This window comes from Pholcus phalangioides, unplaced genomic scaffold, assembly GCF_987345545.1.
Source record: "Pholcus phalangioides strain wild (caught in Gottingen) unplaced genomic scaffold, Ppha-v1.0 ptg000015l_1, whole genome shotgun sequence".
Taxonomy (NCBI): domain Eukaryota; kingdom Metazoa; phylum Arthropoda; class Arachnida; order Araneae; family Pholcidae; genus Pholcus; species Pholcus phalangioides.
The window spans coordinates 80564019-80623012 of NW_028301608.1; the positions used below are offsets into that span (position 1 = coordinate 80564019).

The following is a 58994-nucleotide window of genomic DNA, read 5'->3' on the forward strand; positions in this document are numbered from 1 at the left end:
TTCTCGTCCACCCTGTATTTTTTTTTCTTCGGTGAGGAAAGAACAATTACAGTGAAACCTCGCTACAACGATACTCGATATAACGATAAATCTTTCTACAACGATATTTTTTCAAGTCTTGTTTGGAAATGCCTATATTCTAATGTTAAACTGCTGCCTCTCGATACAACGTTAATCAGAGATACCCTTAGGGGTGTGCGACAGGTGCGGACACACTGGGCCCCGTGTTTTGGGGCCCCCCGCACATTTACGGTCACAATAATTTCCACCATTCATCTCCATTATCGGAATGATTTTTAATAAATTCTAAATTTTCATCGATTCTGAAACTATTTGATTTATTCTGAATTTTCATCGATTCTGAAGCTATTTCTTTGATTTATTCTGAATTTTCATTTATTCTGAAACTATTTCAATTATTCTGAGCTTTCATGACTGCTGCAATTATTTGTTGCATTCATTCTGAATTTCCATGATTTTCTCATTTTCTTGATTTTTGAATCTCCTCTCTCAAAGAGAAAAATCGGGACTGAGCCCCCCCGCGCCTATTATTTTCGCATCGGGCGCCGCTCCGAGTAAGGTAGGCGCTGACCGATAATCCCTCTACAACGGAACGATATGTTTTCTTGGTCCTCAGAGAATCGTTATCTCGAGGTTTCATTGTATATATGTTCGCATATAATTGATTGTTCGTACAACAAATCGGACAGGTTGCGCAATACATACATTGGCCTGGTGTTTGGCGACGGGGCAGTAGACATAATTTCGCCAACGATCGGGGGCTGCCACATTTTAATGCTGTGCGTACTCATGCGAGTGAAATTTTCCTACAAGTGCAAGTTTCTCTAGTGTGTTTCATTTTTTTTCCCGGAGGAATTTAGTGCCAATGTGTGTTTTACGGTCATGTGTTCAAGTGCCAATATTTAATAATATTTACAGTCTCTAGTATTAATTGTTGTTGTCGTAATTATTTACAATTATTTTCTCTATGACTCGTCTCGCATTCCTTTGGGATAAAACTTCTATGATCTGAGGTGAGTACGACGAGTTTTCGCTCTCGTCGGAGCCCTTTTTCTCTTTACAGTATTTTTAAGCTTTCCACCAAAACAATATTATGTGTGTGTGTGTGTACTCCAACCGCTATAGAAGTACGAATACATTTATTTTTTTACGTTAATATTCGCAGCACGTAGATGAATTTATGTTCTAAATGCGGCGATAAATACGCTTTTAAACGTGAATCGCCGAAGGGTGTTTATTTATTTATACTTCGCGCTGGCGCAAATGACCAATTATTAGCAGTCGTATATCCTTGATCGATAGATTGATTAATTTGACATTGCCGTTGCCTAATCCGCTGAAAGGCATTTGCGAGATATCCAAGGCTGGTGCCGAGGCATTTTGGGTGAAAGTACACGATACTATCTCTGTAGAGTACGCTTTCGAATCATTTCGGTAAGTGATTTTTTCCTCCCTTCCTATTTATCATTTAGTTCAGTGTTTTTAAACAGGTGGTCCAAGGGGTCACCGGGCCATTCCACTTCCTACAGGGGCGGCCCAAGCTTAACCGCCGCCTGTGTGCCATAGGCGGAGGTAGACTTAAAAGTCTGGGGGGGAGGGGGGCACGATGACGATGTCAATTCATATATACACATTAGATCAGTCGACTGCACCTTTGTCGTAGGGGACATTGCCTCCTTCCCCGTATCTCTGCCCTTGTTGTGTGAAAAGCCTCATATGCAGCGTATCCTGGCAGGAGTCTTGATGGAACTTAGCTCCTAGGTCAGCGTTTCTTAAACAATGGACCACGACAACCAGCTTATATCCCCTGTGGGGACAGAGCGGGGGTCAAGGTTGGTCTGACTTATGGACCACGACGATGGCATAGGGGTTCGCAGGTGGACTTAATACTATAATTCTCACTCTGAATGAAAAATTACCCAACTGTTGCAATTGATATTAGTAACATTCATATGGGATTTAAATAAAAATTATAGGTACCTTTTCACACTTGAGTTCTCATACCTCATCGAGGAAAATGCGGGAAATTGTGATCCAAAATACGGGATATCACTAATTGTAAGCAAAAAAATATGCAATTACTGACGAATTTGCTAATTACTGCTACAATTTCTGAAGGGTTTGTGCAACAAAGGGCTGCTACAAATCGCTGTAACCGAAATGTATTTGGCGAAAAAAAAATTAAGTGACCCATTGACCATGTTTTATTGCGAAAATTAAGAACTACGATCTTAAATATGGTAAAATACGGGACATCGCCGGTTATCATGAAAACATGTCATAAGTCGGCAAAATCACCAATTATTGTTATTAAAATTGAGAAAATGATATTGAACCTGTTGTAAAATGTGAGATGAATATTTACATTTATAGCCGTAATTGTTATAATTTATGTCGTGAAAATATTTATGATTTTACTAAGCATTACAAATGAACATCGTTAAAAAAAAAAAATGCATAGAAAAAGTCGTAAAGACCAAAAACACAGGAATGCCCCGTAATACGGTATGCAAATGTTTGAAATTTTTTCATTGGTTTTTAAGTTCAGAAACGCTGGCCTGGGTAACTGTCAGACGAGACCAGACAAGACCCGGGCTCTGTCCCTTCCAGGATGTAAGCCCTTTACCGGTGTGGGTTGCGTCATGCTGCGGAGAGTCCAGGTTACTCTGGGATATACCTGATTTTTTTTTAGTACAAAGCGCACATCTACTAAACAAAATGTCTGTGACCATATACGCAGGGCCGGAACTGGGGGGGGGGGGTAACTGCCCAGTGGTAAAATTTAGGAGGGACGGCAGTTTTAGATGGAAACAAAGAACACCGGTACAAAATTATCGAATTTCAAAGTTGTGGGTGTAGCAAAATGTTTGCCCGGGGCAAGTTAAGGCTCTGCCATACGTTCCGCTTTCGAAGAAACTGGCCCGCATTTCTGTCCAGGATTATTTTATCGTTAATAATTATACCAGATAACTTGATCCACACATTACAGCTCTCTCTCACTGATGAGTCATCATTATTTACATTTATCCTGTAAAGAATTATAACGATGTGACTTCTATTTAGAAATTGACTTGAATGGCTCCACTTTCTGGTGCTCCAGAGTCGGACATTCGTAAAGAAGCCGAATTTTTCCCTTTGCTTTTAATTGACCGTTATAGAAAAATTTGCTGGACACCAAACATGCACACTTGACCGTTATGACAGGGTACATTCTTGTCTCCTGGTACAGAATTACGACCCTAGGCCAGGCGCGGATCTATGTGAAATGCAATTTTCGGAACTTCGATATCGTAATATTGCATTCAGCCAATCCGTTGAAAATTATGTGTGTCAAAGTTTTTGATTAAATAAAAAAAATTCAAGAAAAGAATTCAACTAAAAAACAGGAAAAACCGTGTCATTTTTTCAAAAAGTTGGGACGAAAAAAAAAAAACCCGGGACTGATGCGGTAACTGTGGGACGTATGGTCAATAAGATTATTTTTCAGCAATTTTGTGAAATTATCCCTCTTACCAGCGATCTCTAGATCCTCCCAGGCCCTGTCTGTTCCCTCAGATTTTCTCAACATATTCGTTGTCAAGGCGTGGCTCAAAAGCGTAACGTCATGTGAATTTATCCTATTGGAAATTTTAAAAATTCTGGTATCTAACTAAGGCGGGGATTTCACTGAAATGGGTTTTGTAAAAGTTCTTTTGTAAAACTTGAAAATTGCAACGAATAAGCGTATCGGTTACGTTCGAGGCGAATGTAACCCAAAAGGCTTATTGGTTATCTTTTCAAGTTTTGTAAAAGATATTTTATCAAACTTTCATAGTGTAATTCTGGACAAAAGTCTTGACTGCCGCCCAGACACACCGCATTCCTTGCACCCTCACCAGGGCCTCCTGGCCCCGATTTTTTTTTCTTCTGTGCGAGAGGCGAATCGAAAATATTCAAACAATGAAAATGCAGAATAAATGCAAGAAATAATTTCAGAATTGCCAGAACGGATGAAAGTTCCAAAAATGGTGGAAGATTAGAATTTATTGAAAAAACAAAACAAATCCCAGAGTTATTTCCTTCTAGATCAAAATGCAGATTTACAGAATTGATGCAAATTCAGAATTTATGAAAGAAATTATTGCTACCGTAAAATGCAGGCCCCTCCCCCTCAAAACGTGGAGTCCGGTGCGACCTCACTTATTACACACCACCTAAAGGCAGCTCTGACTCTCGCTTAAGAGAGTCAAATAAGAACATCACATGCTATTGCATCTATCAATGTGTCTCGCATGTGTAAAATAGTGTGCGATTATGCATTTAACTGTTAGATACAAATACACACTTCCAGCATTAACCACTTTACGATCAAGGATGTAATAGTGCGTCCAAACGCCAGTAGAATAAATTCAAACAAGTTGTCCGTTTTCTTTTTTCTCATCATCGCGAAGCTTTATTGAAAAGTACCGTATATACTCGTGTATAAGCCGAGTTTTTTTGTTGAAAAAATTCGTTCCTCAAGTGGGGGTGGGGGGAGGGAGGGTCGGCTTATACTCGGGGCAGTTTTTGATGAGAAAATATCGACCCCCACAATCAGTAGTCATTTTTATAGCAGTGTTCAAGAAACCGGCATTATTGGTATGGGATATGTTCAAAACCCCGATAATATCAAAGACGGGGCAAAGAAATCGAAAACATCATTGGCTTTGATACCAGGTGGGCTAATGTCGATTGTGAAGCCTTATGTGAGCATCAACAAGTCTTTCAAAAGACAGGAAATTGTAGATCGAATGGATGAGTTCCGATGATAAAGAAACTACAAAAAGTGGTGCCTTGAAGAAACCTGCCAATGGGTACGCCTCATGAGGCGTGGAATTCTTTTTCCGCCGAAATTATCATCCGATCCTTCAAAAAATGTTGCATCAGCAATGCGATGGACGGAACAGAAGATGGTATCCTCCTTGAAAGTGACAATGGCGACAAGACAGTCCAGATGAAGATAAAAACGAAGATGCCGCACTCCCTATGATGATCTTATGGATTACGATGAGCTTGGAGACTCAGAAGAAACGGATTAAAATGTTTGAATCATTTTCTATTGTAAATTCCTACAAGCTATTCATTTTGCATGAAAATGTAAGATTTTTTTTTCTCTGAAATGCACGGATTTTTTTTTGGGTCGGCTTATACACGGGTTTTCAATTTATTGTGGTTTTGGTGGTAATGAAGTGAGGGGGGGGGGGGTTCGGCTTATACACGAGTATATACGGTAACCCTATGAGTATATACGGTAACCCTATGAAAAAAAGTTGTTACTTTTACCTCCGTTTATTTCTATATTTCTATCAGTGATTTTTTCCCCACGTGATTGCATCCTACTACTACAGTCGAATACCGTTGTAGCGAAAATCTCGTTTTAACGAATACTTTTCTCATCCCTCTAATAAGTTTATATAGAACAATGCAAACAACCTGAAATTCCTTTATAACGAAGTGATTTCTCCGGTCTCTTGGAGTTCGTTATAACGGGATTCGACTATATATATAAGAGCGAAACCGAACAGGTTGTGTGAGGGTGAAAAGAGAAATCTACTTCAATACGCACTCATAACTTATCTATTATACTGTTCTTCTTTCATTTGTTTTTCCCACTTCTACTTTTTCCTTCTCCGTGTGGTTAGGCTACGACAAGGTTACCATATTTATCGCCTATTCATCAAAGAGATCATCCCAATTTCTTGCCAATAGCCTGTGAGCGAAGGGGTTAAATTGCACTTAGGTGATAGATTGCTATTGTGCTTGATTTGAAGGAGAAAGAAACTCTATGATTCGAATTTCAACATTCACATAAGCCACCCCTTGTTAAAACTTTATTAACTCTTACAGCGGCAATCCAGAGATATCTCGGGTTTCTAAAACGCTCTCATTCCGGCAACCCCGAGTCCGAATACCTCTGCAAGGTTTTCTTCTCCTGATACATACGTTTCCCGTCCTGTCAATCAACTGCCAGTGGGCGGAGTCAGCTTTTGTTCAAAGTTTGATGACAGAAGGGAACAGAGACGATGTTTTTCCTTTCTCGTCGAGGTAGCATAAATATTATTGCTACAGCATAAATAACAGAAAACGATCTTTTCTTTTTCTTCTCCCTTGTTTTTTTTAAAATTTTCAAATATTGTTCTCAGTTTCGAGGGGAAAGCATTTATCAACCCACGCAATCGAAAGAAAAAATCTTGAAAACAGGTGGCAATTTCTACAAGAGTGTAGTTTCTTCTACTGTGGCAGTTATAATACGGATCAGGAAAATTTTAAAAACCGCTTAAAGGGTTCAGCAAGGGGTGCGCTAGGTTCTTAGGGGCCATTCAAGTATTACGTAAGCAGATTTTCAGCTCTTTTTGAACCCCCCCCCCCTGTCAGCAAAACACTGACCCCGTCAGCAGCTTAGAATATTTCATATCTTCAAAAAGGGGTGGTTGATGACGTAAGCAATCTTCAACCCCCCCCCCCCCGATGCTGACGTAATACTTGAATGACCCCTTAGGGGCGGCAGCTTAGGCTCATTCAGATGACAAAATTTGAAAAAAATTCTAATAGCAAACATTTACATGAAATCACGCTTCTGAAAATGTCATGGATTAGACCAGTAGTTCCCAACCTTTTTCAGTCCGCGTACCCCCAGCTGGCTCGGTTCCTTTCCGCGTACCCCCAATCTGTTTCACCCATTACAGTTTTCGAAAAACTTCAAAAAACGTACATGTTGAATTAAATTAAATGGCCTACAACGTATTCATCACCGCGGCAAGCGCAAAAACTGACTAGTTTCACCATTCCGTCATTGAAGAGGATCTTCAGAGGGGTATCTGATGCGAGCTCTAGCAATTTCTCCTTTTCTGAAACCGCCAATAAAGCCGGTTCAAAATACTCTTCTTTGAAAAGATCAGATGTTCACCGATCACCCATTTCCGGCTCTGAAAAATATTTTTCAAACGAGGATTTTAATCCTTTCAAGTGGCCGACTGTTAAATTTTGCTCAGCTTGTGACAAGAAATCGTGAAGTGTTTCAAACACTTCCCAAAAAACTCGTGCCGAAGTTCAAACGGCAACGTCAGGACTTGACCCCGGGACAACCACCTAACTTCGGTGTGCAAAAGCAAAGCGTTGTGAAGGATGCCCATGTCTTCACAATTTAAACAACCTGTAGTTGGTATGATTCACCTTGACAAAAAAAGTTGACAACCTTTACCGCTTCATCAAGAACGTTGCGTAAATTTGGAGACAGCGGTTTTGATGCAGGAATCTGTCTGAATATAGTAGCGAGTCCATTTCATTTTGTGAGCGACTTCTGCTACGACGGCCTGAGTGGCAGCCTTCCGGGGATTTTCCGCCATCTGTTGTGAGCCTAATGCATTTTGACCATTAAATTCTTTTTCCAAGGAAATAATGATTAATTGCTTCAAATAAGTCTTTAACAGTCGTACGACCCCTTCAATGGGTGACAAATAAAAAGATTTACTTCGAATTCTCTTTCAAGTACTTAGCAATCACAAGTAGCACAGAATATTGCGCAACGTTGGTACTTTCGTCGACTTGGATAGACAAATAATTCACAACCTTTGACGTGACTTATGACTGTGCTCTCAACATCGTCTGACATGTCCTGTATTCTTCGAGACACCGTATTACTTGACAGAGATATTAAACTCATTATAAGAGCACTTTCCTCTGCAAACAGCATCTTTTTACCAATAGTGTGATTTTTTTTTTTTTCCTCGTCTCGCAATACGATATCTAATGTAGGAGGTTTCGGTAGCTTTGGCAGAATCACTTTTGGAAGATTTAAAATATGTTTTCACGTTTACAGGTGCACGGTATTTCATTTTGGTGTTTCAGTCCGCTTCCACACAGATCTAGTTTTTAGCCATTGATCCATAGCGCAAATCACGTGAGTAGTAGGTGCTTGGTAGAAACGTTGACGTAGAAAATTGTGAGATTAACACGCACACGCCTCAATACACACGCCCACAACAAAAGTTAAACACAACACGAATTAATTCTTCGCTTTTATGTGCAGCCCGGCATGTGTCAACAATCGAATCTAAAACGCCGAAGAAAAGTGAGCCGAGAGGAAGGAGTGCGTGAATGCGGATCATAGGTTGGGCGGGACAAGGGAAGGCCGAACCTTCCAGCGGACGCAACCCCTCTGTTATAGAAGATTTTATTGATAGGGAAGGCCAATATATTACAACTGACAATATTAGCAAAAACCTCTACCTACTTTTAAAAATTCCTTTTAATGTTTTTAAATCATTTTGCTCTTTCTTTAGATGGATGGCCGCCATTACCATTTTCTTTTCGCGTACCCCCGGTTGGGAACCGCTGGATTAGACAGTAATACCGAGAACAAGAATGTATTCTATCACCGGGGGGGGGGGGGGGGAGAGGAGAGAAGGGGGCGGCGGCTACATCCATGTTCTTCTGGAGCTATCAATTGAAGGCAGATTAAAAATTCCACTTATTTGTCTGGTCTCTGGAGCACCAGAAACGCCTTTTGAAATACATATTTCTTAATAAAAGTCGCCTCGTTACAGTTCCTCTTCACAGGATATGATGGCTCATCAATAAGAGCTGTAATTTGGATTAAGCTATCTGGCATAGTTAGACAACTGATGGCTGACTAGCCCAGGGCTATCACTTGGCGATTTACTGCCTTTTACCCCCGGGCATAATTAGACAGTAAAATAATCTGACTAAAAAGCGTGGCGTATGGTCACGCAAATTTTTTTTGGCAAAGACAATTGCCACAAATTATTGTGTGTGGCTCTTTACGAATAAAAGAAAATGTTTATCTCATGGTCTCCTGAATAGAACTGTGTCAGCATCCCATTAGGATCGTCTTTAGGGGCATGTAAACTCGAGCCATCCCTAGACATAACGCTCTAAACTCGCATTTAAATTTAAAAAAAAATTTCTTTGATATCATTTGATCCATGATTACATTTCTATTGGAATATAATTTTTCCTCCTATCTTGTATTCGCATTTAGTTCAATCAGAATTGGCGGTGATTCAGTTAGATTCCCAACCCATCCACCCTATTCCCGTTACTACAGGAACCTTCAATGTTATAATTGCTAAAAGGATCATTATTCATAACCTCGTGACTACATTTTCTTCTTGCCTCAAGCTGCCTATTCGATAAAACACAAAATTTGCATTAAAAAACTATCGATTTTATTTGGAGTGTTTTTCAAACGCGTTTGATTTTGAGTCACGCACCAAACGCATGTGCTTTGTATTTCTATTCATTTATTTATTTTTCCACCTCCGATAAATTGGATCGCATTTTGGAAATGAGAGGTGGGGAGAGGAATTCTCCGAAGTTGACAAGCTACAAGCCACCAAACCACCTGCTGTTACTTCAATCCCGAAAGGGTCGATGACCGCATCGTGAAGCAAGTGGAAAAATATCTCGCAACATAGCTTTGAGACCTTTTACCACCCTCTCTCTTTTTTTGCTTGGATTCTCTCAATTGTATCGTGTCTCGTCTTCTATTTACGCCTTGGGTGAGTCCATCGGTGGAAGTCATTTCGCTGTGTGTGCGTCCTTCCACGGAGGAATCAAGCTCACAAACGAGCAGGGCTGTCGTCTCATTACGTGATTCTATATCCGTATCGGATGCCTGCTTACCCGAGTCTTTCTACAAGAGACAATCTCCACTTTTTCTGCTTTTTGCTCATTCCTCCTCCACACGTTCCTTTTTCAGATTTCCAAATGAAAAAGAAAAGAAAATGAAGCTTTCAAAATCGATTAATAGGGTGGAAAACTAAGGTTAAAGAATCTTATTCCCTCTGTACCGTGATTGGAAGTCCGAGTTCGTGACCTTGTTGTGAAGTGGTACCGAGATTTGTAATTCGATAATGTCCAGCCAAAAGTTTACTTCAAAAACTTTTTTTTTTCTTCTTTTCCCCCCAAATAGTTTTTGTGGAATTCAGTGTCATTTAAATAGCCTGGCTGATCATTTTTGTTTCATGAGTCGTAAGGAAAACGATGAGGAGTTCTAAATCAGAATTTGACAATTTGACAAATAACAGGTCAAAATAGGAATTGGAAATTTTTAGGCACAAATACCAATTTTTATGCGTTATAATTGGGCTCGGATTTTATGACCTAAAAATCTTAAAAGTACGCAAGCATTTATGACCTAAAAAACATTAAAATATGACCTTATAATTTTCCCATTGTATTTAATCTCTTATTTTTCAGTTATTGTTTCTCTCCTTCACCGAAGCCTTGTTCTGCAATGTTTCTTCCCGCTGCTGGAAATGTTCTGCAGTGAAAATTTCCATAATAGTGTTTTCTACATTTTTCTTAAAATTCTTCCAGATTTCAAGGAAAGTTATTTTCCGGATATTATGCTGAGGTGAACTCTGAAAGAAAAGTCAACACGTCTCTGCCGGGCCCTCTTGCATACCGGGCAAGCATGATACAATCATTCTTTTTTACAGTGGAACCTCCATATAACGATATTCTGCGGACAAACAAAAAATATCGTTGTAGAGCAGGGCTGGTCGAATGTCCAAAATTTTATGCGCCAGGTCGGGCATGCGAGTTAAAAAAAAATACATGCCCGATAAATAGAACTAAATATTATTACTGGATTTACTTCATGAAAAAAAAAACCATTTCCAATTGTGTTAATAATAACCGCAAAAAATAGTTTCATGTAATAGTTATTCACATAATCCTTTAAAAAGAAACAACGAATACATAAGAATAGTATAAATCAGCGGTTCTCAACCGGTGCTCCGTGTGCATCTCCCATGGGCAGCGACTCGAGGAAAATAAAATGAATCAGTAAATTTGATAAAATTATATGCTGAAAAGAGCTCCGCGAGTCAAAAAAGGTTGAGAACCGCTGGCATAAATCATCAGCTGAATCTGCCTTATCAATACTGTGACTATTAATATGACGAAACCAGCACATTGTTTTCCAATCTTATTTTACTTACCGTCCCTTGTCAGAATTTTCTTTCTTATACCCCCCCCCCCCCCCACTAGAGGGTTGTGGGGCCTAGCAAAATAAATGACATGCAAATGGGCACGTTATTTACTTGAAGTATGACTAACGGTTGGAGAAAAATGCATGGGTAAGGACTTTCAGAACACGTTGCCATAAAAACCCAAGTTTGCCTTATTACGCACCCATACAGTTATTACGGGGAGTCACGCCCAATGACTCATCCCAAACTTGTGGTAGTTTCAGTTTTATTAAAAGTTAGGCCTTTATTAAAATTAAGAAATTTAGATTTTAAATTAGATTTTTTTTTCTAATTGGGCTTTTTAAAGCCTTTATTTCAAATGTCGCAGGGAAGGGACGCTAAGAAGCACGATGATCACAATGGAAACACGAAAGTGTTTTTTATATTTTGTTTTTTTTTTATGCGCTCATGTTGGGCATGTGGTTGAAAAATATACGCGCCTGGTAAGAATTTTTATATGCCTCGGGCAATAGATTTGTACCACTCTACAGCCCTGTTGTAGGGGGACTGCCGTTATATCGAGATGAAACATTATCATCACGTGGCATCAAATTTATGCTGCTGTTGACATCTTTCCCTAACTCGACGTTGTTAGCTCTTTTTGAGTATATATATATATATTAAAAAAAAAAGCTCTTTTGAGTATTTAAACTTTAATTGATTATTTGATAAACAAAATTCAGTATGTTATATTGCCTCTATAAAGAGGTTTATTGCAATACACTTTTTGGTGTATCGCACAAAAGGTAGTGGCACTGAAAACTTCAACACTTTCGGTGATCAGGTGGTAAACACTATCTGTATGTTATTAGATGTCCTCGGAAGAACTAAAATGAATGACAAATTTGAAAACATACCGAAGGATATTTCGAGCGAGATATAAAAACAATATTATTGTAACGGTTTCAAAATCTACTCAAAAATACCATTATTGGTGGGGGGGGGGGGGTTATCGTAGAATTTAAAGCAGTGTTTCCCAGAGTGGGCAATATCGCCCCCGGGGGCAATGGAAGGGTCCAAGGGAACGATAGAAGGGTCCGGGGGGCGATAGATGCTTAAGGTTTAGTATAGAATGTCATGGATTAACTTCAGTTGGGGGGCGATGAGAACAAAAAAATTTTGAAGGAGACGATAGAACAAAAAGTTTGGGAAACTATGATTTAAAGATTTGAAAAAATGTCGTTGTAGAAGGATTTGTCGTTAAATCAAGTAGCATTGTAGTGAGGTTTCACAGCTGGGACGAGTTTATGGCGGAACAATTCTGTTATAATACAGTATTTCACTTAACATCTCTCTTAAAGTACTTTTGTAACATACTGGAAGTTGCTTTCATTTCCTGACGAAATTCTATGTCGCCACCCTCTTTTAGCCTGCACGTATCCTTGAGTATTGCATATTTTTATACGTGAAAGTTTATTTCGGGTTCCGGATATATGGGAGGTTGCAACTACACATGGATTTTTTTTAATATCCCGTTCAGAATACGATAAAGAAAAAAAAATCTGCCTACAGCAGCTTCTGAATGAAGATTTTAGCCACAAGTTTCCCAAGGATGATAAATGGCCTAATAATCCGATCAACCCACATTCTTTAGATTTTACTGGGGTAATGTGTGAACTCCGTCCAGTAATGACTTCATTGCCTCAACGTTGTGTGGTTGTGGTTTGACTTACTCATCCAGCAGGAACGCCGAGGGAACCCCGAAGCTACTTTTATAGCAGCGGTTTGTCTTCAGAAATTCAGCTGGAAAAAGAATGCTCGAGACAAAACACTAGCAGATGCGTGAAAATGGTTCGAGCCTCCCTTTTTTTTTTTTTTTTTTTTTTTTGCGTTGGTGGTAATCAATCTGGTGCTGGTAAAATTGTCGCTTACTTGTTTATAGCGTTGAAATCAGATTTTCTAAGCGTCTGAATTAATTCAAAATACAGTGCACGCCCCTTAATATCATCATACCGAGACTTAGGGTTTTTGAATATAATAACCAGTGGTGTATTTATGAGAAGGGGGGGGGGGAAAGCTTAGCCAGCACCTCCTAGAGATAGAAGGCCTCTCCGCACGCTGCTCGTGACGTCAGCAGTGCTGTGGTTCAAAATGTGGCAAACTTGCTAGGTAGTCTTAATGGACCGAATTAATAAAAAGGAAATAAGAAAATGCTCTCGAGCAAAAAGGTCGAAGTAGAAGAATATGCATTGAAGTAAAAGGAAATGCTAAAAGCAAATCCTTCAATCTGTATTAATAATCATTACCTAGAAGAGTTGATCCACTTTGCCCAAGACTATTGAGAAGACACCAACGTGTATTTGCCTTATTCGTTGGTGTCTTCTCAAAAATCATTACCTTTTACCACTCTACCTCCTATATACAGGATATAGGAGGTAGTGCTTTTCTACTCGTAGGTAAATCCTTCTCATCTATCAGTAAAAGGTGAACAGGAGCCAAAATCACGTTGTTCCCTGGAAATCAGCTGTTTTTAGCCCTTTAACTCCCTTCTCTGCAGGGGCTCTTTAATCTGAATCTCGAACTGATTGTGAGCTCACGAATTTTTATAAATTTGAGTTGAAACAAGTTTTTTATATTGAGGATAATTGTCTACTATGTTAGCTAATTTTTTTCTCGCCACTTTTCCTTAACGTCGAAGGCGATTTCTATTCCCATCATAATCCACGCCTCCGGTATCTTCATTTTCTTGAGGGTCCCCCTTCATATGGTTCAACGTAATTTTCTCCCAAAGATTTGGCTATATTGTGCAAAAAACACAAGCAATCACAATTTTCTGGATATTTTCCAGTTTTACACGACAAATATATTGCAGGATAGGAATTCTCAGTTTCTCAGCTGTCCGAAACACCTTTCTATGGTAACTACTTTTTTCAGAAGGGCATTGAATTTCTTTCCTGCACTCTCGGCTGCATTTGAGAATGAAGTGAGTCATCAGGCAAGGTTCTAGTCCATAACCGTCATCAGCCACTAGAACCGTGTCCCGCATTTTATACATGGTTTTTTCTGGCCTCAGAATTTCTCCAGATTCGGGAGTCGTGAACACATCCAGGTCAACTAACATCAACACTTGTGAAAATTTTTCTGCCATCACAAATTGCTTGAATATTCATAGTTGGTTTCCCTTTACGGGTTATGTACTCATCGCCATGGATTTTATTTTCAGTATCCCTACATGGGCACAATCATTCACGCCAATAGCTGTTGGAAATCGATATTTTCTCTGCCATATTTTTATTCTTTGCTTCTAGTATTACATCTTGCGTAGTGAAGAATTTTATCCAGCTCTCGGCCTGCGCTATTAACGGTCTACGACAGCACGTACAGTCAGCGATACTGTAGCTTGCGAAACTCTCAAGTTCCTCGTCAATTCCATTTTGATAACCAGGATCAGCTAGCGAAATACCGCAAGCATATTTTCATTTTTTGCGATGATGAAAGCGCACCCCGCCTCTACATTCGACTTTTTTCATCTATAAAGTAATTTGTAAGCCATTCCAAATTCTTTTCTTCAAAACAAAATCTTTTAAAATCAGAGGTATGTGGGTTTCGACGAGAGACTTTATTTTTCACTTTTCTCACGTTCACTAACTCAGCCATAGCAGAATTAAAACGCGGAACAACCTTTTCCTTCACGGATGAATCTGCTACTGACCAACCTCACCATTTCTGAAGGATTTGCTCTTGCAAGTAAGTAAAAGGTGCTTTTTATTAATAACTACTTACTTCAGTCTCGAGTAAAAGGCCAACACAAGAAGGATTTGCTTTTACTAAAAAAAAATTAAAATATTTTGCTTTTTTTTTTATTAATTTGGCCCAATGACGTAACAGATGAACTTAGAAGGCCTTCGCACGGGTTGCTATCTCTAGGAGGTGCTGGCTTAGTGGGCTATATCCTAGGGCAGCAAATTCAGAGGGGTGGCAAATTTGAGGAATTAGTGGCCAAGGAAATCAATAGAATGGGGGAAGGCCGGCAAAATTTGTGTAACCCTCAATAAATCCAGACAGCTGGGGATTACATCAGTGTGTGACCAAACCAAAAAAAATTACCTAGAGGGTGTGAAAGCATGTGAATGACCAAAAGAATGATCTTGAGCATATGTCAACGTGTAAATGATCCAAAGAGTGACCTAGAGCATGAGCCTGCATGTGAATGACCAAAACAGTGTGCAAGCATGTGAATGACTAAACGAGTGACATATAGAATATGTGAGCATAAGAGTGACCAAAAGACACAAACAGGAGTGGGGGGGGGGGTGCCAAGCTCTTATACAACATTGTGGTGAATTCGGGGAAATAGTCGTCAAGGAAATTTGACTAGAATGGTGGAAGGACGACAAAATTAGTGTAGCCAGTAGACGGTGGAAAGCATAAATGCGCCTCTGATAATAACCGATTACTATGTTCAGGCCCGTCATTTGGGGGGGGGGGGTGCATATGAAACACCCGTTGTCGAACAGGGTGACCATACTTCCCTTTTTTGTGTGAAAAATAGAAATGTATTTCAAGAGAAGATATGGTATGCCTTTTGACATCCTACATTAGTGACGCTCAACCTGCGGCAGCAATTATAAGACCCCCCTTTTGGTCCTCGGCTATTTATTCTAAGAAACCACGGATGAAAATCAAGTAGAGGGGGGGGCACGGAAAAAAAAATTCAGGTCTGAAATAAGGATTTGTGAATATTTTCAAGTGAAATGTGGATGAACTGTCCATAGAGCCAGGACCCACCAGATGTTATCTATAACGGGCCTACATGAAGATATCTGATGCTATTATGTTCGAGCGTAGTTTGTAAATATGTAAGCTGCTGGTACTTCAACTAAATACTGCATGCCCCCCCCCCCCATCCTATAGCGGATCCCTAGTTTTTGATCTCTGACGAGACCCCCCAAGACAGATTTTTCACGAGCCCTTCTATAGTGCGAAAAAAACAATTTAGAATCGTCCCCCTCGGCCTTTCCCTTGTTGGGAGCCCAGAATATCGCTTTGCCAGGGAAGCCAATGATGTTGGGATGACTCTGCATGAAACCCCGACAAGTGGGAAGCTCACTGAACTCTAGCCCAAACGTCTGAAAATCGACGTATTTAAAATTTTTGTTGGATACAAATTAAACCAAACGGGACATGTGGTCATCGCAGTTAATATCAGGATTTTTTGATATTTTTTATTGTTGAAAAAAGTTCTATCGATTATTGCTATCAGAAATTCCAATGAGATCACATTGAGTGGCTTGCACTGTACTTCCGGTCCGTTCTTTACGAAAATGATAACGATACCTGAATAATAACATTATCCTTAATTCCAATATAAGCGGCCTCCACTGTACTTTCTCCATATGGAGGTCTGTAATGATACATATAGTGAAAATAAAAGTATATGGTCGCTGGAGGAAGATTCACGATTTCAATAAAAGGAATCGAAACCGAAGCTTTTCTTATATTCTATGTAAGATTACGAAGGGATTACCATTCAAAATAAGTTTTCTGCCTCGGGGTGATATGCATACACACACACATATTTATACCAAATAATGTGTGTGACTGGTTTTTATTCTTCTTTATCCTTCATTTTTCAAGGACAATTGCGTACAGACATGGGAATTTCTCTTTTATTTTATTTGCTTTTCGCTACATTTGAATAGAGGTGTATTTTTGGAGAAATGCCAGGAATCTTGCTTATCATCAAACCCACCAAATGAAATAAGCAAAAAAAAAAAACTTCGATTTATGGTGAAGAAGCGAGATTATATATCGGGCGTGTATAAAATGGTATTATGTATGCAATTGCGATGGCCATAAGGAAAATATATACGTATATAAAAGTAGACCGGCATTTCTCTTTTCGCCATATTGAATGGTTGATAGTGATCAGTTTCGCCTTATTTATAGTTGCGTGCGTGCCACCTATTCGTAGGTACCAAAAGTGTGGGACACATTTTTTTCTCTCGTGTATCTTCGTATCTGTCTGTCGACATTTGAAAATAAGCCAGAAAGACGTAATTTCTTTTCTTCGCTGGAATCGTTTTTAGATTTGCTTTTGCGTAACGAATATCAAATACCTCAAATTTTACTACTTATGGGCAGATGGTGCGTTCACGCATCGCAGTGTTATGGTCAGCATACTGTATTTTAACGTGTATTAGGAGCCCCCCTCCCCCGGATTTTTTGGGCTTAAAATTTGGAAAAAAGATCATCAAAGATATTAAAAAAATATTTATTTAATCCATCATAGAAACCATCAACCAGTGTACGGGTGAGAAAATGTTCCGTGGGTGCACGGGTTGGGTGTCGCAGACCCATACTAAATTTAAATTATATTACATAAAATATCTATGCACTTTCTTTCTTCAGTATTTTGATACATTTTATTATTCCATCAGTTTAGTTGCAATCTATATTTATAAAATTTATTTTCTGTCTGTGTTCTCTAGACAAATCTACAATTTTAGACTGACCTCTGCCAAATTTTACATGTATATATATATATATGTACATACATACACATACCAATTAGGACCCGACTTGAACGATAGTCTACTTTGAAAATCCATCAGAGCTGGGCAAATGCCTGAAATGGACAAAAAAAAAAAATTGTCGGGCAGCAATGGTACGTAGGCCTCAACAGTAACTTTTGGAATATTTACTTCGGTTACCATGGTTCCCAAACAATGCGTTTCAAACGTGTATATTCCTTTACAATGGTTTGCCACTTTTCTTTCTTTTCAACCGAGCACAGCTCCGGTCTATCGCCATTGGCAATTTACTAACGAGTTGTTCCGGAAGTGTGTGTACCTAACAGTCTGAGTGCGTATATAGTGTTGTCTGATTTTTCAGTGCTGCTATCTGTATTTCAGAAGTGAAGCGAGTGTAATGATTGACATTTGTACCGTTGTAGGCTTGTTGCTCTCTGTGGCTAGACTTTTTAACGGGGAGATTGGCTCGCATTTGCGCCTCGAAGCCGGTAACGCCGGGTAGTATAGCTAGTATGAACATAAAATTAATGTTATTAACCATTGCGCTACGATTATAGTAAACTAGCTACAATAACTGGCGCTGCCTCAGTTTTTCTTCATATACTGGGAGCATTGAAGAAGTTACCAATAAAACCATCGTAAAGGGATAAACACGTTTGAGACGCATTGTTTGGGAACCACGGTAGCCAAAGTAAACATTCCAAAAGTCATTGTGGAGGACCAAGAACCATTGTTGTCTGACAGTTTCTTTACCCATTTAGGGCGTTTTCCCGTCTGATGAACTTTTAAAGTGGCCTTATGTTCAAGTCGGTTCCCTTGTGGTGTATATAGGGTGATTCAGAAAAGATGGAAAAACTTTAAGATGTAATAGTACATTGCAATACAAACAATTGTCATCAAAAAATGCATGGTCTACCATGAAACGCAAACGCGCGTTTTGAAACGGCCGCTCCGCAAACGTTAAAATGCCATTCCCGTTGAAATTTATCGGGAGGAAAAAACACCATGCACGCAAATTTAACTTGGGGAAGAAGAACCCGTATATAAATCAGCATGTCTCAGTGAAGAAAAGGCGCGGACGCCAGCCCTGTGAAGTTATTCCAGCGTGCAACCGTTCTAACAGTTGTAACGTACGGTATAATGGCGCACTTTAGTAATACTGAAAAAGCAGACAGGCATTTCATTTACGGAGCTGCAAACGGAGTGCCACAGACGCAGCACGAATGTACGGTGAGTGTTTTCTCCCACAGGCAATTGCCCAATCCGAAAACATTCGCGCGTTTGCATCGGTAGCTGTGCGAAATGAGATCCTTTCTTGCCAGCAGGTGTCGAAGACGAGATTTTGGAGATGGTGTCAGATCAGCCAATTATAATCTCACACGAGCTGTGTATTCATTAAAATTGTTTTTTTAACGTATACGTTATTCTTGGGCTTTCTCCTCGTATCCTCGGTTTTACTATGTTGCGCCGTGTAGCACGTTTGCATTTCGTTTTAGACCATGCATTCTTTGATGAAAATTATTTCTTTTTGTGTGTACTACCACCTATTAAAGTTTTTCCCCCCATCTTTTTTGAATCACCTGTATACACACAATTTGGATGCAATCAGTCCAAAATTGTAGATCTGTATAGATAACATGCACACAGACACACACACAGAAAATGAATTTTATATACATTTCAAATTAACAGTTCTGCATCATTCATAACATCACACTAAAGCAGAAACTCGATGATAGTGATTTTTTTCATGTGGAATAAACCTTGTAATATGAAAATATTAACCATTTCGAGTGAATCGGGCAGGGAAGGCTTAAAATACGTGCTTGCACGGGGGCGTAAGCAACGCTAAATATTGTCGTGGTGTATCATCATAGAGATGGACCAATAGAACTTGATTTTAACAATATAGTACTGCGTAGCTTTACAAATCCTGCACTCCATGGCACCTGAAAATGGGTATTGGCGCTTAAAATTTTCGAATTGTTATTGAATTAGTCTGAGAACTTCATAAAAAAATAACTAATTTTTAGTGGCAGAACAGTGTTCGTAGGTATGCTTACTATGTCCTCTAGGTCCAAAATTTCTTTCTTTAGACTTTTAAACTTTTTCTGGGGAAAAAATGATTGGCTCTCCTAACATAAAATTTATATCGCTCCACTCATCTATATCGTTCTAGCAACTAGATTTTTCTGCGATCTGTCAATCCTTGCAATACTGTAACTCAGAAAATCTCTTCACAAATCTCAACTATTCTGCTTCTCACTTTTTCAAGATCCGAAGCCTCGGTCGGTAGAAAGATGACTCCTCAATACATTCGAACCAATTTACTGATACAGTAGCGTTTTTATTTCATTAATAAAACATAAGATATTTTTTCGATCAGTTTTTTTTCTGTCTGCGTTTGTCACTTTTGCTTTCTTTTTTTGGAGAGAACGATGTGTTTTACATGATTTTCCTATTCTCCTCTGACAATACGACAACCAACAAAGAAAAGAGATTCCTTCTGGAGCACAAATATGGGCAGAATCCCATAACGGGACCACATTTCGCAAGTCGTATACATTTATTTGATTTTTTTCTTTTCTTTTCACGTGTGTGTATTTGTTGCTGCTGCCGCTGGTTTAGTGGAACTCGCACAGGAGAGCGGGTCACATCATCATCACGAATGAGCTGCACGCATGCTTGGCCGCCAACAAAAATACATATAATCGTACGACGCGAAATAGTGATCAGCAGCCAGCGGGCAATCTTTTGAAGCGAAACCAAAACCTCCACGAATTCTGTTTTTTTTTGCCATCATTATTCATTCTCAAATATCTGGAACATTCGGCTCGAATATCTTCTCGCATCATGATGCCCAAGTTATGAAAATTTCGTCTGTTTTTTTTTTATTGTTATTTTTATATTACACTCAATGTATTTATTTGCAACATAAAACGATTCTCATAATTCTTTTATGGCATTTCTTTTTTTCCCTTCTCTTTCCACGCGTGATGATTTCATTTCGGGAAATAATTTCTGTTTTTGTTTCTTTACCGTTGTATTTATTGTTTTTCTAGGAATAGGTCTCGTGTGTGAATCGTATTCTCAATGAATGCGGGTTTCCAATAACGAACTTGGGAGGAGAAAATGTTACATTTATATAGGACGTCGTTGAGAAAAGAATGTACGAATCTTCTCTTTTAGAAGCAGCTGGAAAAAAAATTGTTTCGTCATCGTGATTTACATAACTATAAAAAAAAAAACCTGTAACACATTATCATTGTGTTATTCGGCACTGATTAGCAGCTCTTATTAGACGTGTTCAACGCCCCATCCTTGCACATCTTTCACTGTGACCAAAATATCAAAGGATTTTATCGATTTCCCCCCCCCCCCCATGCTTAATTTTGGGTATAAAATCGTTAAGAGCTGTGAATAAACTCAATTCCGTCTTCACGGAAGCGCTTTTCAGTTGCCGGAAACTGGGTTCAGACATCACAGGTAAGGGGTTCAAAAACGTTTCTCGACCAATTTTTGAGTTCGAATATTGGTCGCGAATAAGTAGCCTCTTCTATTCGTTGAATTGATTTCTAAGTAAATTCATACTCGGAAAAACTTTATGAATAAGGTGGATCTCGCCCAAAGCATCCTAGACTGAGAGTAGCAATCTAAGACACAGTGGTTCTCAACCTTTGAGGGCCCGCTACCCGATTGATTCCATTTTTATGATTGGAAATCCCGGTCATACACACGACTAATGGAAAATAAATGAGAAAAAATGAAACTGAATCACTCATGGCCCAGTTTGCCTGATATCGTGGCCCGGCGGTGAAGAATCACTGGTCTAGGAGACTTTGTTCTACCATTCTTTTGAGGATCACTTCTAATTGATTCTGATGAAATTAGCGACTTTTTATACTTTAGACCTATTGTTCACCTTTGTGGTTCCCCCCCTTCTTAGCCAACCGTCATGACACAATCAAATCAAAAACAAAGAAAACTTCAAAGGGATTCCACCATGGAAATCGGTTCCAAAAAAGGGGCTGCGAGAGTGAAAAGGGTTGTGATACACTGCCTTAGAATATCCCAGGACCAGAAAGAGGCCATGTGGCCTCTGGGTTGAGAACTACTGGTCTAAAGCAATGATAAGAAAGTTTATTTTTTAGAGACCAAAATTTGCTTTGGCAAGTTAAAAGTGAACAAGTAGAAAAACTCACTCACGAAAACATTTTATTTTGTTCTTGTTTTTTTAATGATTATCATTTAGAGCGCGGCCCGGTAAATTTCATTTTTTGCGAGTGAAAGGCCCAGCCGTACACATGAATTGGAGAAATTAATGGGAAAAATGAAACTGTCAATCAATTACGGCCCGGTTTGACTGATGTCAGAACTCGGCGCCGGGTCGTAACTAGGCTGAGGCAATCTGGGGGGCCCCGAGCCAAATAGGGTCCAAAAAATTTACAGTTAATTTGCATAATAACCCTTTCAAGAAGGGCCCCAAGGAAAAGTCTGGCCCGGCGGTTGAGAAACAATGGTTTAGAGCAGTGGTTCTCAACATTTTCAAGCCCACGGCCCGGTTTTCACAACCAAAATAGAAAATAGACGACATTGCAAAGTTATCATTTGCAAATAATTTTCCAAAGACAGTCGATGTAGTGGTCATAGCGACGGACTCGCATTGCTTCAATCATTTCACTTCACTCATAGTTAGAAAAACTGATGGCAGATGGTGGCACTACACATTACAAACAAGCAAAATTTCACGTCAGGTCCACTCTACACGTACATTCCAACATATACAAATTCATTAGAAGTTCCGCAGAGGAATGTGAACGATTTGCATGTGTGGTTTAGTAGTAGCTATTCCAAAGACCAGTACCTAACACGCGATTCGAGGCACAAAAAACGTATTCACGTCATAACTTGCTGCCGTGTCTATGACACAGCCTACCGCAATTTTTTTTTTGTTCCGAAGAGTATCGAAGTTTCACTGCATATTCGATTTCTCAGACGAAAAATCATTCCTATTAGAGTGAGTGGGAAGAGCATTTCGTGCTGCGTTTGTGGTTTCCCTAATTAACGAACGTCGCCGATTCGTTGATCATCACATCAATCGCTATTTTTCAGTTTGCTGATGCAGCAGCATATGCATTTTTTCCTTTTTGTTGTTATTTGCCCTTATTTGATGTTTTGAATGGCTCGTGTCTTCGACCCAAAGAATTCACTAACGACCTTGTTCATGGAAGGACAAAGCAGGTTTTCCCCCAGGAGCTGTAACTCATTAAGTTAATCCTCTTTTAAAAATCACAAGAGGCTTATCATTATCGATGGAATTAATTGTGTGAAACTTTTAATTGCGCCTGGAATCACGAAAGAATTTATTCTGCATCGTTAAATAATGAATCAAAAAGAAATTGAAATTTTTTTTGTTTTCTCAACATGAATATATACAGACGTGAATCGAAAAGACGATTAATTAAGGCCATTAATCTGGGCATAAAATATTCATTTGGGTGACAATTAGTTTCAACACGATAAACAAGAAATCCGGCTTGGGTTGGTTGCAAAATCTTGACTCCTCCTTTCGTGATTTGGTAATTCTATATATAAAACTGATTTTCTGTGTGTGTGTGTTTTCTATACAAATCTACAATTTTAGATCAATTGTCACCAAATTTTGAATATGTACCAAATGGGACCCGACTTGAAACGAGCAAAAAACTGTCTGCCAACAGTGGTTTTTGGGCCTCGAAAATCACTTTCGGAACGTTTACTTTGGTTGCCGTGGTTCCCTAGCAATGCGTTTCAGACGTGTATATGCTTTCACAATGGTCGCCAAATTTTGCATATATACCAAACAGGACCGGGATTGAACCGTAGGCTACTTTAAAAGCTCATCAGAGCTGGGCAAGTGCCCGAAATGGGCGGAAAAACTGTCGGGCAATAATGGTTTCTGGGCCCCAACAGTCACTTTCCGAACGATTACTTTGGTTACTGTGGTTCCCTAGCAATGCGTTTCAGATGTGTATATGCCTTTATAATTGTTTGCCACGTTTTCAATTCTCCCAGTAATGAGAGCTTTTGAATAGACGTCAGACTCAGCATCACTTTTGAGGATCGGACAAAGGATGATCCCCATGTAAATCAGTGTTAAAATTGCTGATTATACTGTAGAAATGTGGAAATTTGGGGAGGGGGGGTGTTTCTGTCATATCAATAATTTTAAAAAATGTGTAGAATTCTCGATTTTTGAAATATTGAGTTCGCTTAGAGATATACGAAGCAACAATGGTTTTTGGGCCCCAACAATCACTTTCCGAACGTTTACTTTGGTTACCGTGGTTCCCTAACAATGCGTTTCAGACATGCCTTTACATTGGTTTGTCACTTTTTCAATCCTCCCAGTAATTGAAGAAAACTCGAGCATTGCCGAGTATTATCGCTAGTCATTCATAAGAAAAAGATTACTTAAACGTTGGAGAGAATTTCTTTGCGAAGGTTTTCAACAACTGGCTGTTGCGAAGATATATTTCGGAAAGAGAGAAAATTCAACAATCCCTGCGGGGAATCGAACCCACGTCCTTTCACTTTCCGGGTGAACGCACTAGACTACAGAGGCACAGAATCTCTCAATCTTTCCTTGGAGCTCGTGTACACTGAAAGGGGCCGTACATGGACGGCCGGACCAGACTCAGGCCAAGCTTTGTAGAATTTTTTTGGTTGAAAAATGGATTAGAATGTTTAATTTTTTTTTTTAATTGAAATGGCTAATAAGTGGTTTTCAAAAGCGTTCGCGTGTCACTTATTGGCCATCCCTGGTCTAGGCAAAGGATTTCCATTTTCCCAAAATGAGTTCTAAAGTGAATTTTGGCTGAGACCACGATGTGATCATGATAGTGTTTAAATCCTTTTAAAGATTTGGCTTTAACAGATTTCTCAATTCCCTTTCTCTTTGTATGTGAAAGTTTTGGAGACACCGTTTAGGAAATAATAAACCCTTTCTTGTTAGGCAATAGCTCATGGCGTAGGCTTTGTTTGTGCTCGTCTCTTTGGCGTAGGATTTGTTTTCCTTCGCGTGGATCCGCTGATCACAGGAAACGGACTGACGCCCATCCATTCTTTCTGTGTTTGTGCCAACAAGGTTACCCGCATAACTAAAGTATTAACGATGACCTCGTCCGTCGAATGAATGGGTGAGGAGCTGTTCCTTTTTAAATTCACGTTAAAAATAAATAAATAAACACGAGTGAAAGTAATACCACAGCCGAAAGTGAAGGTGCCACGGTGACACGCATGGTGAGCGCGGGTGTGCGATCATCTCCAAGTAAAAAACACCCATTTCTCAATATGTATAAACAAACAAGTTGGTGCGAGCGTGGGCTTGTCTCTCTCTCTGATCGAATGGACTATCCCGAGAGTAGTGAAAGGCAGCTATTACCTCATTATAGCCGTCACTCGCCGTCCGTCATTCTTATTTAATAATTTCTTTGTCTTTCCGTGTATATGATGGGGGGTAACATTGCGATTTATTATTATTTTTTTTTTTTGTTTGCTTGTGAAAAAACCGTAGTAACTAGATCTCAATAAGAATGCGTGCGCGCAACTGAATTAATGCGGAAGCGGCGGTCGACACCCGATGTCAAATTATCCCGATAATAAGCTTGCTACGTGTGTATCTGTTTTGTTGAATATCTGTCCGCCGCTTTTTTTCTTTTTCGGTATGTCTCATTGGCCAGCCAATTCATGATCGGAATACAATTATCCAGAGACAATGTTTTCTGTAACATAGCGACAGAGCTTTATTTACACAATGGAGGAGGAGGGGAGTTACGTCGGAAATGGTTGGAAATAACGTATCATTGGTTTGTAATCCTTCGTGGTGATATCGCAATAACTTAACGAGAGTATAGGGTGACAAAATGCCAAGTACGTACGTAGTTCCTTTATCTCGTGCGGTCACCGAGTTAGGAATCTTCGGTCCGCGTCACATACCTGCGTGAAAGATAGGGAGCATTAGCTTAGAGCTCTTTGAAATACGAGGCTGATTCATCCGCCATTTCTTTGGGCAAAAGAGAGAGAATTTAAGAGGGAACCGTGTGAAGTATTTTACATTACATCCAAACACTTTTTTTTTTGGTTTTTTTAACGCACTAGAAGAACATTTGTACCGTGTACTTGTGACGTCACCATCCTTTCAGCCATCAAACACTACATTCAACCAGACTTTAGTTATAACGACCTCGGTTGTACGAGTCGATAATTTGCAGTCTCAGCTGATTCCTATGGCAAATAATGTTAATGAACCCAGCTTATAACGTCGATGTTAACGCAACGACCTCGGATATAACGACAAATTTTTACATTTTGCTTCCGTTTCTCAAGAAATTCGTATACAAAATTCTCATTTTCTCAACGAAGATAGCTCTAATTCAAATACTAAAATCGTGGAAGGTAATTCCCATAATTTATGAATTATAGGCTCATTGCAAGTTTACCACTAAAATATTATAAGCCCCTCGACTGAAATATTTCTTTTATTTCTTCGCAGACTAGTTGTAGCAGTTTATTTCTTGCCAATGGTTATTTACAGGCAATAACTGACAATTTCGCAAATAATTGACACAATATTTTTGGCAAGAAAAGGCGTTGCCCCATGTTTATGAACCCCCAATTCCCCGTTGGGGGGGGGGGGAATTCCCCCGTTCTTGATCATAGTGAAATAACTTGATTTTGATTGTATTTGATCGTATCTGAGTAACTGTAAACGTTCAACTTTTGATGTTTAAAATGTCTTTGAAAACGCCCACCTCGGTTACAACGACAAAATTTCAAAGAATCTTCGACGTCGTTACAACCGAGTTTGCACGCATTTGCACGATAAACATTATGTATTTGTTTGTTGAATAAAATCTTTCATATCCAGAAATACGTAAAATATATTTCAGGATCGGCTTCGAACTGTGGGCTTCAGTTTGTGGCTCGTACCCGCAAAAATGACCGTGATGATGCAGTGGCAGTCCAAAGATCATGCTTAAATTAGCATGATTGGGGAAAAACAAATTTTTCTTTTAAGGGAAATTTTTATCTCGAACCGTTTGTGCCACCAGCTCCGTTTTCCTTTTGATAGCGTTTCGTTAATAGTTTTCTACTTTATTTTTTAAACTCTCTATTCTTTCATTCAGCTTTTTCAAGAGAAAAAATTAAAAAAAAAGTCATTTTTGCAAAAATATTTGAAAATAGATTAAAAATGGCACTTACAGCATTTTGCCTGAAAACTTCCGGGCTTATATGTAATAAATGATAGTAAAAAAACTGTCTTAATTCCTCAAAAGAATTGATGGAGTTCTCAATTGAAAGAGGGGTAATTAGCCACCATCTTGGGGAAACGTCGAGGAATTTGAACTGGTACTAACTACGGCCCTCGCCCCCAGAACCTCTCTTTCAATCTTCAGAAGAAAAATGTTTGCGAGGAGCGCATGCGGCGTATCAAACGGTGGGTCTTTGTCTGAAACTTTCAAGAAACTCTGTTCAATAAAAAAAAATTTCAGTGTAAAACCCAATTCTATTAGACCAGTGTTTCCCAAATGGAGGGGGGGGGGGAAATATCGCCCTCTGGGGGCGATGGAATGGTCCGGGGGAGCGGTAGAAACTATGAGAATAACATAGAGCCTATGGGTTGGATGAGTTTGGGGGCGATGAGAGAAAAAATTTCTCTGAAGAAGGGGCGATGGGGAACAAAAAGTTAGGGAAAGTGTATATTAGACGAAAGACCTCAACCTTTTGGAAAGTGCGGGTCACTTCGGGTAAGAAATGGTGATGCGTGACGATTGAGTAATCTTGCACAGTGCCGTCGCTGGTCACTTAATCGTGTTAGCGTCTTTTGAATTTTCCTGATCCGCAGTATAACTGTCTCAGTAGAGAGAAAAAAATCCCTATTGATGATTTTTGTCGCACCACGGTCATTTTCTGCACACGAGGGCTAATTAGACCGGGACCTACAATTTATTGCCGATTCCGAATGACGGTTGTTTTTATACTCATCGAGAGGTTGTTGCGCTAACCCCTAGATGGGGGACTCCTTGCGGTAGCAATTTTTTGCTGCGGTCAAGTCACCGTTTTTTGTTGTCAGGAAAGTTTTCTGACAAGAATGAACCGGGTATCGAATTCGCGACAGCTCTGAACACCCTTTGGTACTTTAGGCGAGCATCTTATCGACCGGGCTACCGAACCCAAAAAATCCATTAAATTCGGGCCATCTAAATGATGTGGAATTGCACCACGGGCCACTTCAGTGGTCTTTAAATGTGCGGTGGGCCACTCAAAATATCTAGAAATAAGCAGTGGGTCAAGTGGGTCACTTAAGTGATCTGGTAATGTGCCACTTGGATCACTTTTGTAAAATTAGGTTTGAATTTTTACGGGCAACATCAGAGGACCACATTTGACCCACGGGTTACGGGTTGGCTATTTATGTATCGAACTGAGTGCACCGTTATTCTATTAAAGAGGGATAGGTTTTCGATGGATTTAAATTATATTTTATTCGCTTCCTTTCGGTTGCATGATGCATTTGAGAAATCCGAAATGTATTGATTTCTTCTGTCTTGTTGCAGGTATACGATGTGGGAGATGAGCACGATAGAGCGAAGGTACTCGGTACCGCCAAGTACTTTGTCCGACCCTTCCGGCCGATACAGGACGACCGAAGATCTGCACGCGTGGAGCATATACCGGCAGAATTTGAATTCCGACTTCACCGACAGTGCGCTGGGAACCGGTGACAAGTCCCAGCCCCCCTTCGGGAATTTCAGGCTCAGAGACAGCACCGTCCAGACTATCTTGAACCATCCCAAGTATGGACCCCGCGAGAGAAACTCCGAGCTCGGCTCGAACGTGTTCACTTACTTGAGGTTCGGGTTGCCCCGTGTGTTTCCGCAAGGTCAAGCTCGCGGACAAGCGGCTAAAGGGGCGAAAAACGGTTCCAGTGGCTACGATTCCAGCGACGATGGCTCCCCGTACATGAACAACCGCCGAACCAGAAGCGATCCAGATTTTCGAAACCACATAATCGAAGGTAACGGTGTCGCCGCCTTAGCTAACGGTTCATCGAATACTGCTGCGGCGGCGGCAGCAGTCGTAGCTACTGATCGAGCTCGTCGCCTGAAGGCGAGCAGTGAAGCTGATCTATTATCGGCGGATTCCAGGTTAAATCGTCGTCACGTGCTCAAGTCTAGAGAAAACGGAGGATTTCATCAATCCGAAAATGACGCGCTGATCATCACCGACCGTAAAAGTCAGTTCGGCGGAGCGGGATCCCAAATGTCTGTCAACTCGAGGGCTTCCAAGCTCCCTCCGCGCAGCGAGCTGCTGCTTCATGGGGCCAACAAGCAAGAGGGCTTCTGCTGCTACGACGCGCCCATCATGAACGAAAGGTTTTTTCCCAAGGACAGCCTTTATTCCACGTTTCCCGGTGCGGACGGTGAGAGCACGACTGGTGCTGGTGGTGCTGCTGCGGTGCGATATCCGCACTTCCAGGTCCGGGAACTCAGCTACGAAGTCGACATGTCCTCGGCCTGGCATACTCTGTGCGGAGGAGCCAGGACGAAATTAAGGATGTTGGAGAACCTGTCGTTCGAAGTTAAAGGAGGGGAAATCCTGGCTGTTATGGCAACTACAGGTAATTGAGATCTTTTTGATGCTTTAAATAAATGAGAAAAAATACATTTTTTAATCAATATTATTTAATAATTTTAATATATTACATCATTATCACACGAACATTATAAAGTTAAATTCTAGTAATATGGCCAAACATTTTTGTAAAGTAATTTTGCAATGCCAATGCGAACACTTATGTGAATGTCAGTGATGTTTGTGGCATATAATTCAACACTTGGTTGAGGGAATGCAGAGAAGAGCTACTAATGCTCTTGTCTTGTTGGTACACAAGGTTTGAGCTATGAAGAAAAACTTGATTTCTTGAATATGCTTGTATTGGAGGAACGCAAGTGTCGGGGGGGGGGGGGAAGGAGATACAATTGAAGTGTTTAAAATTTTCAGCGGGATGGATAGGATGGACCATGAGTTATTATTGCACCACCAATCAATCGACTGCTTTGACAAGGAGACACCGGTATCGTTTAGGAAGGGAAAATTGCACGTTGTGGTGTCGCAGGGAGTTTTCATTCAGTAGGGTTGTTAATAAATGAAATCGCTTACCTTCGGGGAGTCGTGAATTGTAACACAATTGTCAAAGAAGTACGATAAACTGATTGGGACAGACCGAGAAGCTATTCATTCTTTAAGACAACCATAATCTTTTTGATGGGTAGTGTGTTATACAGGGTGTCCTGTAAGTGCTAGCACGACGAAGGACAACAATCAACCGTCCATCGTAGAGGTATGATTCCGCCGCTATAGTGGTCGAGTGGTCATAGTCGGGTTCGAACCCCACCGTCGCCATAGTGGTGGTCGGCTGAAGTTGGTTTTCTGTGGTTTCCAACTTCAAGGCACAAATGTGAGCCGATCTCCCCGTTAAAAAGTCTCGCCACAGAGAGCAGCAGACCTACAAATAGCACAAATGTAATTCAATCATAACACATCACTCACTTCCCTTCTGAAACATAGATGGCAGCACTGAAAATCAAACACTACATATGCACTCATACTGTAACACACACAGTTACACCTCCGGCACAACTCGTTAGGTAGTAAATTGCTCATAGATGGCGATAGACCTGAGTTGTGATCGGTTTGAAAGAAAGAGGTATGATTCCAATTTAAGAAATGCTTAAAAGGCGTCCAAGAATTACTCTGCACCAGTTTTAAGAGTGAAAATGCAGTGAGCCGCGAAATAAAGAATTTAAATTTTTTTTTACGGTTCCCCCGTCCTCTAACTTGCAATTATAAAGTTTTTGCCCTGTCTCTCTTGATGCCAACAAAGAAAACTCCATGTTTTCAGGTATAATATTCAGAGATATTTGAATTCGCAAAGCGGAACAATATTTCAACGCAGGAATTCTTGAATGACTTTTGAGCATTTTTTTTTTAAAATTGAAATCATACCTCTACGACGGATGGTTGAGGCCGTGCTAGCACTTACAGGACACCCTGCATACTATTATGTTCGAAATGCATGCTTTTTTATTGGGTTGCTGTATTTCAGTGTTATTTGACATACAATATTTTTATGGGCATCTTTTTTTTTCAACCATCTTGTTCGACAATTTGCCTGTTGTGGCCTTTGTGTTTGCATTTGTAAATGTTCATATTAATTAGATTTAAGCCTTCAAGTCCCATATTTGCGAGCTACCTCTAATCCGCTGACCATAGGTTGAGAAACGCTGTTATACAGCGTCATTTCCACATGTAGAGTGATGTGTTTCGATGGGTGAGGCAATACCTCTTTTCTTTCACACCGAGCACAACTCCGGTCCTATCGCCATGGGCAATGTACCACTTGTGTGTTTGTGCCAGAATTGTGATTGTGTTAAGTACGGAAATGTTTGCTAACAGTGTGGGGGGGGGGGGGGAAGAGAACGTCTTCTACCTCCTTCATAGTCTTGCAGCCCTGATAACGACGATAACTTACAGGGAGAAAAATAAGTTTAGTTAAACTTTAACTTCAAAATTTACAAAAAGAACTTTCGACGGAAAAAAATTGATAACATTTTTCGAAGTCTCGATAACTAATGAATTTTTTCCATGTCATGGTATTGATTCGTTCCGTTCTGTACGAAAGTGATAATATCCGAATGATAACATTATCCGTGATGCTAATAAGCGACTTGGTCTGTATCTGGCAAAGTTAAATATGACATTTAATATTAGGAACATATGCAAATATTTGATATACAGATGAAAAATATACAGATATTTAATGAAAGTCGGGGAAAAGTTCTGAAGGAAAAAAACAAAGTGGAACTCGAAAAACAAAAATTAAAAATTTTGAAAGATATAGAAATATATTTCTGTGTATTTCGGGGTTTTTTTGGGCAGGGAAATGATTAAGCACATTTTGCTGGGAACCAGGGCTTGGCCCAGGCACCAAGTTAATATAGAGACTAAGAAATTATTATTGGCACCTAAAATTTTCTGTGTGTAGTTTCTGAATTTGGATCTGAGGAAAATACAAAATTTACACACACGCGGAATTTGTATCAGCTTATCTATCAATGCCGAAGGCGGTCACTACGTCCTGTAAAAGTCTAAAGAAATACTATTTCTTACCGGTTTTTCTTAGAGAAAAATGTTTTGCACCTAAAAAAATTGTTCTGACGCCTAGATCTTTCTGCGATTTGTCAAGCCCTGCTGAGAACCCCGTTATGAAAAGGAGATACGATTAAAATTTTTTAGAATAAGGTGCTGAAAAAAGTTTAAGGACAACCGAGAAACCCCTATATATTGTGAAAATTTGTGCTTGTAGATGTATCAAAATTTTAGAGTGGTAACTACAAGTGGAACTAAACATTTCCCATTAGAAATAACTAAGTGCTGCACTTTTTCAGAAAAAAGTTGTTAAAATTATAGTAAAGGCCAAAAAACCCGGAAAATAGTATAAGGATAATTAAAAACTGTAATTTTTTTTTAATCAGAGGAGACACCTCTTTTTACTTTGTAATCTTTATCTTTCGGTATGGCATTGATAGATATACTGTAAGTCATAAATAACTAGTTGTGTGATCGTCTTCTCCAAGCTTCTTTGATCAAAGCAATAGAATCGTGTTTGCTTTCGTACCGCGTACCATTTCTATACGCTTCATGTATCAAAATGCCATGCAAGAGTGCTCTATAAGACTAAGAAAAGGACTTCTCAATCACCACTCGATGGGTTCCACTGAATTGGCTTCAAACCCCAATACCCGTTTTAGACTTTAAAACATATACAGAAACATTGTCCTGTTAAAACATTTCATTTCGTGCACCGCCCAGGCTCTATCGACCATTGTCAATTTTAGCCATTGCCCCGGATGAGGGACTGGATGGTGTCGGTGCTTTATTATGCATATAAAATACAGTACATGAATATAAACACATTATTAAAAAGGGAAAAAAGGTATATACAGATTTAAAAATTTCTAATTATACAAAATTTATATTATATATTAAAATATATAATTAACTCTTATAATGTCTTTGTAGCTCTAATGTTGTAGCCCTTTGTTGTTTTCTGTTGGCTCGGGTAAGCCCTCTGTCGTGGCCAGGACCACGTCTTCCCTTGTTGGCTCGGGCGAGCCCTCCGCCGTGGCCAGGTCAGATCCTGGACCACGTCTTCCCTCCTAGTGTTGTTGGCTCGGGTGAGCCATCTGCCGTGGCCAGGTCCTGTTGAAACAAAACCTCTAAAAGCTGTGAGAGGTGCCTTAGAAAATAGAAATTCTGCCAAAACTGTCTCTATATGTCCACATTCCCAAGGTATGGCTCTGTCATTACATAGATCATGTCAGTAATATTAAAAACCATTGAGACCATTTAAATAGCCTCGCATCAAAGAAAATATCCTACCAGGCACCGAGAGATATTTTATAGGAGGGGGCTTTGCATACGTCATTTGAACTTTTTTAAATTACATTAGGCACAGTTAGGCACGTGTGTAAAGAAAGACTTACACCAGATAATTTCTTTTTCACTCAAAAACTGTGGAGAATCGCCTTTTTCTGATGAATGGTAGAAGGAAAAAGCCTCTGAGCAAGTTTTTCAGTTCATAATTCTCGGGCTATTTATGAAACTTTTACTAACAGTCTTCAATCTTTAAATTCTTCCAGCCGTTTGATGACCAGGCATCGAAGTTTCTTTGAGAGCAAGTGTTTCACCTTTTCAGTGGCCAATAAATATGTTTTCTTTGGCATCTTCGCACTTTCAGAAGAAAAGATTGGTTTCACAGTGCATGACTGATCGAAACAGTCTCGGCTGTACTTACCCCATACTGAGAAAAATGCAAATTTCTTTCTTCGACTTCAGAAATCACGCTTGTCCTTTTACCTTTTCCCAGATTTTGACCTTTACTATAATTTCAACAATTTTTTTTTTTTTCTGAAAAAGTGCAGCACTCATCAAAATTACTTAGTTGAAAATGTTCAGTTCCACTTGTATTTGTCACTCTGAAATTTTCATGCACGTACAAGTTTTCAAGTTATATCGGTTTTTCGGTTGTCCTGAAAATTTTTTCTACCACCTCAACCCTCGAATGACACACACCTAAAAAAATCTATGCTCAATGATACCTATACGAACTACGTCTCTTTTAGACGTATAGGTACCATTCTAGGAGTTAAGCATGTAAATTGGTGGGGGGGGGGGGTGTGGCACCCTCAGAAAAATCACTTTGCCCGAGGGTCCTTGATGCTTTTAAAACGGTCCTGTGGACACAGATATTGTAACCAGGCCGCAAAATTCTTAAGCCTGGCCCTGTCTTGCCTACAAAAAACAAGGCACGCTAAATTTTTATTTGTGGCGTGTTCGGTGGACTGCACTACATTTTTTGAAGATGACCTCCTCTGATGTGAGAGGCTGTCGCCGGTCAACACTCGAGTTGCGGAATCACGATCGAAACAACTTTATTTCGGAGTTTTTCACGTAATAAAACTTGTCTTTTTTTTTTCTCTCTCACTGAAAGTAGAGCTCTTATGATTTATATGTTATTTTTTTTAATTCGTAGAAGACCGAATTCGCTCTCGATAATAAATTGGCGATGGGGTTTGAACTTTCCTTCTGCCACCACAATTAATAAAATTGCTTCTTTTTTTCCCCATCTACCTCAAGATTATGTTGGAAGTACTAATCTTTCCCCCCCCCCCCCCCATTAAAGAGAATCGATGCCCTTTGACACTCATAATTGGATGTCCGATGCCATTCCGTGTTCCACAATAATATCGTAACAGACTTGTAAGAGAAATATGCAGAATTAATTGGTTTTTTTTTAATTTTTTGTTTTATTCACGTTTTTACGTGAATTATATTGGTTTTTCTATGGAAAAGGAGGACAGATATGCCTCCCGGGAGGGTCGAATAAAAATGTCCTCCTTCCCTTTCTGCAGTAGATAAGTCTTCAGTTACTAACGAGAAGGGAAGACTGGATGTATTAAAGTTACATTATAAACGGTTTATCGAGTATAGGAAAATAAAGGGAAAACAAGTGATTATCTCTCACCTAAGATGCATAGGTAGAAGCTACATTTGGGTCGGATTTGAATGTTTCGACTCTCATCATCATAGTAATGCTTGTGTGAAACTTTGTGTTTATAAAAATTTTTCCCCCTTATGTATTTATTATTTGTGTGAAGGGGAAAAAGAGAAGCGGGTCTTATATGTATTTATCGTGGGAATCATCGCCATTACAGTTTTCCGATTATGGTTCGGATTTGCATAAATTTATGGAAGGTCTCGGATAGTTCTCGCGCTGATGCGTTATTTTTATTTCGGAATACGGTTTATGACGGTCGAGAGTAAATTAAATCGGGAGATATTCGTTCGGTTTTGAGAAAGTGTCAGACGGGCAAGAAACTAGCTTCATTGCGAAAAAACGTCAAATACAGTCGAATCCCGTTATAACAAACTCCAACGGACTACCACTAAATGGTACCACACTTGCGCCTCGTCCACATTCCTCTGCGGAATTTCTAAGGAACTGGTATATGCCGGAGTGTGCGTGTTGTGAAGTTTGTTACTGTGTAATGCTTGTTATGTGTAGTGCTGCCATCAATTTTTTTAACTATGAGTGAAGTGCAATGATTGAATAATTGTGCCATTGTACGCCTGTTGCTCTCTGCAGTGAGACTATTTAACGGGGAGATCGTCTCGCATTGGAAACCATAGAAAACAAACTTAAGCCGACCACCTTGGAGTTCGAACCCGGGTCCTCACTACGCGAGTTTGTCATTATGACTACTCGACCATCACAGCGGTACTGCAACGGACTTAAGAAATCACTTCGTTATAACTAGGATTACCAGATTCGAAAAGAGGACACATGCGTACATATAATTAGTAACGTCACTTTTACAAATTTTCACAAAAGATGACGCCACTATACTGACGAAAAGAAAGTCCCACCTTAAGAATTTTAGACTAGGCGGAAATGAGAGTAGGATGATGTCAGTCAAATAGTTATACAATAGTCTTGTAGTTGAAACACATCTTGAGATTTTGACAGTGCTAGACGTTATGCGTTGGAGGGAAAAAAGAAGAAATAACCTTCGTCTCTTCTCGCTTATAACGAATTGTTCCCACCATCTGGTCAGTTTTATTACTTTGCTTGGAACATGGCGAGAGGTTTTCTGTTGATGAGCAAGGAATTGTAAAACGGATGTCGCAGTTTTCTTCTTCCAGAGCTTTTCCAGACACACTTTTTCATATTGTCCTGAAGCAAGCTGGGCCGTGGTAAGAGTAGCATCTGCCCTGCTTGTGGGAGGGGGAGGGGAAGCAACTGGGTTCTTGGATTATGGGAATTTCTACGACGATTGGTCAATGCGTGTAAAAACTTGTGAAAAAAACCACAAACACTCATGTCAATGAAGAGATTTGTTTCAGAGTAAAATAAATTCTCCGAAAAAAAATAGTTTCGGAAACCTGAAAAGGGGGACAAAAGGGAGAATTTTCTAAAACGTAGGAGGACGACGTCTGGTCACTCTAATTATAACGCAATTTCATTATTAAGGAATTTCCGATTTTTACGAATTTCGACACTCACTGAAAACATTTCGTTGTAGCGGAATTTGATTCTGGATAAAAAAATTACTTGTAATCTAGAGAACAAAATAGAATGAAGTTAGATTTTAAAAGTAACGCAAAGCAACTCAAATCGATTAGATATTGAATTTTTTCGCATAAATTTTCTTAACATTTTTGAGGCAAATACTCTACTTAGTTGTTTTTCTTTTCTTTTTTTTTCATAATTGTGGAAGCATACACGTGCTTGAACAAATGATCTGGAAGGTTCCCTTGAGCTGATAAATACCGTTTTAGTGTTCCCAAACTAGCTAAGGCTTCAGGTGCTGTAGGTACCGACGCCATACTCTTGTGAAAGCGCTTCTTCTTCACTGCTGTCCACAAGCGATTGTCCTTTTTTCATGAGAGAGCGGGTGACTCGGACATTTCGGGAACGAATATCCTGAAACTAGGTATAGTTGCATCCACATCTTGAAAATTTGAAAGAAAGTCTAGTCCTTTTTCTATGGGATCCTATAACTGCTAGTTGAATTTACTGGTCTAATTTAGTCTGATTTTTCCCAAAATGGCATTCTGACGTTCAAAAAGTAGATGAGATATGCCATATATGTATATTAATGCCATGTTGTTTTTATTTACTCCAGCATCAACTTCAGCAATCATCGTGAGTTTTTCTTGAATCGAAAACTTTTGAGGCCACCCATTTTGAAACAGAACAATTATGAAACATTCACGACACACAGAACTGGCTTAATACTTTCTTTTTCACGCACTGTATCACTACCTCTTATATTCTCCTATAGGAGGTAGTAACTGCATAGCATTCGTGCTCAACCCATGGCCCGCGCTGTCTTCTAATGTGAAAAATTTGAGAATTAATTTAAATGCGGGTAAAACAGTTTTTCTGCATTTAGAGCTGTTTTTTCCCAACTCCCCCCCCCCCCCCCGTTTTTCGAATTCGAATATCTCAGTGAAAATTTCCCTTAGAAACGTGGATTTTTTCGCATCAAAAGAGACAGGGCAGTAACTTTTTAATTCGGTTCTGGTTCACACAGGGACTGTATAAAAAAAAGTATTTTTATTTTAATAAGTATACACAACCTCTTCAAACATGAATGACATATTTGAGTACTGCACGTTATTTGGACACTTTTTCTAATTGGAAGTATGCCTCTAGGATCAACGGTTCGCCAGTAAAATACTATACACCCTGTATATATTACATGTAAAACATCATATTGTAACGGAACTAATGAAATGAATGAATGAACGCCAAAACTCTGCCACTGTACTTATCCCGTTGCCGAGATCTCTTCCAGCCCAGCTTCGTGGCAGAGTCTGAAACACTTTATTTTGTGTCAAAAAAAAAAAACATACAAAATTTTTACCACATATTTTCCCCGGATTGTCATTGGACAAGTTGGGTACTGTCGCGATTAACAAAGAAACGGAACTGCTGTCACCTATCAAATAAAAAATACAACTGTTGTGCTTCTTCGATTGTAATTGATGACTGGTTTTTGATTAGTGTGCCGCATTGAAAAACTCAATATAGTAGGATATTGACGAATATTTTTTGAGCAATAGTATTAGTTGAATTGTCAGGTTTGCTTCGAAACTTTAACAGTTTTTTTTTGTCAAGTCAGTTGTTTGTCTACAGTCATGTTACAAGGGGGTTGTATAGTTATCAAAGTAAAAAAAATGAACTTTTCATAAGGGCACCCTGTCCTCAAAAACCCATTCAAAAAGTTGTTGGTTGCCCTGTCTCTCCTGAGGCCAAAAAAAAATCCGTGTTTGTAAGTTCGCAGAGATATTTGAATTCGAAAATCGGAGGAAAGTTGGGATGAAATAGCATAAACTAACGGACAACGCAACGCTTCTTTCCCTGATTTATGTTCTCTTTAAACCTCAAGGGCGTAGCGAAATGTGAGAAAATGACCGAAAAAAAGGAAAAAGATGGCCAAATCCATTGTTCTGTCACTTTGGTCTTCCCCCCCCCCCCCGAACGAAATTTCTGGCTACGCCCCTGTTAAACCTGCTGATTTTTTTTTTGAAAAGGCGCTGAATACATAGCTGAAATTCAAAATAAAGAACATCTTTGCAAGTATTAGTGGCACGAAAGTTTTCTTCTTTGAAATCTCTCTTAGTTCCCGAATTTTTAAGGGCTCCGTGGCGTTTGATAATGCGTAACTCCAAAAACGCTGACGCAGAACCCCAGATGGAAATCCATTTCCTAGATATAGGGGGCTTTGAGAAAACCCGGGCAGCACCGGGTATTTCGCATACGACCTTTGCTAGTGCATAATATTCCGTATTCGTTTCACAGAACTGACCACAGGTGTGAAGTCATCAGAAATACTGGGGAGCGAGTTGTCAAACCATATGTACATACTGTATTTCAATAGGTTCTTCTCTATTGAGATTGCGGAAAATGTTAGGGGGAGACTCGGAGCCCACGGAACTGATTTGAAAAAAAAATATTTGAAGCATATTTGTCATGATAAAAGAACAATCGTTAATTGTTTTTCCCTTCGAAGAATTCAGCAAAGGACACAAACGGTTGAACGCGTGAACTTATTTCCTCAGGTGAATGAGCACTTTGTGTGGGGAAAGGAATGACGCGTTATTTTCTTTCGCAAGTTTCATTGGCAGATTTCGAGGCCAGATCACAATTAGTTGTAGATTGAGAAGTGGGAGGGGGGGGGAGAATATTCTTAAATTGTTTCTCGAGACGACAGCCAAAAGTTGAATAGACTGATAGGTGATTTGCTGTTTGTTTATAAGGTTTTCCAACAGAACCACCACGTACATCCGACTGTTTGACGAATGAATAAGGAAATAAACCAAACACTAGGCAAAAAGAGAAGAGCCAAAAAAAATGTAGATTGATCAGCTGTGGTCAGATTTTTGAATGAGCTTCGCTCTTAGATATGTGACCGAAAATTGGATGGCAATTTTTTTTTTGTAAAGTACGTAGTACTACAATCGGGCCGTCTCTTTTGAAGTCTTTTCGGAGCCCTGATGACGAATTTCATATTGTGTTCGTGTGTGAATACCAAAAGAGTTGCGTAGTCGTGCATGCAAAAAATAAGTCAACGTCACGTTTCCGGTTTTGTTCGCTGAAGGAGCAGCAGCTTTTTTTTGCTTCTCTCTCTCTCCATCTTGACCATTGCTGGTTTTCCAGAGACGTAGAGAAGCATTAAATAAATAAAATAAAATAAAAATGCCACGCTTGAAGAGGTTCTGCGGCTGTTTACCTTTTCGTAAAAGGTGATGCGTGTACTGCCGCCTGGACTCGGCTGAATCTCTCTCTCTGTTGGGTTATGGTACGTGATCTTTTTGAATGACGCAAGTTGCCGTAATTCTGGCTGCTGTCGAATCTTATTAGAAATGCGGACGTCCAATGACCTCGCGATGGGAAGAACACTGCGGGCGAATTCAGCCCTATAGTTGGCATTATACTGTAACTTTTCAGCGTACAATTTCTCTTGACATCGTAAAATCGACTGATTTTATTGGTGAGAGGCAAAAAAAAAAAAAAAAAATACAGACCGTCTTTTTTTTTAAAAAATTCAACGGATTCTTCCCAGAATAATTTTAAAACCAACTTCATTAAACGGAGGCACCGACGTGATGAAAACATTGAGGGTGGGGGGGGGGGGGGGGGGTCCTGAAAATCGTCATTAGTCCCGTTGAGAACGTACGCAGAAGGTGGAATAGTGTGTTGCATTGTTTTTCATTAACCCTTTAAGAGGTTTTTAAAATTTTTCTGATCCGCATATATAACCGCCACAGTGAAAATCATAAAACCTAGAAGATATATGGTCAAACCATCCGCGCGGGCCATATGTGGCCCGTGACCTCAAACTTACTTTTTTAAAAATGAATCAACAACATTCCTTTACAGATCACTAAAGTAACCCACCGTACAGTTTCAGAGCACATTAAATGAACCGTGGTACATTTACAGATCAATTAAATGACATGTGGTACATTTATAGAGTACTTGAATGGCCCGTGGCACAGTCTAACATCACTCAAGTGACTCCCGACACATTCACAGATCACTTAGCGACGTACGGCACAGCTCCAGAACACTTGTGATCCGCGACAAATTTTAAAAACAATAAAGCGGCCCGCACTCTCCTAAAGGTTGACCATCCTTGTTCTACAAATTTGCCACGTATTTTCAAGAATAATATTTTTTTCCGATCTCGTGAGCCGATAAATGCTTCCCCCCCCCCCCCCTCAACACAAAATAATAATTATAATAAAACAAGGATGAGGGGAGACTACCGTTTTTTGTTATTAATCGTGTATAAATAACCTAGAAGGGAAAGGAAAAACATTCTTTCTCCCCCGCCCCGTTCTGTTATCAGACTGAACAGAAGCTGACTCCACTCACTGGCAGTTGATTGACAGGACGGGGGAGGAAACTGTTTTCAGGAGAAGAAAACTTACAATGATATCTGGGTTGTCGATATGAGAGTGTTTTAAGAACCCGAGATATCTTCAGATTGCCACTGTAAGCAGGCGCGGATGCCCCCTCCCCAAGCGAAACATGCAAAATTGCCTCCAATGCGATAAACTCATGAAGTGTTCGTAACTTCCATATGATAATATTGCATTCAATCATAATCCGTTGAAAATTACCTGTATCAACGTTTGTTATTAAATAAAAAATTCAAGAAATATTTAACTAAAAAACGGAAAAAATCAGAATGAAAAAAAAAGGAGGGGGGACTTTCCGAGGAAAATACAAGACAAAATGCGGGACGTATGGTAACCCTGTTCATAACAATTTGTGTATACAAATCGCCTCCCAAAAGCGATTAGATCCACCCTTGACTGTAAGGGTTAATTATTGGGGAGGGCGATGGCTCAAATATAGTCTCAGCACTCCCCCCCCCCCCCCCAGATTCCTGTGCCCATGCTTCCAATGTGAATCGATTAGAGCAGGGATGCACAACCTCCAGGCAATGGGCCAAATGCATCCTGCTAAGTTGTTCCATCTGGCTAGCGAAAAATGTTCCTGAATAATAGTTATCAATGTATATGACGATAGATACACCAGTTAGTCTGGCTTACATTCTGAAAAGGTTATGTGCCCCCTGGATTAGAGCATACTTTCCCAAACTGTTTTTGTTAATTGCCCTCCCCACATTAACGATCCTGTTTTGGATCTTGCATCTGTAACTATTACTGACCCCTTCCCTTTGGGTACCTTCCATTGTCCTACCAGTGAGTGATATTGCCCACTTTGAATTACAGGAAAGTCAGCTACACTCCTCTGCAGTTGGGGATGACAACAAATATTTGGGATGGGCTTGAATCCATGCGCCAGATACAAGGTTATGTCTATATGGATAGTTAGCTTTTTGTTCTCCTAATATATATTATTTGGGGATGGGCGACAGATCTGGTGCTCCAGACGCCAAACCAGAGGGGGCACAAACTTCACCCTTCAACCTCTCTTTCAACATTACAATGGGGGTTCTAAAATGCATCCTTCTCCCGGCTGAATAAGCTTCTAGTTAAGGCCCTGGTTACTGTAAATGTCATAAATCCGTTATTATATATATTTATAATTACTAGTTATCATAATCATCAATTATCTCCAAGTTTGATAAATTTATCTATCACTAATATCAGTGATTATGCACAAACCACGAACATCATTGTTAAATTTGATAAGTACTAAAAAAATTACATTTATCAGTGATTATACATAACTCCCAAGCGTTGTTGGTAAGGTGGTTGAATGCGAGTTCATTAATCAGGGTGCAATTGTAAAATTTGTTAAATAGGAGTTTCTTATATTGAGGTTGAATTGTAGAATTCATCAAATAGGAGTTGATTACAATTTGATTAATTAAATAGCAGTTATATTGGGTGTCTCGTTGTATACTCACAAAAACTTTGTTAAATCAAAGAAGTTGTTAAATAAGAGTTGACATTGTACCTGGGGTATGATAGTAAAATTCATTAAGTGAAAGACCATTAATGTCTAAACTATATATCGGGGTGCATTGGCAAAATTTGTTAGGTAAGAGTTTGTGATATCAAAGTACAATCATAAAATTTTTTAAATACTATGTCATTATATCAAGTTCCGATTTTAGAATTCTTCAAACGGGAGTTAATTATAGGAGTTGTTTCAGGATGTATAGAAAAATTTGTTAAATCAGAGTTCATTATATCTGGTTCAGACTTGGGCTTACAAGTACGATCATCTAAATAACCTCGTCACAGCAATAGGATCAATTTACATATTCATCAATATGGAATGGTCAGCATAATTGCCGGTAAAAGTTTGTGGGTAGAAAAGCTGGTAATTTTTGTTTGCATTTATCAAATTTACCACCGGTGCTTGGGTACCATGCATAATCACTGGTAAAACTGATAAAATTTGGTAAAATTTATCAAACTACCAAAATAGTTGGCATAATAACCAGATTTATCACATTTACCGCTTATATATATTTACTTTAAAACTGAATTAAATATTTTCATTTTTTACGTGAGAATTTCTAATATCTTTATTTCTTTCATAATTTTTTCTCAAAAAAAAATTCTTAATATTCTTAATATTCATACATTAAATTTTGCAGATACTGAGGGAACTGCGCTGCTTGATATACTGGCAAATAGACATCGCAAATGGCGTTGCCGCCTCAGAGGAGAATTTATCATAAATGGTTTGTTTTTGAATTTGAAGAAGCTCCAGAACTGTGTAGCATACGTCCAACGCCATACTGACTTTACCCCTGACATGAGCGTTCGCCAAACACTTCTTTTTACTTCCTTGCTGCAAGAGCCAGGGAATAATACAAGTGGCTTCGATGCAAAAAGCAGAGTGAGTGGTTGTAAAAAAAAGATAAATCTTGCACTTTTAAATATCCCTGAAAAGTGTTTTGAAGTAAAAATTATGTTATTGCGTTAACTTGCAAAGTTGATTGCATAATTTAAGCTGTTATAAAAATTTGTATCAAATATACAGGGTGTAACATAATTCTTTCCGGGGTTTGGAAAGGTCATATATTTAAAAAACTATTATGAATACAGCAAGAAGTTTCTTACCACTATATATAAAGAATCACTTCAAGTTATGTATAAGATTTACAAGTGTTTAATTTGCACACCCTTGTTGACGTGGCATACTTCATTTCTGAAATCATGTTCTTGCTATACTCTCATCCTAACATCTCATAGTCAATGCTAGCAGATGCACATGCAATTCTTTCTTGCAATTCTGTTAAATCACCTGGCATATGGGGTATAAGCACATGATCTTTGATATAACTGCCCAATAAAATGGAATCGCACTGGGTTAAGTCAGGTTACTAAGGGGCCACCGAAGAAATCGATTGTTATCTTGTGAAGCATGTCCAAGCCAACAAAGAGGCATATGTCTTCAAGAAAATGTGATGGTAGACCCATCTTGGAAGGGGGCATCAAGTTTCATTAAACTTTTTATGATCCACATGAATTGTCTTCGTTAGTGCTGTAAGTTGTTATTTTGTACAACAATTGCACTGTACTGTCACAACAGGCGTCACATTTAGCAAATTCCAAGTAAAATTTTGAAAAAACCAAGTGAAAATGACTTTTGCTAGTTAGTGCTATCATTTACTATCAGATTCCTTAATTAAAAACTTGAATATATATAATAGTATGAAACTTTTTGCTGCACTCGTAATAGTTTTTAAAGGTACTTTTCCAAATCCTGGACAGAATTATGTTACACCCTGTATAATGACTTGAGTATATTCCAAATATTGTGACCCCTACCTACCGATTTGCATGGTTATTCTCACAATTTTTTAAAAATCTCATTTTCATGAGGGCCTTTTCAGCTAGGTGAGTCTGTGTGTTGATACGGCACTGTGCAAGTTTGCAACAGCATATAATCCATGTGGGAAGATTTCATTCATCAATAAATCTTAAGGAATGGAAGCAATTATTTGTCTTGTTTCTATAGTAAAAAATGTTGATGTTTCTACTTTTATTTATGCGCCATCTTTAACACTCGAAGGACCAACATTTTGTTCTGCCTAGAAAGATTGATACTAGTTAAAATGACCTGAGGTTGATTTTCACTATAAAATCTCAATTTTTATACTTTTTTAATGTAGATGTCAGTAAGCAACAAAATATAAAAATTTGGAGTTTTACAAATAAATGTTATAATTAAATTTAATTTTCAACCTTTTTATTCCAGAGGCACACGCGTGTACCTATTTTTTAATGATTTTTCAAGTTGGGGCATGTGTAAGGGTACCTAATTATATAATTAAGTTAATTTTCCAATTTCTTTTCTTTTCAAAGGCCATTTTAACATACATTAAACATAAATCAATTGAAAAATATTGTTTTGATGGTCAGTTTTGGCTCAGGTTTGAAGAGGATTATATCTACCTGCACATACAAAAGTTCCTCATTGCATAACTGATTAAAAAATATATTTACATTCTAAAAATTATAATTACAATTGTATTCACAGCACCTCACACTTTCTACCCTTTTCAATACCTTTGTTACATTAGAAATACATTTTACGTATTGAAAATTTATCACTTGTTTTGTTGCATAGCGGGACTTGACATCGCTGTCTTTTTTCTAGTACAGTAGCACTTGTTTTTGTTATTAGAAAAATTCTGAGATTCCTGAACAAATAAGTCTCTAAGTTTTTAAAATCTAATTTGAACAAGAAGGAATTGAACTTTCCCACTTCCATTTTTTCCCTACAAATCGATCAACCCTTTATTGAAGCTATGGTGAACATTGTGGAAAACGTACACTGGCAAATGAATGATATGTGCACAGAATGCATTTGAGCCATCTGATCAACACTATATTTTGTTTTAATGTAAAACTTGACAGTTTCAGAAATTTTTTCTCACTTTGAGAACATGTACTTCAATATTTCAATGCACTGAACGTAGTAGAAGAATATTTTCCTTTTTCTTACCCAAAATGTAACGCCTTTATGTGTAAATGTGTTCCATATAAAGGTGTGCTTGAGGAATTTCTTTTTGACCTCTTATCATTATACCTATCAAGGTGGTATTTTCCTGCTTCAGTATTTCAGCAAGTATTGATGAGGGAAAAAATCATCACACGTTTAAATTTTCACTAACTTTTAGATAAGATTCAATGATTTTCATTGCTACATTTTTGGCCGTATTAGTATTTTTATTTTATAATTAGTCAATCATTAAAGATACTTTCAATTAGCTGAAGTGAGCATATCTATATTAGTAGAAATTTGCCATGATTCAACAAAATATTTGCTGCACATGGCTACGAAACTGCCTATGATGTTACTGGACGAATTGGTAGGTGATGGTCCTTCTAGGTGTAACTAAAAAATATCTCGGCTGATTTTTTTAAAAATTTATAATAGTTGGATGACGTAATATTTAAGTATTTTTAGGAAAAGTTGTGAAATTTTTTTTTCAATATTCTAAACGATCTGGTTCATCATGAAAATCAAGAGAGAAGATCGAAAACTGTCAAAATCGAAATGGGCATGGTCCTCCTAGTGTTAAAAAATTATTTTTTACAAATTAAATTTTTTAACATTTTTATTTGAATATCAGGAAAAAAAAACTGTAGGTAAGATGCAATAGCATATAATCTACACTAAGAAATTCTATTGTTTTTCAATGCATAATCAAATTATATGCATTAAAATATGATAGTTATTAAGAGCCTAATTTTTTTTTCCTTCAAGTACATTTATATTTTTAGCACTTTCTTTTCATTCCAGATAAATGCTCTTTTAGAAGATTTGGGTCTTGGTCAAGTAAAACATACCAGAGTTTGCGATTTAACAGAATCAGAAAAAAGGAGATTGAACGTCGCTTGTCAATTGTTTCTAGATACTGGTGAGAATTATGCTACTTACTAAAAATAAGCCCAATAAAAATTATATTTAATACGCTTGATTTTAAAACAATTAAATTTTTTAAAAAATGATTGGTTTCAAAACACTGAATAATATGATTTGGTATCATCATGGTTTGTGATCATGATTATCAAGAGATTTATTAAATTTCATATAAAGCCTACGCTTTAAAGTAGAAGTAAATACATAGAACTCTCCATTATACGGAGACTGCTAATTCCAAAAAATATCAGCAGAAGCATAGTGTCCACAAGAGCTCTGATTCATATTCCAAGACTGATTATATATACAAGGGGTTTATAACTACACAGGAGATGGTTTGGAGTCCAATTACTGAAAACCTATTGCAGCCAATGAAACCAAATTTGGTAAACATACAAAATTTGATTGGGATACTGCAGCTTCACTGTATAACATATTTTAAATTATGGCCGATAAAGAAAAAATGATAGAAAACACAACTGAGAAATTGAGAAAACAAATATTTGCTTCTTGACTTCAAGTTTTAATTTGACCATTAAAAGGTTAATTGATTTTCTTAATTTTTTCTTCTCGTTTTCCTTTCTGACCCTTTAGTTTAGATATATAAAAAAATTCGTGTGTGTTTTCTCTACTTACCCATGTCCATAGAAACAGCATTAAAATTAAAAATGAAACAATCAAATTTTATTCTTCCTTGAAAATAGACGATTTAAAAAAATTAACTTTATGGTCAAAAATGCTGAAATGGAATTTTTGTTTTGTAAATTAAGTTTGGAATCATTTACGCTCGGGGAAAAAATCAAATTCTTTCATGTAAGAAAAATATTTTTTCCTAATTAATAAAACACGTTCACAATCAGGAATACATTGGCTGTTAAAAGGTAAATTATATTCAAAATTAGTATGTTTCATATAAATTATAAACTAACTTATACTTGAACTTTTTTCTTTTAGATATAATCCTCTTAGATCAACCTACTAAAGGTATGGACATCTTTGACACATTCTTCTTGGTTGAATATCTTCGAAAATGGGCAACCAGAGGGCGTATTGTTATTCTCACAATTCATCCTCCTACTTATGAGATTTTTACGATGGTCACACGAGGTAAAAACAAATAAGCACTAATTGGAGTTTTTTTGATAATATTTCATTTTGCTAAACTTCAAATTATTTCAAGAAACCAATATTTTAAAGTTTTATTGCATGAAAAACACAAGGAGTACAAGAAAACCTTTGTAAACATGCTTTTAGTGCTAGGTCATTAGGCATTTTTTTAAATCCATGTTTGATTAAGTGACTGAATTCCCAATCCTCTTGAGTTAATGGAACTTTGATTGTTTTTCTTTAAGGTATGTGCAAATAATTTTTCATCGAAGTAAACATTTTTCAAATGTTTTTTTCAGTGGCAGTAATTTCTACTGGGAGAATGTTGTATTTTGGCAAGCGTCGTGATATGCTTCCATATTTTGCATACATTGATTTTCCTTGCCCTGCATACAAGAATCCTTCCGATTATTATCGTAAGTGTCATAAATGAATTTTACTTTAGCAAAATTTATGAAAATATGGTTTTGTATTTGCCAATTATTTGTCTGATGATTGTGTAGTTTTCTGCAGTATTCACTAATTATTTGTTCAAAAATAAAATTTATGTTCATTCATTATCAGTTGATCTGGTGACACTTGACAATTTGTCTGCTGAAGCAATGTTAGAATCAAGTCAGCGAGTAGAAAATTTGGTGGAAATCTTTCGCCGCAGGCAAGAGCCACTCCAAGATCCAGGTCCTCCAGGAATTCCTCCCTCCATTATAAAAAGAGCCAACTTTTTATCGCAGATTCTTGTGTTATGGATGTGAGTTACAAATTTGTTTCAAATAACATAGCGCCTACAAAAAAAAAACCCCATCTATCCAATAATGCTGAATGATGTTGTAGGTGTGCTATAATCATTTAATTGTGAAAAATAATTGGGTATTGCTTGATAGGCTGCTTTACATGTTTCTTACATACAAATATTATTCATCGCTAGCTATAATACCTGGTTCTGGTTTGCTTTATATTCTAGGAGCATTGAACATAATACAAACTATTGTAAAGGAACAAATATATCTGAAATGCATAGTTTGGTAAAAGTAAACATTACTAAAGTCATTGTTGAGGTTTACAAACCATTGTTTCCCAACAGTTTTTTTCTCATTTCGGGAATTTGTCCGGCTCAGAACTTTTTAAGTGTCTTATCCTTTAAGTGGGGTCCTGTGTTTGGTTTACAGTCGAATCACATAATGAACTCTAAGAGACCAGAGAAATCACTTCGTTATAACAAAATTTAATTATAAAGGAATTCTAGGTTCTTAAAATTTTACATTGTTCCTATGCAAACTTATCTAGAAGGGGATTAAAAAAAGTTTTCGTTAAAACAAGATTTTTGCTATAGCGGCATTCATTAAAACGACTGCATATGTAAAATTTGGTGAAGATCTGTCTAAAATTGCAGATTTGTATAGAGAATATACACATGAATAGATAGAAAATCAATTTTATAATTCCATTATTCATAGAAATAATAAACAAAATTCTCTGATCTTGAAATTTATGTAAAAAAAAGATGAAATAGTTTTGATTTTATCATAGGCATCGTGTTTACGCTTTAACGGGCATAGGAAAAATTACTAAACCTCTTGTACAATGCCACATCTTTTTTATGAAGTAGGTTTTCTGTTGAATTTTAATAGGTGCAAAGAAAGGGTACGGAACAGACATAGTGCAGGTTTCTGATTATGCAAGTTGGCGCTGTTATATAATCACAATATTATTAGTAATGTAAGAATATTTAAGAAGGCAATTATAATTCATCTATGTCTTTGAAAGTGTTAAATACGCAAATGTATTTTGTTTGTCTCCTATTAAACAATATATGAAATATAAATGTTAAATTCAGCATTAGCACACGGGACCTAACATGAACAATAAGACTTTTCAAAGTTCATGGGAATTTAACAAATTCATCATTAAGTCATCAAAAACTGACCAACAACAATAGTTTTTTTGGTTTTCACAATAACATGTTACCATGATTTCCACAAAAAGATTTTTTCAATATCAAAATTGCTTTTGCAAATTGAATTTATTAATTTGCAATTTTTTTTTTTAGTCGAGCCATGATATATACATTTCCATTCAACGTGGTCAACTTTTGTGGAAGAGTGTTTTTAGCTGCTCTCATGTCAGTTTGTGTAGGTGCTATATATTGGAATGTTAGAGCTGGTAGAGAACAAGAGCATGTCGAAGATAGATATGGATTTTATTACATTATGACTGCTTTAGCTGTCTGGCCAATCCTACTGATTGATCTGAGTGCTGGTAAGTGTACATGCTATTGTTAATGTGTAACTCATTGCTCAAATACAGATTAAATATTTTTGAAAAATAATTTTACTGATGTAGAATATTCTTAGCCTGCCAGAGTCTTGCTTAAGGCTATAGATGGGGCTTTCCTACTGATATTCAAAGGAAAAAAAAATTCATTTCAATATAAAAAGAATAAAAAGATAGACACAATATAGATGTATAAAATATTTAAGTATCATATTTGGTAGAAATTCTGAGAATAAATATTCAAGGTTAATAAATAATGTATGATTATCTGTCAGACATGATTTTTGATGAAATTGATTAAGTAAACTTTCTTCCAATAGAGAAGTCTCTTTAGTAAGGGGAATACTTCCTGTGCAAACTTAATAGAGCTGTAAACAATCTGAACTTCTTCCAGTTATTTGATCTTTTTCTGAGAGAAAATATTTTTTTACATCACTCTTATTTTATTAATCTTGTTCTTTTTGCCTCAAATTTCAGTATGGAAAGAAAAAGAAACGGTTGCACGTGATACAAGGGAAAAACTTTATCATAAATTAATTTATCTACTTTGTAAGGTTAGTATCTCGATTTTCTTTGAGTCTATGTGATACTTTCTATTACTGCATATAAGTTGACAATCAAATTTAATTGGTGAGCTGCTAAATAACTTTTATGCTTACCAAAGATCAACTCCAATGTATGTTGGAAACCCCTGCTTCTTATAGTCTTCCCATATTTATATATATCTAAATCTACCTACCTCTGTTTTGGCTTTATGAGATTGTTACATATCCTACTATCACAAATGTATTTGTCTTAATTTATGAGGACATAAATTTTAAATATAAGGAGGAAAATGGAGAGTTAATCCCACAATTGAGACAAAAATAGGGCGTATGATCTATATCAGTGATTCCCAACATGGGCAGTAGAAGCTACGGGTAGGATCCTATGGATTAGATTGCGTTGGGGACGATGGGAGAAAATATTTTCTGAAGGGGGCAATGGGACAAAAAGGGTTGGGAAACTATGATTTATGAGCTATTACAACCAAGCTTCTTTGTGCACCTTTTGTAAATATTCCTCTGAGGAATTTCTGACGAATGGGTAAATGCTAGGAAGTGTGTGTGTCTTTTCAATGTATTTATGATGTCTGAAGTATGTGTTTCAGTGTATGCATGTGTGTATGTTTGAGAAGTGCTGCCACCTACCACAATCCATGGTTTGCCAATTCCTGGTTTGTATTATAATGAGAATTATAGAAATCTTCAAAAAGTGCTATTATAAATTTTGTACTTGGATGATTTTAATAGTTTGGGTTTGAAGTGAGTATTATTCCGTGAATACAAGCAGAAATATCAAAGTTATAAAAAAAAATTATATATATATATATATGTGTGTGTATTTGAAGTTAATTAAAAATATCTGTTTCAAACCAATATATATATATATGTATGACTTTTTTTGGATAATTCAAACTTTTAAATTGATTTTCTTCTTTTCCATTACTTAGCTGTCTTATAGTCTGCTGCCAGCTGCTGCAGTTGTTTTAGCTTTCTGTGTACCTGCATATTCTATGGCTGGTCTGCAAACTACTTCTAGAGTGAAGCCATTTGGAAACTACATAGGATACATGTTGCTCTACCTTTTATCCATTCGCATGATGGCAATGGCATGTTCCTGGGCATGCCATTCGAAGCATACTGCAGCTTTCTGTTGCGGACTCATACTAACTGTAATATCGCTCACTTGTGGCCATACAATACATTTCAAGGACTTATCTATCGTATTTTCATGGGCTCAATGGATTTCTCCTTTGCGATGGGTTTACGAGCAGCTTGTTCAGAATGAATTCACATCATCTTTGAATGATGAGGAAATAGTTAAATACGGTTGTAGCAGGAATCCAGTCGTTCAACAGGATAATGCTATCTTGACTAGAGCAGAGTGTGGGATTGTGACCAATGCTCATGCTCTTATGTATCATGGATTCCAGAGAATGTGGTTTACATATCAACCGCTCATTGCTGTTATAATATTCCATCTCGTTTGCCTAGTCTTTGGGCTGCTGGCTTTTCTGACTCGCAAGCTTGTCAAAGACAAAGAAGAAAAAGAGACCTGAGCTTTTCTTTTTTCTCTTTAACAGTTCTCGTGTGAGGATTTGTTGCTCATCTTAGTATATTTGTGAATATACAATTTATATGGATGAAAAAAAAGTGAGCTCACGATTTTTAGCTATTCAAAAATTAATTTAAGAAATAGTTAAACTGCTTTCATGTGTTTGTAGTTAATTTATGTACATTTATTTCGGGCATAAAATCTTTGTTGTTCATAATCATTGACATAAAAAATTTTAATGTTAATTCAGGCCAGAAAAGGAAACATTCCTTATTTAATTTTTTTTTTTAATTTATTTGAAATCAATGACAAACTTCTTTGAGAGTAATTATTTTAAAGTAATGTGACAGGTATTTCATGTTTTATATTCATCATTGTATAACTCAACATAACTGCTATATGTTCTAGTAAAGCAACAGTTCCTTCACCACAACCTATTACAGTTTCTGTACAAAATATGAGAAAGAAATTATTAGTTTTATTCATGATATTTATTATATATATTCATTCAAGTCTTATTTTATTTGGTTTCCAAATGCATGAAAAGAATGGGAAATGGAAAAACAAGAACTTTTCAATTTATTTGAGGGGGATGAAATGCCTTCTCTCTTAGTTCATATCATGGAATGGAATTTTGTTGAATACAGCATAGTTTCATTGCATTCAGATAAACAAGATTTCAGTGAATAGAGTGCTGATATAAATTTTATAACATAATTTTATATAAAATGTATATGGAATTATTGCATTTGCCTAGACATTGTGAATTGAAAATTATTTTCCCCACGTAGAAAATTTAATTTATATAATAGTACACACCTAAAAAATATTTATTGTTTTATGCTAAGTTGACTTAGCACTTGACTCAATTTACTTAGTGCCAAATGATATTCTTGACTTTCATAGATATTGTTTTTTTTATCACTTTTTTTAGAGATAATGTTGACGAAAGTGCTTCATATGTACCAGTGTGTGTTTAAGCGTTTTTCAATCATCTATATTGCCTTTCTATGTACTATATTCTTTATTTCAATCGCTTTGTAAACAAGTGAAAAGAAATTACGTTCTCCACACTTATGTGTGTTTATATAACTTTTTGTATAGTGCATATATTTAAATAATTATACTATATACATAAATACTGTAAGATTCCTTTTTGAATATGCAGATACAGGATTTTAGTTGGCGTTTTATATGTAATTATGTAAGAATATTGTCATTTTTTTAAATATTATATATAGATGTGAAGAAAATAACAAATAAAATATTGATTTTGAATTTGTTTTCTGAAATGATTTTTTAAAGGTTAAAAAGCTTTAATTTATTACAAAAAAATCACAAATTAAAATATTTGAAATTCCTTTTTTTTAAATTATTCATTCTGCTGTAATTTTGTAAGTAATCGATTATTGAACTTTAATCAATTCTTTATTTTATTTTTCGTGTTTAAAAGTGCATTTATGCTTACTTGGAAGTGCAATAAATATAGCTTCAATAAAATTCAAGAAAGAAAATTAGTATCGCTATATTTTTCAAAATTGATAGGTTTATTCATAAGTATTCAGCAGAATCTCTCAAATTAGCTGCTGCCGCCTCTCAATATAATGACAATTCATCTACAGTAATATTTTTTTGTATATCTATATTTTGAAAAGTAAAAATTTCCAGTGAGCGTGGTCACTCTTATATTAGATGCTGCAATTGAAGCGTTTATTTCAGAAACCTCATAAGTGCAGAATTTCTAATTTTGAGATAATCGAGGAAAACATTCTAACTTAACTAAAAGCAGGTATTTTTTTACGAAAAAATTCCTGAATGTGAAGGAGATGGTTAACATAACCATCTCCTGCATAATGTATGCTGATGTATGCATAAAATGGAAACCTGATATATTTATTAAAGTTCAGGGGAGAGGGGTAAAAAAAAATTCTAGCCTCTGCAGTTATGGGGGTTTCTGCACTAAAATAAATTTGTATCACTTTTTTTTATCATTTTTATGATATTGAGTTCAGTTAGCGATAAAAATCAAGGCGGCTGATTTTTTAATAACATTGAATTTTATTTTGGTGAATTAGATTTTCGTAGAAATAAAATAATCCCACATGCAATATCATTCTATATTCTGTGTTGTCGGAATCTTCTCTTAACTTCACAGATGTCGGCCAACTCAAAATCATGAGGTAGAATTCAGCATAGTCTGTGGTATATTCCAGCCGGGTAGGCTTGCGTAGTTAGCGGTTCTAGAAGGCGAGTGGTCTTTCTCCAAATAAATGATGTGGTCAAGCCATTAATGAATGTCTTGGCTTTCACTTTGCCCATGGTACTCGGAACTTCTTGGAAGCCAAGTTTGAAACACTTGGCGGAGCATTTGCAATTGATTTTGTCAGGAAGTTTTTCCGAGTGATTGTCTTACCTTTGTAAGTGGCACGTTCTTTGCCCTAAACTCGTGATTTGTATATACTACATTACGTTTATAAGTGCCTGGATTAACACCTTTCCCCCCCCCCCCTTTTCTTCAGAGTTTCCGCGTCTGATTGCGATTCACTAGACTCTTTCTTTAAACTTAGAAAACAGAGTACAAAAAATAATTATCAGGACCCTCGAAACAAACAAAACACAGAATAATCCCAAAAACGACCTGTTTAACCCCAGTTAAGTCTCATTAAGTCGTCAGTATAAGGCTATTTACAGTGACTATAGGTCTCATAAAACCCGCCAAATAACGTCAGTGCGCTGCTAAACTGTTACAAGTTAGCGCAGAAATCCCATAAGTGATGCTGCTCAAGGGCGGAGGGGGGGGGGAACTTGGGGGTCTGGTCCCCCCCCCCGAAATGTGAGAAAATGGCCGGAAAAAGATGGCCAAATCTATTGTTCTATCACTTTGGTGTACCCCCCCCCCCCCCCCGAACGAAATTTCTGGCTACGCCCCTGATGTCGCTTATGGGGTTTCTAGAAAATAAGCCCAATTTCCTATACTATTTAGATTTTCATATAGTTAAAACACAACAATTTTATTGTGGTATTACAGAATAGTCGTACTCTTTACATTTCTATTATCGCGAGTGTCGGGTCCAATGCAAAACGATTGATGATAACCCTTGTTTATTATTGTTCCTTTATGTTGATGAATTCATAACAGAAAAACTGAGAGAAAAAAAAAACTTCATTGATTTTTCATAATTTTAGCCATTATTGAATTTTTCAATTTTTTTGGGTTTTATATTTAACCTCTTAATGTCAGAGACGATCGTTCCAAAGCAAATCGAAGAACTTCATTACTGCTCTCCCTGTATTTTTTTCACCTCTTTTCTCATTTTATTTTAATGCTATGATGAACGGAAGTTGTTTTTTCCCCTCTCCCGTTCTTTCTATAGTCCTGTTTAGTGGTGATCTCTTCCCCCTCCCCGACATCTTTTATTTTATTAACTACATGTACTTTATACATCGGAGAAAGAAACAACACGGTAGAGGGTTAAAGACGAATCTCTATCGCACTCTTCCACCACTTCTATTTCTGACATGCGGACAACAAGAAAACCAGTTTTTCTGAGATTTATTGCCGAAACTTCAAAAACTGATTACCCAGATTTATTGCCAAAAGTCTGCCAGAAAGGGCGCCCATAATGATCGGAAAGAGCAATTTACTCAAACTGTATAAAACTATTGATACAGTACTGACGTTATTTATACGCTTTGAAAATTGGTTTCATTTTCCGATTTTGAGGAAAACGGAACTCGGTGCTGCTATCTATCGGCGAGTTTCGGGAACTTAAAGATCATATTCGTTACTATACTTTGGGCATAATTACGTCATGTTTAAAATGCTATTCCATATGACCCTACGACATTCCCATGATTTTGATATTTTGAGTATTTTTCTTTGAGAAAAAAAATAAAGTTAACTTTGTATTACGCAATTCTTACTGCAATCGTGGATGATAACGATAACTATCGTTCAAGTCGGGTATATCTGCAAAATTTGGCGACGATCGATCTAAAATTGTAGATTTGTATACACACACAGAAAATCAATTTTATATATATAGATAATGCTTTAAATTATAGTTTCCCAACCTTTCTTGTCCCATCGCCTCCTTCTTCAGAAATTTTTTTCTCCCAGCGTTCCCAACGCAATCTAACTCATAGAATCCCATGCTATACCCGTAGCTTCTACCTCCCCCCCCCCCCCCGGAACATTGGGGGCGTTAACGCCCACGTCGGGAATCACTGCTTTAAATGCTTTTTGAAGGGTGATAACTCAAAATTGCTCGGAAAGACAATTTTTGTACCCTCCTTACGCCAAAGGTCGATCCTGGGTACGGCCTGGACCATCTTATTTTCAATACCTTTCAAGCTAGTTGTTTACATGTGTTTGATAAATTTAGGATGTTATTCCACTTTTTCTTCCCTCTATATATCATTGATCAAAGTTTCCGTGGGGTCAAAATGACCTCACCACACCATTGCATTAGTCTTTCTTTGTCTGACTGCTGGAGTGTTCAGATCGAAATGGCGTATCGGAAGAGCGCCAGCTTTCTTGATAACGGTTTCAAATTAATGGTGAAACATCGGATATCCGAGGTGAGCATGAAGATTGTGTTAGTGAATTTTACGCAAGATCCGTGCGATCAACGTGTCGCTTGTAAGTATTGTGTTTCCAACTTCGAGTAAGACTAATTTTGGTGCTTGGGAAAAAAGTAAATATTATTTTAATTCACGTTCCATGAAATAGCCTCATTATCATCAAGGGTTCCGTGAGAAACTCTACGTTGGAAACTTCTGCTTTAGAGAAATTGCTTAATGTATACATGAGGCGGTATTTCTAGGGGTGCTCAAGCTCTATCTAAGGCGCTTAAAGAAAAGAAGACACTTTTTGGAGTTTGAATTCTAACCATTACTCCACATAGCTTCAGTAATCTCTCCACAATAGGTTCCCGACCCTGATTTCTTCAGAAGGCACCTTAATCAAGGCTCTTGGTGACCCTTCACAATTGAACTAGCATTTGGTGAAGGCTATATCCTCAGAACTGAGGCACCTATGGAAGGTAGTTCTAGTACCTCTACCGAGAACGACCAATAACGGGGGAAACGAAGTTACATCAAGAAGCAGGCAAGATTTTGTCCTTTAATAAAAGTGGTAACAGGGACTGCTCTGAACATGCTTTCAGGTGAAGAACTTGAGAGCAATTTTCAAAAATGATATATATAATGAAAACCTCCATTTTTTTTTCTTTCCTCTACTCTCAAATCAATGCACAAGCCACTATGAGACTGAAAAGAGGCGCATATATAAAAATGGAGATGTTTTTCCCCATTCAGGTAGTCAACGAAGGCAGAAAATGAAAAATTCGATTTTTTTTAAATCGAATTTTTTTAGAGATCAAAAGTTATTTAGGAGCATAGGTGCCAATGCTAGCAAAATTTCGGTTGTGGGGAGCAATCACTCTCCCTGTTCTCCCTCCCTGGCTACGCCACTGCCCGTGGCACATTTTCAGTACACTTGGATGACCTACGGTACCGTTCCAGAACACTTAGGTGGTCGCCGTAGGTGGCACATTTAGAGATGATCCCTTAAGCGAAATATGTGACAGTTTTAGAGTACTTATAAGCAGCCCACAGTGCAGTTCTACATCACTCAAGTCACCCGCGGCACATTCCCAGATTACCTAAGTGGTCCGTGGTATATTTACGGATGACTGAGTGATGCAGGGCACAGTTTCAGAGCACTTAAGCGGTCCGTAACACATTTCTAGAGCACTTACGGCCCGGACACATTTCCAAATCACTTAGAAGATAACGCGGAACATTTAGTAACCACTAAAGTGCCTGTATAGAGCAGGGTCGTCTTAAGAGTATCATAGGCCCCCGGGTCAAGTGATTTTTCTGAGGCCCTTCCAAGCAAATTATCGAAAAAAGTTAATCAATTGCTTCTAATTTTTCTGAGGCTCCTTCTTCTCTTGAAGCCCCGGGCCGTGCCCGGGTCGGCCCACGCGTTAAGACGGCACTGCTATAGAGAAGTGATTCTCGACTTTTGAAAGAACGCGGCCCGGTTTCATTTACTTTTATAAGTACAGGGCCCGGTCAAACATACGACTAACGGAAAATGGGGAATGGAGAAAACGGCCAATCACTCGCGGCACGGTATGAATGATATCGGGGCCCTGCGGTTGAGAAACACTGCTATAGAGGACTTATCAATGGGGGGGGGGGGAGGAATATTAATTTAGGATTCAGCTGCCCCAAACCATTTTCTTGTTTTTGGTACACACTCATCAAAAATGCCATTAAGAATATTTAATATTTTTTTTATAAAGGGTGGTTGATGACGAGAGCATCATTCAACCTCCTCCCCCCATCATCAAAAGTCAGCAAATCCAAACCCCCCCCCCACCTCCTTATCGATGCTGACGCATGGGCGGAGATACGGGGGGCGGGGGGGGGCAAAGGTGGAGTTGACTGATCTAATGTATATATGAATTGACATCATCACCATTGTGCCCCCTAGCAATAATGACCGTGCCCCCCCCCCCCAGACTTATCCAAGCATAGGCGGAGATAGACTTGGAAGTCTGGGGGGCACGATGATTGATGATGTCAATTCATATATACATATATTTTATTTATTTATTTACAATAACCCCAGAAGGCATGAAATGCACTTATACTGGAAGAAAAAAAAAAAAAAAACAATAATAGTCAGTACGGGAAGCACTTCGCATACGGAGCCAGGTCGAAATCCCCAATAGTGGAAGCAAATCTTGCGTAGGAGTCACATACAAGTTCTGATGGAAGACTGTTCCATATTCTTGCCACACGGCATCTATATCCGTGGAAAAAACAATCCCTTCTAGCCATTGGTATTCTTTTTGGAAGCGATGCCTACGTAGGTTAACTCGCCTGTCTATGATCTCAAAGAAAGGCTCTCTCGATGGTAGATAAACATTTTGGTGGACTAGTTTGCAGCACATCTTCAGATCTGCAGCGATTCTACGCCATTCCAGTGAGTGTAAACCCAGAAATTGAAGTCTCTGGCAATAAGATAGACCGCTCATGCCAGGTATTCGTTTAGTAAACGACCTCTGTGGCTTTTCGAGGAGCTGTATGTCCTTGATTTTGTAAGGGCTCCATACTTGCGAACAGAACTCCAGGGTCGGGCGAACGTACACACAGAAAGCATATGACAACGTATGCGCATCACACTTACGGTATGCCGTACGTAACAAATATGAAATTCTATTAGCTTTGCAGACTATGCCATGATAATGATCAGTGAAATCCAGAATGCGGCTCATTGCAATACCTAAATCCACGCATGTATCCAATTGCTGCAAACGTTTCATTACAGGATCGATCCAGTGGATCAATGCATTTAGGTAGACGCACCGATCGGTGCGTCTACCTAAATGCATTGATCCACTTTTTGATGATGAAATAGGTAGCTTATACTGACAACTCCACTGGAAAAGTTGT

The 58994-nt window shown here is 38.0% G+C and overlaps 1 protein-coding gene across 1 annotated transcript; it reads left to right on the forward strand.

The window, feature by feature from the left end:
- The first annotated feature begins 810 nt into the window (after window positions 1–810).
- Window positions 811–52802, forward strand: LOC149076777 (ATP-binding cassette sub-family G member 8). The gene is made up of 10 exons (XM_089244446.1): window positions 811–1034; window positions 28108–29171; window positions 42769–43013; window positions 45930–46047; window positions 47004–47156; window positions 47456–47572; window positions 47721–47904; window positions 49204–49412; window positions 49905–49981; window positions 50920–52802. The coding sequence occupies exons 2-10, from the start codon at window positions 28115–28117 to the stop codon at window positions 51526–51528; spliced, it is 2769 nt and encodes a 922-aa protein (XP_089100572.1). The 5' UTR covers window positions 811–1034; window positions 28108–28114; the 3' UTR covers window positions 51529–52802.
- The last annotated feature ends 6192 nt before the right edge of the window (window positions 52803–58994 follow it).

Coding starts and splice junctions, on each gene's coding strand:
- LOC149076777 (XM_089244446.1), top strand. CDS start 28,115: ATGTGGGAGATGAGCACGATAGAGCGAAGGTACTCGGTACCGCCAAGT. Junction 29,172..42,768: donor GGCTGTTATGGCAACTACAG/GTAATTGAGATC, acceptor TAAATTTTGCAG/ATACTGAGGGAACTGCGCTG. Junction 49,982..50,919: donor TAATTTATCTACTTTGTAAG/GTTAGTATCTCG, acceptor TCCATTACTTAG/CTGTCTTATAGTCTGCTGCC.